Source organism: Anabrus simplex, chromosome 1 (genome assembly GCF_040414725.1).
Source record: "Anabrus simplex isolate iqAnaSimp1 chromosome 1, ASM4041472v1, whole genome shotgun sequence".
Classification (NCBI taxonomy): domain Eukaryota; kingdom Metazoa; phylum Arthropoda; class Insecta; order Orthoptera; family Tettigoniidae; genus Anabrus; species Anabrus simplex.
In genome coordinates, this window is record NC_090265.1 from 974,806,152 (window position 1) to 974,878,240 (window position 72,089).

A 72,089-nucleotide genomic window follows, 5' to 3' on the forward strand; every position below is an offset into this window, starting at 1 on the left:
GATGATTAAATTCATAGAGTCTTGCAGACTGAATTCTGAAAGGCATAACGGTCTATAATGAAGTTGTATGTATTGTGACCTTATCGGTCATGTACATATTTATTTATTAATTAAATGGCAGTGAAAAACCTTTGTAAAGCTCCTTCGTACTTGTTACAAAAATTGCATTAGGTTGCACCTGCTTACACAAACTTGGTAGCCTGCTAAACTCCACTCCGTCTTAACTAAAAGAATACACAGGTAGAGAGAGAGAGAGAGAGAGAGAGAGAGAGAGAGAAGAAAATGTCAAGCCAGAAAAATCGATAATGATACCTTTACCCGTTGAAAAAATGGCAGAAACACAATGTTGCCAGCTCGCAAGTTGCATTTGTATGATGAGATTTCGAGACATGCATAATATTTAATATGAAATAACAGACATGAATATAGCGAGAATGATTGCTGGTACATGCAGGTGGGAGCAATGACAGGAAGGTATGCGGAATGAGGAGATAAAGGATAAGCTACGGGATGTTATATGATTTCATTATAGACATCTGCCAAAATTACAATTCTTTATAATATATTAACGTGTGGAAGAATACGCAATCGTTGCATTATATAACACGCTAAGCGTCATGACGCGTCCTTTGTACGCAGCACTCTCATGGAGGACATTGTAGGGGCATTATTTTGATAATTAATTTTAAATAAATGGCCAAACAATTCAGGTTCCGCACATAACCAGACAACTTAAGAATCTGAGTCACACGTTTGAGTGTATTACCGATGTCATACGACACGTGGAACTATTAATTAAAAATGTAGTGGGGATTAGCCACTGTCTCTTGCATGAGAGGGGGAAAGTTTATAAAAGGAATAGCGATGATGACAACAGTATCCATTTGACGCGAAGGATCCAAAGCAGAACCACGGTTTGATAGTGTTCTGATCTATTTAGTGTTTCAGACTGCAAATATACAGTTTACATCTTCGAGAATATATAATTGTCTACAAACAATAGTATTTAAAAAAGGTTGAAGTTATGTGACCACAAGAACGGTATAATTGTAATTTTTTAAAAGTGATGCAACAAGTGTTAATTTCATTAAAGTGTAATAATTGTATTTTTGTGTTAAAGTGACGCAACAAGTGCTAATCTCATAAAAGCTGTTATAAGTGTAGAAGATAACCACTGGATTATGAACGCGCTCAGCGGGAGTAGCAACGAACATGAACCCGTGACCAACGTCAACACCATGGAAGCTTAAAAAGGAAGAATGAGGGTCTTCCTCAGGACCCGAACCTTGGATTGTTACGACATGATGATAAGTACTAAAATGAAATAATTTTTTTAATAAATGCGCGATTATTCATTATGCAGATCACATAAATTAGGTTAGACATGTAAATTGCATGTATTTTTTAATTAGAGAGAGAAGTTGTGAGTGGTCTTCATATTCATTTATGTTCATTTCATGGAATTAATAGTCTACTCCATGGGTTTAAATATATATATATATATATAAAATTTACGTAATGCATGTATTTGACGTGATGATAAAATATTAGTCTGAGAGTGCTTAGATTAGGTAGATGTAATTGAATGTAGATTTGTTTTGGCACTGAGCCAAGCCGTAATTTTGTATAATTTATTTACGTGATAACCAAGCTTATTATGATAATGCATGGTGATTATGCTTGTAAAAATGGACTATCGGCTGTTAAAATCAGGATAGGAAGGCACTCTTATTTTCACGTAATTTGCATGATAATATTTGTAGATGGCTGTATTAATTATATGCGTAACTTGTGACATGCCTAGACATCGAACAGACACCCTCCTATTGAGATTAGCGTTTTCCTTTAATGTCGAATATTTTCCCTTTCTATATATGAGAATAACATTATGGATATGTTTAAAATCCATATTTGATTTTATTGATTTGAGTTTAAAATGTAGGAAGAACCTAGGCTGTATTCTGTAATCGGATGGAATCGAAGCCGGTCATTCTAAGTTGAAGGATGTGAATATGAGAAAATGAACAGTGGCTTGATATTGTATTATAGAAGTGTGACAGGACAGTGAATTTATAAGCCAGTGGAGCTTTGGAAGTATGATATGAGAATATGTACTGAAATGAGATTATTTAACAAATATGAGTTCAAGGGAAACGATTTGGTTTCGCCTTGAGATGTTAAGAAGATATTTCTGCCACACTAGGCCATTATTTGCTACGGCATTGACGTCCGGAGATTTATGACTTGAAGGGTAGCGAGAGAGCCTGTCCCTTTTAGAGAGTTACTGTATACTGTATTGTTCAAGCTATGCCACTTAGAATGAAGGCAGCGCGACACCGATTATAGTTTAAAGGATCCTTTTACTTTTCCATGTAAGATCTCATAATAATATTTAACTAACTGGAACGCCAGTATTATTATTTATTTGTTGACCCTATGATTAATTAAGAAAGGGAGTTTTTATAGAGCCGTTTGTCAATGCCATCCGGGATATCATCGGTTCGAGTTCTGAGGCAACCATGGATTTTTGTTGTCACATATTTTTTATATACAGCCAATTGCATGTGTATATTGTTTATCGTTTCTTTTCATATTATGTGTACATATTTTCTTTTTTATACATTCTTTTAGTCGTGTTTCACTCTTTATGTGGATGACAAATCGAGTTTTATTTTCGTAATTTTTGTCAATGGATTTATTGGGATGTGGGTTCGATTTCTGGACCCGACATCAGTCATTTTATGTTGATTAGGATTTTATCGACTAGCATTCACTTATTATTTGTTTACTTTTTGTAATATAATTAATTTAGCTAGGTGACCACTTCAAGTTATCTTCAATTTTTGTTGTTGTATAAATAATTGCTTCTTCTGATAGTGAAGAACGTTATTAATGATAACCGTCGCATTTATAAGGATATTTCTGATTAAAAAAACAGGTATGTTATACAAATTATAATGTAATATTTATCATCATTTCGGGAAGAAGGAAGAGGTAAAGGAGAAATAAAATTTTGACATTTTGCAATTGGTATTTAGTCCAATGGACATTGCATATTCAACATTGATATACTATAAATATTCAGGGTCAACTTTTAATTAATTTGATTTATCAAGGCTCAATAAATAGGTATTTAAACTTTTGTCTGCCTGTCATTTTGCCGAATAACATTGTATCCCAGGTTTCCTTCCGTTCATTTATGCCTTGAAGCTAGTTCTGTGTTATTTTCTTTGATCCTTCCCCGCGAACGCACCATGGCCCTGGGAGGTCGGTGGTTTGATTCTATGGAACGGAAGGGTGCAGTAGACCCTTGCACGGTCGGAAGAGCTTTTGCTCACCCATCATTGCTGAAAAATCTTCTTTTTCGTTCCTTCCTGATGAGGTGGCATCTGACTCTAGACTAAAAAGGTCCCTTTCCATCAAGCGCCTTGGCGTGTGGTGCTATATGGCGGTATCCCGACATTTTAGGGATTATCATTCAGTCAATTGGTTTTATGCGGCAAATGGCGTGGGGTGGAAAGGTTGCAGTATATATATATATATATTAAATATTATTATATTATTATTAAAGGTATTCGAGAAATAGCTGCCGAGGGAGAGGGAGAAACAGAGAAAGAGAGAGAGAGAGAGAGAGAGAGAGAGAGAGAGAGAGAGAGAGAGAGAAAGAAAGGAACAAGGCAATGGCATTTCGGGCCCATACTCTGTTTGGACATTACCCACTATGGCAATAACGTCTCAGATGAAGAGTTTCTTATAGTCTCCTAAGTTATTGTGGAGGGGCCGATGACCTTAGATGTTAGGCCCATTTAAACAACAAGCATCATCATCATCATCATCATCATCATCATCATTAAGTTCTTGTGGATACATCATTGCAAGAAGGGAGCCAGACAACATCCACTGGACGGGTAGGCGAATTAGGGAAGTTCTGAGAGACTGACAGACGCAGAAAGTAGAAGGAGAAATCGAACGGCCCCAGGATATCATTTAGAGCGACAATATGTCGTTTGTACGCTATCTTACATCTAACCTAACCCCTGTAAAACCTTCAATTATTATGTTTAATATTTATTTAATTATCTTTTGTTACATGCCTTCGACTAAGTTATGATTTCCCTGTATTGTAAATTCGTATAACCTTAAAATCTGTTCAGTCGCAAACTGTGGAAAACTCTGTAATATTCGTATATTGGGAATTATCTACAATCATTCTGATGCATATGGAGGTTTCTGGAAGCTTACCGTAATAGTTTATTGTCCAGATACGTGTAGAAACTTTAGGAATTATGCAGATTCTTTCATTATATCGATAGATTGTATCTTGTATGTTCGGGTCTGTTCCATTTAAGGTGTTGCGAAGAGATTTCCAGAAATTAGAGATTTCCGCATGATCTGTCGGACGGTATATATATCGAGCTGACGGGTGAGAGGCTGGGTAGTTAGTTTTGCCTTGTGATGATGAAACGAATGATCAGTGAGGACTTCGTTGATATCTGCACTCGCCAGAATCTAATGTAAACTGCTTCAATGTATTTTTCTTAATAGTGTTACAGTGTTGTTTAAAATTGTGTATGATCGTATAGTCGTTACGTGAAATGAGTATGACTTGTGTGCGGTAAGGAACAGACTCAGTGTCAATAAAGTGGTTTTACAATCAGAAGTGAACTATCTAGTGTGATATTTATTTGGACTAAATACCATAGCATTGAGAACGATAAATATTATTCATGAAGTATTCGGAAACTGATTTATTCAGTCAATATATTAGACTTGTGACTAGATAAATTGAATTACTTTAAATGCAATAGTTATACTATTAAGTAATGTGGATGTATCACAAGGTTTGTACAACGGACCTATAATAATTGTAACAAGCCTGTGTAATAACGCAATTAAAGCAAAAATCATCACCGGTGAATAATCCTGGGAAAAAGTGCATATTCCTAGAATCACCTTTGATTCAACAAAAAGGTTTGCCATGTTTTATTGTTACGAATGTTAATGTTTCTTAACATTAATATTTTTCATACTTAATATTGTACTCCATCTCTGGACGAGGACGCGAGTGTGCTATGCACTGGTGTTAAATAATTATATTCCTTGTTCGAAATAATAAAGAAGTGACTTATGAATGATCAAATTTCGTTTTCATAAATCTTTTGTCTCGGTTCAACAAGTATAGCCTAAATAAAAGTTCACAATCATTCCGAGCGGAGCTTGGTCAACCAGGTAATAAATAAATAAATAAATAAATAAATAAATAAATAAATAAATAAATAAATAAATAAATAAATAAATAAATAAATAAATAAATAAATTTAATCTCAACGTATAAACTGGTTTCGATACTGGTGCCATGTGAGGAGGAGGATAGGTTACCTTGGAGAATAATGAACTTGGCCATGGAAAGTAAGTGAAGTATCTTCACTATGGACTGTTATGCCTTTCACCATTCAGTCTCCAAGCCACCATAATTCTTTATTTGAAACTAACTCCGCGACCTCATTCAGTTCTGCACATATCATCAAATCATAAAAAACCGAGTCCTAGCACATTCACCTTGGTCTCCATGTATATTATTATTATTATTATTATTATTATTATTATTATTATTATTATTATTATTATTATGAAGTTTATTTATTCATACATTGCCTCATATAATTCGCTACATATATATCACCGCATATTATTCGCTATGTTTAAACGTACTAAATTTCACATGCTCTGTTAGTATTAGATTCTCTTACGCTGATGTTAAATTTAGAGTCTAACCTAAGTGTCCTCAGCCTCTATCTGCTTCTCTCACCTTCTACTGCTAACTTTATTACTCTCCGGGGGAGTCCTTCCTCATCAATACACACCGCATGGTCACACTATCAAAGTCGTGTCTAACGCACCAATTAATCCAAACAGATCTTTTTCATTCCAGATACACTCCTGCTTTTTTCCTTTGTATTAGGAATCAATTTCATTAAGTTTATATATCTTAGACTTCTCATTCAGCTAACACTTCATAGAACAGAGTCACTCAGAACTTTACTATCTGAAAATAACACGTCATATTCTCGTATGTTTTTGTTTGTTAGTTTGCTTATTTATTTGCTTTGATAGTTCATTTTTCATTGTATCCTTTGTTATAGCAGTCTTTAACTAGATAATTTAACTGGCTGTTTCAACCTTTATTGGCGTGTTATTTGTACTGGTATAACAATTTTACCTTCATAATCCCTTCAGTGCAACGCTTCCCAATCAAATCCAAATTTATTCTTTACGTTTCACTTTTGACCAATGCTAATATCAGTATGATAATATCTGGGAAAATGTCATATTCGTCGAATAGCCTTAAGTGAATATGGTGGCAGCTATAAGAAATAATAGGCTTACCGTAATGGTCATAGAAATACTATTCAATAATATTGGCGGACTGCCGACATTAACAGTAATTCCACATAGCGGAAGTAAACAAACAGCTAAATAGATGGAGCACATCTCAATTGAAAATAGTAATAGAATTGTTGTTTTTGGTTAGTTTTAGGGCTTAGGACATTATAGTCCATCCATCTCGAGTGCTTGGAGTGTGTCGAAACGTTTCCGATACAAGGGCTACAATGTGGGAAAATGTGGGAAGATGCCTCGTGGCCTTGAGAAAGAGTAATAGTCCAGCGTAATAAACCATTCAGTCCCACCATTAATAATAATAATAATAATAAAATCGTAACAACCATGTGTCTGAACATTGAGTATTTTGGCTAAATTTTCGTTCAGTTATCCGTTTCAGGTGTAGTAATGACCATCTGCATACTTTTCAGCTTTGGTGTCTGTCTGTTTATCTGTTTGTTTGAGTTCTTATAACTTGAAAACTACTGGATATATTTCTACCAAACTTCATATTTAGAATCCACCTATCCTTGGATAGGTTTTGGGGTCAATACTGTTTCTAAATCCCTGAACTGACTGGGGGTTTATATGGAACCGAAACCGTGATTTTGCACTCCCACAAAATATACACAACCAAACTTAATGGAAATCTACCTGCCTTAAATTGTAAAAGTTTTTTCTCGTGTCCATCATTTCGATACGAAGATTAATAAGGGAGATATCGTTAACGGACGATTTTTACAGGTTGTCATGTCATTTCAAGGTGGATTAAAGGGTTTTCCTATAAAGCCATTTTACTCTGTTCTTTTCTTGCTATTTGCTTTACGTCGCACCGACACAGGTATGTCTTATGGCGACGGTGGGATAGAAAAGGCCTAGGAATTTGAAGGAAGCGGCCCTGGCCTTAATTAAGGTACAGCCCCAGCATTTGCCTGGTGTGAAAATGGGAAACCACGGAAAACCATTTTCAGGGCTGCCGACAGTGGGGCTCGAACCCACTATCTCCCGATTACTGGATACTGGCCGCACTTAAGCGACTGCAGCTATTGAGCTCGGTCCATTTTACTCTTTTCTATGGAACAGATAATAAGAGAGGTTATCGTAAACCATTGGTTTCCTGAGTCTTGAGCCACAGCGCCACTGCCGGTTTCAGATTGACAACAATATGTAACCGAGAAGTAGAGAGAATTACGCTCAACTTCGGACCAAGAACTGTACCGTTCGATAAACTCTGTGATCGTCCATATTGTGTCTGCACTTTGTTCAGATTGATCGTACTTCACGTTACTACCAACGTGCTTTCCTAGAAGAATATCAGCTTAAAACATGCCGTATTAAACGTTTGAATACAGGCATATACTGTAACTTCGCATAAATTCATTAAGGAATGGTGGAACCAATTACCAGTTCCCGTGCTTAGTACGGGTATATATGCTAATAATAATAATAATAATAATAATAATAATAATAATAATAATAATAATAATAATAATAATAATAATAATAATAATAATAATAATACTGCAGCAAAAGTGAAAAAAAAAAACGACCGGGATGGCTTACACAGATGCACAATGACTTGGCAGAAATAGGTATCAAGGAGGAGGATATAAAAGGACATCATTTAGGAAGAATGTTGCGGGAATGAGGGATGCGTCTTAAGAGCAACATGCGAAGCCACGGAACATCTCGGTGGAAGAACGAGCAAGAAGACGTCAAAGACTCAAGAATCTTTGGCGAGAGTGCAAAGGGAAGGGTGTCAGTCCGCGTGATAGAAGGCAGATTGTGTAAACGTATCCTACAGGTGGCCGTATCGATAAATAATAATAATAATAATAATAATAATAATAATAATAATAATAATAATAATAATAATAATAATAATAATAATAATAATGTCATTGATTTCCATGTCCCAGTAACAGTTTTGACGGTCTTCGGGGACATACCAAGGTGTCGGAATTTTGTCTCACAAGAGTTCGTTTCCATGCCTATAGATCTATCGACACAATGCTAGCATATTTTGGCCACCTTCAAATACCACAGGACTGATTAGGAAAACTGTTAGGGTTGAACCAGATCGATTTTCATGTAACTTGGTAGGATAGTCAATTAATGGACCGTGAAATTAGTGGTGATAGTCATTCTGCGGCAAAATTATAACTAGGTTTTGGTACTCAAAAATAGTAAATTGGTGTTACAGTTTTAAGTACAACTTTGTGTATCAAAGGCATGGATTGCAATGAAACTTGGTAGGATGATCAAATATAACGTCAGAACATCAGAGCATAGCTGCCAATTTATACAGGGTGTATACACTTTCAAGGATGATGGAGGATAGCAAATGGATCAATTTGAGATAGGCAACCATAGTCCGGAAACATTCGAGTCAAAAATTATTAAAAATTCCAGTTGTTTAACGTCCGTCCGTTCTTAACAGACGCCGGGGTGTCGGAATTTCGTCCCGCAGTCGTCACCCCACTTGATTTCTTCTTGTGCGGCCATGGGAAAAGCCTTGTGTGTGAGACACCTGTCGAGACTGAAGAGGGTCTCTTGGCAAGAATATTTATTCACTGTATGCGACGCTGTTCGAACGACACCGGGGATATTCGAACGGGTACGACAGAACTTTGTGCGACGATGCCATGGTTGCATTGACGCAGGGGGGCGCCATTTCGAATATTTGTTGTAAATGGGGCAGCTTGTGAAACTTGTGCAAGTAAACGGACTCAAATGAGCAGAATTTTGCTTAAATTTGACTCGACCGTTCCAGGAATATGGTTCCTTATCCTAAATTGACCCATTTGCCGTCCTTCATCATTCCTAAAAGTGTGTAACATCATCACGGATACACCTTGTATACAGTAGACTGTCCAAGTAATGAGAAACAGAGTGAATCGTAAAGGGAATTCATCAGTTTACCTGTTTGAAAATAATATATTAATATAATGCATTTATATACGGATGATCAAGATTTCATACCCCATAATATTTCTTAGCTTCAGTTATAAATGATATAGAAGTATTAAAACCCTAATATTTTGATATATTTATTGTACGTGCATCTTTGATTACTGTCTGCATGAAGGAGCTATACCAAATGAATTGGGAGTTTCTAGAGTAGAGGCACTGTACAACAGAAAGGGGTAAAAACAAAGCGGATAATTACTCGCCAGTCAGCTGATTATATTTTCTGATTACATTAGATACGTTTTTAAAGTTACTAAGTGGGTTGATAGAAAGTAGTTCGGATTTCTGAAAGATTTTTCCTGTGAGGCTGAACTCGTAGGATTCCAGTAAGATACAACAGATATTTTAGCTTCAGAAGATGAAAGCGAGTATAGCTATTGACCTATCCTAGGCCCTTAACAGGATAGTTCATGGAAGAATATTAACGAATATGAGGACTATTGGACGAGACAAAAGAGTGACTACATTTTCTGGAAAACAGAACTCACAGAATTAGAGTAGGTGAAGCTTTATCTGATCCAGTAATAATTAGGGGACTGTCCTGCAAGGCAGTATATATATATATATATACTATGGCTAAATAACTGGATTCACATATCAGGCGTTTTGCGGGTGAAGTTATACTCTTTGGAGTAATAAATTACAGGAATGTGAGTGACTACCAAAATACCTTGACAAAGTTATAAGAGGGGCAGTAGACGTATAATGGTATAGGGGTAAAAATCAGGATGTAAATTTCACCGAGGAGAAGACCTCTTAGTTCCAATTGCTTTGTTGATTGGTGAAGGTACCTCATGTGGATCGCTGTAAGAACTTAGTTGTTAATATAAGAACAGATCTTCATTTCGGTAATCACATAAACAGGATTGTAAATAAAGGTTAGAGATCTCTTCATATGGTTATTAGAGTATTTAGGGGTTGTAGTAAGGATAAAAATGAGAGGACGTATAATTCACTGGTAAGACTTCCAATTAGAGATTGGCTCTTGGGAACCTAACCAGGGTTACTTGATAGGAGAACTGGAAAAGATCCAAAGGAAAGCAGTACGATTTGTTCTGGGTGATTTCCGACAAAAGAGTAGTGTTACGAAAATGTTGCAGCCGGGCTGAGTGACTCAGACGTTTGCGGCACTGGCATTCTGACCCCAACTTGGCAGGTTAGATCCTGACTCAGTCCGCTGGTATTTGAATGCGCTCAAATACGTCAGCCTTGTGTCGGTAGATTTACTGGCATGTAAATAACTCCTGCGAGACAATATTCCGGCACCTTGGCTTCTTCGAAAACCGTAAAAGTAGTTGCTGGGGCGTAAAGCAAATAACAGTATTACGAAAATGTTGCAAAGTTTGGGCTGGAAAGCCTTGGGAGTAAGGAGATCAGCTTCGACTAAGCGGAATGGTCCCAGCTGTCAGTGCAGGGATGACGTGCAATGACATTCGTAGTGGAATAAGCTTGAGTGGAGTTTTAAAAGTAGGAAAGATCACAATATGAAGACACATTTGAAATTTAAGAGTACACATAGGGGAAAATATCTTTTATAAGAGGAGAGATTAAGGATTGGAATAATTTAACAAGGTAGATGTTCGATAAATTTCCAACCTCTTTCATATAATTCAAGACTAGGTAAACAAACTATTGGGCATCTGCCACTTGGGTGACAAACCAAAATGCAGATCACTGGTGACTGATTAGTAAAATCTCATGCAACTTCAAAAGAGATCTGTTGATATTCTGTGTTTTTGCAGTGCATTCGCAAAGCCATTCTACGTTTTCATCAGCTGACTGCTCGGAGCAGCCCGGTTATTTTTCTGCAAGTAATGATGCTGAAAATGATTCTTTTTTACAATTCGCTTTACGTCGCACCGACACAGACAGGTCTTATGGCTACGATGGGATAGGAAAGGCCTAGGAGTGGGAAGGAAGCGGCCGTGGCCTTAATTAAGGTACAACCCCAGAATTTGAACATGGGAAACCACAGAAAACCATCTTCAGTGCTGCCGACAGTGGGATTCGAACCCACTATCTCCGATGCAAGCTCACAGCTGTGCGCCCATAACCGCACGGCGAACTCGCCCAGTAAAATGATTCTCACCAATACATTTAGGATACGTTAATTGATCATCCACCTTTCATAGAAAACTGTCTGGTCCAACTCGAACAGTTCACTTGTCATTCCAGCTAGTCTATATAATAAGGCACACGCGTTCCTAAGCTCAGTAGCCTACTAGAAAATGTGTGGTGATAAATGACGTAAATCTGCTGTTCAAATACATGTATTAGTGAAATATGCGGTCACATAATGAATTAGCATAGCGTGGACTTCGGTGTGTACTATTACATTATCGTGACTGTAGATTGGCTTTTCATTAATTGTGTTTTGTCGTTACAGCAAGACAACATTACTTAGCTGCACCTCGTGTCATCTGACCTTTGCTACTCAATCAATATACCTGGAGGGCGAGTTCTCGGAAGTGTGTTACAATATTAGTTGATTCGATCACCGGCGCAATAAACGTGGTAGCTATCGGAAACAGCTGGATATATTTGTCCTTTTTTTTTTTTTTGCTAGTTGCTTTACGTCGCACCGACACAGATAGGTCTTATGGCGACGATGGGACAGGGAAGGGCTAGGAGTGGGAAGGAAGCGGCCGTGGCCTTAATTGAGATACAGCCCCAGCATTTGCCTGGTGTGAAAATGGGAAACCACGGAAAGCCATTTTCAGGGCTGCCGACAGTGGTGTTCGAACCTACTATCTCCCGAATACTGGATACTGGCCGCACTTAAGCGACTGCAGCTATCGAGCTCGGTGATATATTGTCTAAACACTTGGTTGTTAAAGAGAGTAGTCTCGGGGCTGAGTTTAGACTATTTCGCTGAATGTGATTTGTTTTAATACACTGTACTTACAGTAAGAATATGTGTTTTCCTAGTGGTTTAACGTCACAGGTATTCGGCGACGCAAGGACGGGAAAGGCCTAGAATTGAGAAGGTAGCGGCCGTGGCCTTGATTTAGTTACAGACCCATCATTTGCTAGGCGTGAAAATGGGAAACCACGAAAAACCATCTTCAGGGCTGCCGATGATGGTGGGATTAGGACCCAGCATCTCCCCAGTACAAGCCCACAGCTACGCGACCCTAACCCCACGGTCACCTCGGTCATTGTTTAAGAATGTAAATGTTCCCAAAGTTAGTATCGTGTCTCTCTAACCAATTCCGATAGCAATAATTTACCATAATGATCATGTGAAGTAATATTAGATATTTCTAGAATATGATCATTTTAGGTGTCCGGCTCCGTGGCTAAATGGTTAGCGTGCTGACCTTTGGTCACAGGGTTCCTGGGTTCGATTCCCAGCAGGATCGGGAATTTTAACCATCATTGGTTAATTTCGCTGGCACGGGGGCTGGGTGTATGTGTTGTCTTCATCATCATTTCATCCTCATCACGATGCGCAGGTCGCTTACGGGTGTCAACTCAAAAGATCTGCACCTGGCGAGCCGAACCCGTCCTGGGATCTCCCGGCACTAAAAGCCATACGCCATTTCATTTCATCATTTTAGGTAAGTTATACACTCAATCTAGATCTCTTACCGCTTTTTCCACAACCTTCTGCGAACTGTGTCACACATGAAGATTTCGTCCTACTTTACGGGCGGCTGCCCTTCTGACACCAACCCTATGTGGGGGGATGTATTGATTGTTGCGTGTTGATATGGTGATTGGTCGTAGTGTGGTGTGTTGTGTTGTATTGTGTAAAAAGGGAGGTGATTGTGTTGGAAAAAATACAAACACCCAGTCAGCGAGTCAGAAAAAATCAGAGACGGTTCAACTCCACGACGCGACCTGAAATCGAACACGGGGCTCTCTGAACCGAAGGCCTCAACGCTGACCATTTAGCCTAGGAGCCGGAATACACCTCAATCTACATGGTAGGCATACATTATTATTATTATTATTATTATTATTATTATTATTATTATTATTATTATTATTCTTTCTTCTTTCTTCGTTTCGGCCTGCTGTGGACCACGTTATTTCAACCGTTTGCATCCTTGAGCTTTAATTCTTCCCCAGTATTCACGCATTCTCGTTCTGTGAGCCTCCTTTCTTTCATCAGTCCACTTCTTGCCTGTTTTCAACTTTGACCTTTCTTGGAACCTCTTGTATCCCTGGAGCTTTTTCTGGAGAGGAGCACGTTTTTGGATGTCTTCGAGTGTGATTCCTATTTCTTGAAGGTCTTTTTCAACTTCGATAAACCAGGGTCCCTTGGTTTTCTTGTTAAGAAAGTAGGAAAAGATCCTATTATTAATAACCCAGAGATGCAACAGCTCTTGAGAGCCCTTGCCTACTAAGGTGACTGCTACCGATTCATATGGCCTGGAGATACTGGTGTGCTACGTGGTCAGCGTGTTGTCATCCTCAAGAGTATTGCTTAGCTTTTATGACATGTTCCGCTGCTTCTCATATGAGACAGTTCAATAGTTGTTCTCAAGATAATGAAATGCGTACCAGCCCTCAGTCTAGAATTCAAATCTCTGGATGGTCAGGAATCGAACCTGGCCCTCAGGTAAGAGGCAGACACACTCCCCCACATCTAAATCTTAGCCCTAATTCATTCACCCAGTACCAGTACAGACATCCCATCAATACAGATTAGCTGATATACTGCTGCTACTAATACTGTGGCTAACTGGTTGGCATGCTGACCTTTGGTCCGAGAGGTCCCGGGTTCGATTCTCGGGTGGGGGGGGGGGAGTTGTAGATTTTAACATTCACTAGTTAAGTGCTCGGGCTCGGGAGCTGGGTGTTCGAGCCGTCTTTAGCATTAGATTTCATCCTAGACTGAGTCCAATCCCCACAGACGCATAGGTCGCCGATGGGCGTTAACTCGAAAGGGCTAAATCAGGGTCTTTCCGGAAGCCAAACGCCATTAATACTACTGCAGTTTTCACTTTCATCTATGGAAGTCGAACCTTTTACAAAGCAGACTTACATCGACGGATCCACCATCTACGTTGACAGAGGAGATTCATAACATTAGTGAAAATGAATCAAATGAAATTGTTATTGGTTTTACGTTCCAATAACTACTTTTACGGTTTTCGGAGACTCAGAGGTCCTGGATAATTTGTCCGTGGGAGTTCTTTTGCGTTCCAATACATCTACTGACAAGTGGTTGATGTATTTACTCGTAAGAACCTTCAAATATCACCGGACTGAGCCAGGATCGATCCAACCAACTCAAGACCCAGAAAGCTATCGTTGTACAGTCCGACAGGGGAGGCCACAGCTATGGGTCATCGATTTCGTTGCGTTCAAACTTTGGAAGTATGATCTACGATCAACTTATACAGTATTTGTCCGAGGGTTTGTGCCATTTGCTCTTATTTGAAGAGAAAATGGTTCATTAAATTTAACAGCCTACGAATCTGTTCGCAACTTACGTGTGCACTCCTGGTCTAGTGGTCAGCGTACTCTACTCCTACCTAGACGTCTGAGGTTCGAGGAGCACCAGTGCATTATGTTTACTTTCCTTCTTATCTTTTATCAGTTTTTCTTCGCCTTTGCCAACAAGGAATTGAGCAGAATAAATATCAGCTGTATAATCAACTCGTTTATTATGGCCCCGTCTTACCACTCGTGCTTTGATATTCTTCACCTTTTCTGTTACTTTTATAACCATTAGGCCTAGGGCAATTTTAATACGAGATAGAGAATGTGCAGACCGCCTCTGTGCTATACCGGTTAGTGTGATTAGCTGCCATCCCCGGAAGCCCGGTTTCGATTCCCGGCTCCGCTACGAAATTTGAAAAGTGGTATGAGTGCTGGAACGGGGTCCACTCAGCCTCGGGAGGTCAACTGAGTAGAGGGGGGGGGGGTCAATTCCCACCTCAGTCATCCTCGAAGTTGTTTTCCGTGGTTTTCCACTTCTCCTCCAGGCAAATGCCGGGATGGTACCTAACTTAAAGCGACGGCCGCTTCCTTCCCTCTTCCTTGTCTACCCCTTCCAATCTTTCCATCTGCCCACACGGCCCCTGTTCAACATAGCAGGTGAGCCGCCTGGGCGAGGTACTGCTTCTCCTCCCCAGTTGAATACCCCTGACTCAAAGTCTCACGCTCCAGGACACTGTCTTTGAGGTGGTAGAGGTTGGATCCCTCGCTGAGTCCGAGGGAAAAACCTACCCTGGAGGGTAAACGGACTAGGAAATAAATAAATAAATAAATAAATAAATAAATAAATAAATAAATAAATAAATAAATAAATAAATAAATAAATAAATAAATAAATAAATAAATAAATAAATAAAGTTCACGTTCACGTTTTGCGGCAAAAAAATAATTAAGAAGTACTCATGCTACGAATTGTTCTGAGAAGTTGTTGTTTAGAACGGTATACAATTTTGCCATCCCTTTCCTCGGCAATGTCATGGATCTCTTTCATTTGTCACAGAAGATTTAATGCAGGTTAACATTATAAGGTACAGCGTAGCAGTTAAAGAAAGAAAAACAGGTAAAAGCAAGGGGACAATAAGAAGGATTTGGGGAGTCTCGAACCCACGCGTAAGTCGGGAACGCCTACCACTAGAGTAGCAGTACTACAGGTGCCCAGAGGCAAGTTGCCAGTAGGTATGCAGGTTATTGAAAGTAAAGAGCCATCATCTGATCAGGTAATAGGACAATGGCACATATCTGCTTTGGAGGTTGTGCGAATGAAATCTGCGAACCCATAGCTGAGGAATTCAGCTAGGCTTAGCAAAAACGATTTGGAAGACAGGAACAGGGTATAGGTAATTTTAATTAATACTAAAACCTACATATGTTGCATATATTACGTACGACTGCTATCCAACCAGGTTGCCTGCAGGTACTGGAGTGTCATATGGTCAACGTTAAGACTTCAAATTCCTCAGCCGAATTGCTGTATTCTTCAATCAATCAATCAATCAATCAATCAATCAATCAATCAATCAATCAATCAATCAATCAATCAATCAATCAATCAATCAATCAATCAATCAATCAATCAATCAATCAATCAATCAATCAATCAATCAATCAATCAATCAATCAATCAATCAATCAATCAATCAATCAATCAATCAATCAATCAATCAATCAATCAATCAATCAATCAATCAATCAATCAATCAATCAATCAATCAATCAATCAATCAATCAATCAATCAATCAATCAATCAATCAATCAATCAATCAATCAATCAATCAATCAATCAATCAATCAATCAATCAATCAACTGCAACTTATTTACTATTTTATACAGTATAACATTATCCGCAAATAGCCTCATTTGTGATTCCACTTCTTTACTCATATCATTAATATTTATATAATAAAACATAAAGGTCCAATAATACTGCCCTGCGGTGTCCCGCTCCCCTCTTAAACATTACAGGATAAGATTACTCTTCATCTACTCTAATTCTGTGAGTTTCATTTTCTAGAATTGTAGCCACGTATTCAACTACTCTTTTGTCTAGTACAATAGCCCTAATGTTCATCAGTAATCTCGCATGATCTACCGTATCAAAAGCCTTGTATAGGTCAACAGCGATACAGTCCATCTGACCACCTGAATCGAAAATGTCTGCTATATCTTGCTGGAATCGTACAAGTCGAGCTTCACTGGAATAACGTTTCCTATACCCGAACTGCCTTCTATCAAACCAATTCGTAATTTCGCAATCGTGTCTAATATAATCAGAAAGAATGCTTTCCCAGAGCTTACAAACAATACATGTCAAACTGACTGGCCTATATTTATCCGCTTTATGTTCGTCACCCTTTTCCTTGTACACTGAGGCTACAATTGCAACTCTCCATTCATTTGCTATCGCTCCTTCACGCAAACAGTAATCAAATATCTCAGATATGCCACTATAACCCAACCCATAGCCTTTAATATATCCGCAGAAATCTTATCAATCCTAGCTTCCTTTCTGGTTTTCAACTTTTGTATTTTTTAAATAAATGGTTTTATTATCATAGGTAAATTTCAGAATTTCGCTCTATGAGTCGCCTCCTCTATCTGGACACTATATCCAACTAACTACCTTTACATATTACTGACTGAATAGCCTACTTCTGTCTTCTTTAAGTCCTCGCATGTACACTCCCCTTGCTCATTAATGATCCCTGGAATGTCCTTCCCGGAGCCTGTTATTTCCTGAAAGTATCTATACATATCTTTCCAATGCCCCCTAAAATTCATATGGCTGCCAATTATGTTTGCCGTCCTTAGCTGATTTTTTTCGCTGAATTCGATTTGCTAGTGAGCTCCTTCAATTTCTTCAATAATTTCACTCTCTTCAATCTCAGTCATCTTGGGTGAGACCACTGTCTTTTGAATTAGACAACTGCTCAACTTGTCTTAACTTCACTTCGCGAGGTGGAGCCATCCGACTAAGATTGGAATCTAGGAATGAGCTGAGGATTGAAACAGTGACTTCCGGGGAGTCGGAATCGGTGGCATATTAATGAATAAAAACTAAGTGTCAGTAAAAGTTGCAATAATTGAGATATACGTTGTACACTCTGTGGGAGCTGATAGCCGGTATCTTCAGTTTGTTATTCCTTCCAGATTATTGGACAATACCAAATGGTTCATAAGAGCGGCAAGGAAGGGGGTTGGGGGTGGGTGGGAATAGGGGGGATGGAGGGGAGGTTAAACAAAGTAATTATGATCAGTAAAAATGGTAAATACAAAACAGGGAGCGGTTTAAAGCAATTGCTGAGGTGTGTGAATACATGTATGTACCTTTCGAGGAGGTAAGAATTACTACTGTATAACAGAGAAATAAATAAATTAAGGAGGAGATGCAGGTTAAAAAGAAATAGAGTTACGAATGGTAGACGAAGTACGGAGAGGTTAAAGGAACTTACTAGGAAATTACATTTTTAAAAAGTCAGCTAAGGATAACATGATGGCAAACATAATTGGCAGTCATATGAATTTTAGGAAAAGTGGAAGAGTATGTATAGGTACTTTAAGCTGGAAACAGGTTCTTGGAAGGACATTCCAGGAATCGTCTTCACAGCGATACTTGACTTGACTTTTTTTTTTTTTTTTTTTGCTATTGGCTTTACGTCGCACCGACACAGATAGGTCTTATGGCGACGATGGGAGAGGAAAGGGCTAGGAATGGGAAGGAAGCGACCGTGGCCTTAATTAAGGTACAGCCCCGGCATTTGCCTGTTGTGAAAATGGGAAACCACGGAAAACCATCTTCAGGGCTGCCGAGACTTGACTATTTAACCGAAAGACTGATTTGAAATCTACGATCTATTAAAAGCAAAAGTTTGACAATAAGCTTTTATTTTTTACAAGTTGCTTTACGTCGCACCGACACAGATAGGTCTTATGGCGAGGACGATGGGCCAGGAAAGGGCCAGGAGTGGAAAGGAAGCGGCCGTGACCTTAATTAAGGTACAGCCTCAGCATTTTCTTGTTGTGAAAATGGGAAACCACGAAAAAAATCTTCAGGGCTGCCGACAGCGGGGTTCGAACCCACTATCTCCCGATTACTGGATACTGGCCACACTTAAGCGACTGCAGCTACCGAGCTCGGTAAATCAAGGTCTGCACCGTCATTAGAATTGCCTCGATATTTCGATATTCTTCGGCCGGTAAAATGTTAAAAAAATTAAAGATATTGGAAGTTTTCCGTCGGTTACAGGCTAAAACAATTTTTCCAATTGTAATTTTCTAGCTCGTCTTGCAGAGTGTGCCGTATTATTGATTTTGGGGGAAGGCGGTAAAAATTAGGACTTTCAGGAACCTGAAGCATATATATGCAGATGGTCATTATTACCCTTTAAACGGGTAGCTGTATGAAAATTTCGCCAAAATAGTCAATATACAGGCACACGGTCGTTACAACTTTTTTTATATAGATAAGGAATCTGCTCCACGCACAACACATCTGGGCTATGTCCACTGAACTTAGCCTGAAAAGATAAACTGACCGTTGATGATATCTCCCTTATTAATTCTGCTACCGAAATGATGCACATGAGAAAACAGTTTTAGAAATTGATTTCCATTAAAGATGGCATATTTCCATTAATGCTGGATGTGCATAATTTTGAGTGCAAAATCATGGTTTCGGTTTCGAATAAACCCCTAGTAAATTTAGATGTTCAGAAATAAAATTGGCCCTAAAACCTACCCAAGGACAGGTGGATTCTAAATATCAAGAGTGGTAGAAATATATCCAGAAGTTTTCAAGTTATAAGAACCCAAACAAACAAACAAACAAACAAACAAACAAACAAACAAACAAACAAACAAACAAACAAACAAACAAACAAACAAACAAACAAACAAACAAACAAACAAACAAACAAACAAACATACCAACAAACAAACAAACAAACAAACAAACAAACAAACAAACAAACAAACACCAAAGCTAAAAATTTGTAGATGGTCATTATTACACCTGAAACGGATAACTGTAGGGAAATTTCGTCAAAATAGTCAATGATGTACTGACACGCGGTCGTTACGATTTTATTTATATAGATTAATTCTCCTTGTACGTCGTTTTTCCTTTCTTAAATACTGCCTTCGTCCATATATTATTGAAATTTTGATTATTTCTTGGAAAGCAGCTATAAGCTCTAACCTGGTTAATTAATTTCGTGTGGCTATTTCTAGCCGAGTGCAGCCCTTGTAAGGCAGACCCTCCGATGAGGGTGGGTGGCATCTGCCATGTGTAGGTAACTGCGTGTTATTGTGGTGGAGGATAGTGTTATGTGTGGTGTGTGAGTTGCAGGGATGTTGGGGACAGCACAGACACCCAACCCCCGGACCACTGGAATTAACCAATGAAGGTTAAAATCCGCGATCCGGCCGAGAATCGAACCCGGGACCCTCTGAACCGAAGGCCAGTACGCTGACCGTTCAGCCAACGAGTCGGACCTCTAACCTGGTGTTCGGTGTTGACTTAGCCTTACTCCCACCTACCTTTGGGTTCGCTGGGCCTTGTTAGCGTGCGCGCGCTCTGCTGTCTCATCTCTTGAGCAGGTCACTGCTACTCACCGTAATTACTATTTATCAGATATCGACACTACCCTTCTCATAACTAGACTTTGGAGTCCGTAATTGGGGTGGAATCTTTGAGGTCAACTATTCATTACCATTAATATTATATCGTAACATTAAAATGATGATTGATTATTTTACTTCATTCTAGGAAAATGTCAAAATAATATCTTACTTACAGTCATGAATTAAAAATAAACCAATACAACAGAAAAATCTGGTACAGACACAATAATGATACGAAGAACAGACATTATTTTAATAATAGGCTGAATGGGAGTTACTATTACTTTTATCTTGCTATTTGCTTTACGTCGCACCGACACAGATAGGTCTTATGGCGGCAATGGGATAGCAAAGTCCTATGAATGGGAAGGAAGCGGCCGTGGCCTTAATTAAGGTACAGCCCCAGCATTTGCATGGCGTGAAAATGGGAAACCGCGGAAAACCATCTTCAGGGCTGCCGACAGTGGGGTTCGAACCCACTACCACCTGGATGCAAGCTAACGGCCGCGCGCCCCTAACAGCACGGCCAACTCGCCCGGCAATGGGAGTTACAACAGTTTTCTACCTTTAACATGAAAATCAAGACAAGAGAAGTAAACAAAACAAGAGTAAGCAACTTCAATATCCTTGGTGTAACAGAAGAATGGAAACGCATTTGTAATACGAACAGAGTATGTGCTTTAATCATCATAATCCTCAGCAAGCTCCGACTGCATCCTCGAGCAGAGTACTAATAAATGCTAAATTTGAGAATCTTCTTTCTCTGAGTAATTCACCTGCTTGAGACAGGGATCGATGTCTCGTTTCTTGGGAGAGGAAGTTTCACGCTAACGGCAGCATTATCACAGTGTTAACTTATATAAAATTCGCTGACACCACTCCTTTGGGATAAAGCACATCTTATACAGAGCAATTTACACTTCCCAGTAAATATATTACTCTCATGTTGCTAGCGGTTATTGCCTTTGAAAATTATCAAACGCAGCATGAGCAACTCGAAACGTGTGTGTGTGTGTGAGAAACACAATACAAACTACCGAGAAGGATAATGTACAGAGAACAGAATATTTATGCGGGAACTGCTGAAGTGATGCCTTTATATTCATAGAAATAAGTACACAACAAAAAATAACGGTCATTCATTGTAGAAGTATTTTCTTTGGATCGATATGTTGAAAGATTATTTGTTTCAGTGTGGCGCGTTTCACGGACTGGACAAAAGAGTGGTTAAATGGGTGGCTACATTTCTAGAAAATAGAACTCAGAGAAGTAGAGTATGTGAAGTGTTATCTACTCCCGTAATGACCAATAGGGCAGTATTATTGGATTTGTATGTTTTCATATGAATTATAAAAATGATACGAGTAAAGAACTGCAATCACAGATGAGGCTATTTGCGGATTATGTTATAATCTATAGAGCAGTAAATGAGTTGCAGGATTGTGAACGACTGCAGGAGGACACAGACAATATTGTGAGATGGACAGCCGATAATGGTATGATGGTAAATGGAATGAAAAGTCAAGTTGTAAGTTTCACTAAGAGAAAAAGTTCTCTCATTTTTAATTACTGTGTTCATGGGGGTGATAGTAGGGCCTACCTCATGGGGAATAATGTAAAATACGTAAGTGTAAATATACTCGTAAGTGTACCGGTGGTACACCTTCTCCGGGCAGTTCAACAGCGCGCGTTCTATAAGGCCATCTACGTAAACAAACTTGAACTATAAGATACTTTGGTCTTCAACGGTTAGATGTCACTATCATCGGTTTAAGTGTCCCCTCTGGCGGGATCAACGATAATTAATTCTTAAATGAATGTTTATTTTCACAGGAGCCAATTAAAATGGGGTGGGGGTGTACAGGAATCCAGCTTATCTGTAGAGTTCTGGAATTCCCCTCAAAAATACTATAAATGCGGGGCGCTTTCGTGCTGTATTGTCTGAATTGCTCCAGTGTGAGGGGGATGCATTTACGTAAATCAGGAGGCAGGGGCGCGGGTGGCGTTAGGAAGGCCCAGCAATTCAAATTAATGGCAACATTTTCATAAACCTGTGATAGCTCTTGCGGATAGCTTGAGGGGAAGGTTTCAACCTCTTTTATGTAAATTTCTAAATTTGGTGGTTTAAATGTAGAATTTTTGGCAAGTCTGAGGACTCTGTTCCATTGCCTACTGAGAAATATGTAAGGTAAGGGAACAAAGAGTGATTACCCTCTGTCGGTTCCCATTCAACTTGGCATGGGGTGACGGCAGTTTTCAAAACCTCTAAATTTCGTTAATCATATTTGGCTTTAATATTTCTTACTTAAAATAGGTTTAGTATCTGTATCATTGGGCCATAAGCTCACTTAGGGTTTTAGCTATTTCTATAAGGAGGGCAAGAGTTTCGCCTCCTAGCCTTTTGTTTATGTTCAGTCATGTTCGAAATTTTCTTTTTACGTTAAGGCCATTTGGTATGGGCAATCATGCTCCTGTTTATTCGATAATTGTTTCTGTTGTGTAGTTCCCATTAGGAACAGTAAGTTATAAACTGTTGAGCAATAGATAAGCCCAAATCAGGGCTAGTTTGGTGTAAATACATTAATTGAAGACAACCGGTGAATTGTCAGGTGTAACTTAAGAAACTGATGCCTCTGTGAGGCTGGACTATGGTACCTTTTGGAGCTCAGACTCCTATGTCGTATAAGTGATAGGAGCAAAACATGCTCTTTGTGAAATATTGTTCCTGTCAAGAGCAATAACGCTCTTTTCCATGTAAATCAAGCAAACTATTAACAATTGTAAACTTTGTACTTGATTTTTGGACTTTTAAGTCATTGTCATTGCTAGAGCTGACGAGCTCATTAATATTGCTGTTATTCATTCAGATTTTCTATTGATCAATTTTTAAATTAAAAAAGAAAGAAAATTTCAAAATTTGTTGTGTTAAGTTCTGCTCTAGTTAACTCCTTGTCCAACCATTCACCCCAGTCGCTTCGTATCGCTCTGCAATCCACGGAAATCCCGGACAATAAGGAAGGATCTTCATTGGGTTAATCATATAAACTTTTTTTTTGCTAGTTGCTTTACGTCGCACCGACACGGATAGGTCTTATGGCGACGATGGGACAGGAAAGGGCTAGGAGTGGGAAGGAAGCGGCCGTGGCCTTAATTAAGATACAACCCCAGCATTTGCCTGGTGTGAAAATGTGAAACCACGGAAAACCATTTTCAGGGCTGCCGACAGTGGGGTTCGAACCTACTATCTCACGAATACTGGATACTGGCCGCACTTAAGCGACTGCAGCTATTGAGCTCGGTCCGTATATATATATATATATATATATATATATATATATATAAACGAGATGGCGTGTAAGTCTCTGGTAAGACCTCAATTAGAGTATGGTTGCAGTAAACGGTGCCCACTCAGACCTCTTGATATGAGAACTGGAAAACATTCAAAGGAAAGAAGCACGATTTGTTCTGGGTTATTTTTCGACGAAGGAGCAGTGTTACGAAAATGTTACAAGCTATAGACTGGGAAGACTTGGGATTAAGGAGACGAGATGCTCGTCTATGTGATATATTTCGAGATGTAAGTGGAGAGATGGCGTGAAATAAATTTGAGCGGAGTTTTTAAAAGTAGGAAAGATCATTGTATGAAGATAAATTTGGAATTCAAGATGACAAATTGTGGCAAATATTCATTTATAGGACGAGGAGTAAGGGGTTGGAATACATTATCAAGGGAAATATTCGATAAATTTCCAAATTCTTTAAAAACATTTAACCCTCGCAGGACGAAGCCGAAATCTATAACGTCGTGGACAACAAGGTGGGAGAGGAGGGTGGGTAGAAAATGTTTACCACAAATAAACCAAAACGCGGAAATTATTTTACACTTAAAATTAGTATTATTGGTAAGGAGTATATTTTAGAGATAATATTAGATGATTAAGTATTGAATAGTAAAAACCTACACAACAATACACAATACAGTGAGAAGTCGTTTATCAGCAAGTGCGGTAAATATCATGCTTGTGTCTCGTTGTTAGTCACTGATCTGTGCCATTTTCACATCTGAAGCGCACAACCTTTTTCACTGCGTTTTCTACATACGCATTTGTCACGCTTGCAGCAAACAATTGTCGTTTTTGGGAGTTTGTTCTTTCTTTCTCTCTCTGAATGGGTATCTTCACGGCATACGTAACACCTACCTTCTCCTTCCTTTGCTATAGCCTGACGTCTAGGATTGTCTAAAAATTTGTATCCTACAAAACTTTCCATTGCAACCATAATGGGGTTCTGTAGCCCAGTGAGTTTATCACGTTCTATCGGAGGTTTGATGAGTTCCAAGGTCGTTCAAGAACATACGTCGGCAAGTGGTTTTACGTTTGTTCCATTCAGGGAAAGGCATTGTGAACAATGCAAATGCTTTTATGCACACAATATCAATTAGCATAAAGAACATAGACAAGGGGAATTGGGTATGGGATATATTTGGCGAAAGGGATGGAAGGGGAATAATGGCAGAATGCAGAGGGCCCTGACAATGAGAATTAAGGACATCCAGATGCAGAATTGTTTGGAAGAATGTAGATAAAGGCCTTCGCTCAGCCTATTCTATAATGTCTACCAGATCTCCAACTTAAGTATAAGATATGGGGATGGAAGATTAAAGGGTGGGTTACTATGGTGGCTGATGGGGTAGCATAGAAGTAAAGGATGGATCAGGAGAAAATAGAGCTCTCAGTGCATACTATGTGAGCCTAAGTATGATGATGTTACATTTACTTTTTGATTGTATAGGAACAGAGAAACTAAGGGCAAAATTCCTAAATGTTAAGCAACAAAAATGTGTAGACGAAAAGATGAGCAAAATTTATTGTATGGGTAGCGAAACAGTGGAGAAACGACAGCGGCCTGAATAAGTTCTTATGCGCAGTGAAAAAAAAAATTCTGAGAGAAATGCCAGGTAGTATATGATGTAATAACCTGGAATGTAAATAGTGGAGTAGCCAGCATAAATAGGTCAGTAGGAGATTGCCACTCAGCACTTTAAATGTTAGGATAAAGTCAGCGTGTAGTAATAATTCCATTAGACATGCTGACTGGGTAGGATGCAGAAGTAGGTTTTACATGGTTACTCCATCTTGCTCTTTATCTTTTGTCCTAACTTTACGTTAACACTTATCTGATTGTTACGTAGCCTCAGCAGATTACGAGCATTATAACTTTATTATTATTTGTAGTAAGCTAGCAGCATGGTACTTAGTTGTATACATGTGGGCATGTGCTGTTTTCTCACTATTTACGCATAGTAGGAGATGGTAAGGAGTGATGGGCAAGGGAGAGCAGGACATACCCGGAAGAGGACGGGGTAGGACGGGCCTACCCCAAATATGTAAAAGAAGGGAGACATGTGAGAGGCGGGGTATAGGAGGAGAGCGGGTCCAGCTTCATGTGGCCGGCCGCAGTGGAATGGTGAGAGAACCGCAGTGTCATCTGGTAAGGTTGTTGTGGTCTTCTTTAGGGCCCCACGGATAGGGCCGGTCTTGTCATCATCGAGAGGGCGGCTTTCTTCTCACCAGGGGTGATGACACGGCAGGACAGTAGCAGTAGATTGTCATTAACATTATTTCGTGCTTATATTTTATTATCTTTTATTTTTCATTTTATTTTGTTTCTTAATATTAAGTGGAGACGATGTACGTGGCATGTGGGGACTGAGGATGACTGCTGTGGTGACCCTCCCTTGGTGGGAGTGTAACGTTTCCGGAGTATCCAATGGACCTCATGGCATGCCCAAGGAATCTTGTATTTCTCTTCTTTTCTTTTATTGTTAGTTGTCATGCATGGAAATGGGCCTTGTGAACATGTATCGGGGCTAATTCGCCTGTTATGTTCAATAAATAAATACTAATACTAATACATAGACAAGGGCCATCGTCTTGTACCTCTCTTAGTTGCGTATTTGCGGGCCATCTAGTCTATCGTATCAACAACCACTTCGATGGAATTTTAGAACAGATTGATCTCAGACTGCTTCTTCCCTGTGTCGGAAACAGAAGAATCAGAATGCTGCGCAGACAGCATAATTAGAATTTTTGGGGTTTCTGCTTCACCATCTATTATACCAGTATAACTGGTGGTTTTCCTGAACCGGGGTCAGTAAATCCGAAAAGACTTGAATGTAAAACTCGGTATTTTGTAGATTTCAGTTCTTCTGGGATTTGTTTTCGATTACTTTTCAGCGTTCCTATCAGGGTGAGACTGATATCAGTGTATAATTGCTCTACTAGATCTATGGAAGGGTAGTAACGTTGGTTATATTGAGCCCTGAATTTCTAATAGTAGTGACGAGTCGTTTCACAACCTCCACAGGCCCGCCTGACGAAGTAGTCATACCATTCATTTTTCCAGTGTACACTTCCATGTTCAGAACATTTCGCGTCTCACAATCAGATAAAATACGAGTAAGCATTCCATATTTCCCAGGCTTTTCAGTCATACAAGCCTTTAATGGACATCTGCCGCGGAAAAGTGAAAGCATTTCATCCATGACTTTGTTCGAGCTAGCAGTGTAATAATACTCTGGAAATTTACTGTTCACAAGTTGAAATACTTCGCGAAAAGTAGTAAATTTGTCTTCCATTCTTCGCTCCACCGTTGTACCTTTGTCATCAAACCTAAACGTACTAAGAATAGTTTGAAATCTTCGCCTGTTATATATGCTGGTCTTCCAGAGGAATAGTAACGGAGTAATTCGTGATTATTATATTTTACACAAACTTCCAAATATCTCTGCAAATATTGGGTCTATATAAAAGTATAGATAGTAAGAGAAAATCTTTCATAATATTTTTTTATTTAATGTATATTTATTTTGCGAGCTACACCAATGGAGATATTCTCGAATTGTTATTACTAAGCTCATAAGAGTCGAGCATCGTTGATGTGGAAGCATTGCTCAGTCACCATGGTAACGAGTTAACTAGTAATGGTGGTTGATTTTATAAGGTGAAAAACTGATTCGTCATTAACTGTAATTCATAAGGAGGATAAGTACTAAACGAAAAGAAATATGTGAAATAATTCTGAGCCGGGGAAACCAATATGTGATGGCCAACAATGTCTTAAGCTTACTAACAACATCACACTAACTAGTAGTATTCTATTTTTTCCTCTCCTACTGTCACTCATCACGTTAGATGTAATGGTTAAGTTACAAAAACTAACCTGTTAATAGGTAAATACCCGGAAAAATACTATACGCTACCACGCAATACTTCATGGAAATATATTCAATTTTTGAATTAGGATGAAAACCATGTCTGAAGATGGAAGTTACGAAAAATGAGCGACGAAAATAATATGACAAAGTTGGACATTACATGTGACATTCGGTACATAGAAATTTACAAACATGTCTTTTGAATTAGAGGAGACAATACATTATTTCAGTAGGTTAAAGAGGAAAGTATATTCTATACGGAAAAAAGTAAATGTAAAATTCAACATTTTGATCCATAAACATTTACCTTCCCTCTTAAACAACGACGTTCTTACATCACAGACCATTAGTCTATGATTCATAACGTCATTCAATATATTTAACCTTCAAAGGGCGACCACGATCACATAATTCAAGAGGATAGCCACGCCAATTTTAGGATTCTTCAAACATCACTTTTATTTTCTGTAACTCACGGACGTTGATGGCTAGTATTCTTTTGAAGTAGACCATAATCGATCCGTACCCCACGGTTCTGACAGATAAACAATGCACACGAAATATTAGGGAATGAAATAAACAATCAAATAAAATAATACCTGGGCAAATTTGTGTAAGATGTGTACATTTAGAAAGTTCCAGATTTATGAAGGGCATCGAACACATGTTTTTTCTTATGCTGTAAGTGTAGCTAGCGCTATCTAATCCCAAAGGGATTGGTTTTCTTCTTCCAAATACTCGTTGTCAAGCGTGCTAAATTATAAATATTTACAAATGTAATATTCGAAATGAATAAAATTAAAGCTCATCAAAGCTCACAAGTTATTAAACTCGAATCTAGGTATGACAGTAGTTTATTCAGTTTCATTATAGCGGACACTGGTCATGCGCAATAGAATTTGGTTCAAGGATTGGAGTGCAGTTTCCCTTCTCTATGCTTCTTATTCTGTGTTATTTGAGTTACTAAGGACTGACTGTTCCTCTAGCGTAATCAGATTTGGGCCTGGATGCGCTGTTGCTGTCTTAGCAGCATACTGTTGCAATACATTTTTTTTTTTTTTTTGCTAGGGGCTTTACGTCGCACCGACACAGATAGGTCTTATGGCGACGATGGGATAGGATAGGGCTAGGAGTTGGAAGGAAGCGGCCGTGGCCTTAATTAAGGTACAGCCCCAGCATTTGCCTGGTGTGAAAATGGGAAACCACGGAAAACCATCTTCAGGGCTGCCGATAGTGGGATTCGAACCTACTATCTCCCGGATGCAAGCTCACAGCCGCGCGCCTCTACGCGCACGGCCAACTCGCCCGGTTGTTGCAATACAACAGTACTGCTTATATTGGATTGTTGTCTTCTTTAGCACCTCCCAAATCACCTCTTTACTCTTTGCCACTGAGGAGAGAATCAACCTTTCGAGTGCTGGCTTCGAGCATTCTCTTGCTTGTTGAATTTATTAAACATTCAGTAGTTTACATGAGAGAAAAACGGAAGAAGGATCCGCCAGCAAACAGAAATGGACTTTTAGTCAGCCACCAAACTGGAATACACAAAGCGGAGCGGAAAGAACTTTCAATCAATCAATCAATCAATCAATCAATCAATCAATCAATCAATCAATCAATCAATCAATCAATCAATCAATCAATCAATCAATCAATCAATCAATACTGATCTGCATTTAGGGCAATCGCCCAGGTGGCAGATTCCCTATCTGTTGTTTCCTAGTCTTTTCTTAAAATTATTTCAAGGAAACTGGAAATTTATTGAACATCTCCCTTGGTAAGTTATTCCAATCCCTAACTCCCCTTCCTATAATTTTTTTTTTTTTGCCAGGGGCTTTACGTCGCACCGACACAGATAGGTCTTATGGCGACGATGGGATAGGAAAGGCCGAGGAGTTGGAAGAAATCGGCCGTGGCCTTAATTAAGGTACAGCCCCAGCATTTGCCTGGTGTGAAAATGGGAAACCACGGAAAACCTTCTTCAGGGCTGCCGATAGTGGGATTCGAACCTACTATCTCCCGGATGCAAGCTCACAGCCGCACGCCTCTACGCGCACGGCCAACTCGCCCGGCCAACTCGCCCGGTCCTTCCTATAAATGAATATTTGCCCCAGTTTGTCCTCTTGAATTCCAACTTTATCTTCATATTGTGATCTTTCCTACTTTTATAAACGCCATTCAAACTTATTCGTCTACGAATGTCATTCCACGCCATCTCTCCGCTGACAGCTCGGAACATACCACTTAGTCGAGCAGCTCTTCTTCTTTCTCTCAATTCTTCCCAACCCAAACATTGCAAAATTTTTGTAACGCTACTCTTTTGTCGGAAATCACTGAGAACAAATCGAGCTGCTTTTCTTTGGATTTTTTCCAGTTCTTGAATCAGGTAATCGTGGTGAGGGTCCCATACACTGGAACCATACTCTAGTCGGGGTCTTACCAGAGACTTATATGCCCTCTCCTTTACATCCTTACTACAACCCCTAAACACCCTCATAACCATGTGCAGAGATCGGTACCCTTTATTTACAATCCCATTTATGTGATTACCCCAATGAAGACCTTTCCTTATATTAACACCTAGATATTTACAATGATCCCCAAAAGGAACTCTCACCCCATCAACGCAGTAATTAAAACTGAGAGGACTTTTCCTATTTGTGAAACTCACAACCTGACTTTTAACCCCGTTTATCAACATACCATTGCCTGCTGTTCATCTCACAACATTTTCGAGGTCACGTTGCAGTTGCTCACAATCTTGTAACTTATTTATCACTCTATAGAGAATAACATCATCCGCAAAATGTCTTACCTCCGATTCCACTCCTTTACTCATATCATTTATATATATAAGAAAACATAAAGGTCCGATAACACTGCCCTGAGGAACTCCCCTCTCAACTATTACAGGGTCAGACAAAACTTCACCTACTCTAACTCTCTGAGATCTATTTTCTAGAAATATAGCAACCCATTCAGCCACTCTTTTGTCTAGTCCAATTGCACTCATTTTTGCCAGTAGTCTCCCATGATCCACCCTATCAAATGCTTTAGACAGGTCAATCGCGATACAGTCCATTTGACCTCCAGAATCCAAGATATCTGCTATATCTTGCTGGAATCCTACAAGTTGAGCTTCAGTGGAATAATCTTTCCAAAAACGGAATTGCCTTCTATCGAACCAGTTATTAATTTCACAAACATGTCTAATATAATCAGAAAGAATGCCTTCCCAAAGCTTACATACAATGCATGTCAAACTTACTGGCCTGTAATTTTCAGCTTAATGTCTATCACCCTTTCCTTTATACACAGGGGCTACTATAGCAACTCTCCATTCATCTGGTATAGCTCCTCCTCTAACACATACTAAATACTCATTTCACTACTAGAGATCAAAGGTTAAAACGCCGAAATTATATTACATCCACTTTACCGTAATGCACCTAATAAGAGTGGATGGTTACACGCTGTGCTGAATAGATTAAAATAACATTTCTTATGCCACTTGTTTAACATCACTCTGACACACGGAAGGTTTTCGATGACGGAAGGATGGGAAAGAGGTAGGATTAGGAAGGTACCGGTCGGGGACTTAATTAACGGCACAGTAACTTACTACTTTGCCTTGTTAAAAATGGAAAATAACGGAAAACCATCTTCAGGGTTGCCGACGGTGGGATTCGTACCTACTATCTCCAGAATGTAAGGTCACAGCTGCGTGACCCTAACCGCACGGCCAACTCGCTCGGTAGAATAACTTCCTGTCTTATCGTTATCTCGAATGAGGATGAGGGTACTGATACATAAACGTGTAGAATTTATTTTATATGAAAAATATATTCGAGCTAAATGCCATTCCTAATGTTTATCCATTAAAGCCTGTAAATGCTTTTCATGTGCTGTTAACAGAATTATTGGTGGTGCTATTTTGCAAGTGGACACGGTACATAAACCCTCCTTATCAGCATAACGCCTGTTTAATCCTAATAATCCCCGCTGGCGAGCGAGCCTTCCAATAAATGCACTTTGGTAATTAAAGTATCCATGTTCATTGTTTACAAGTTGTGGAAACTACAACCTGTGTTCCATTATTTATAAAGTTCAGCCACGTAAAGCCACATCGTGAAAGCTGTTTTAGATTAAAGAAAGAGCTGCGGTGGTGTAAAGCAAGATATATTCTAATCTTGAGGTAAGATATTCCTGGTCTAACACACACTAAAAAGCGACCGACTTGATTTGACCAAGACAGTGGGAGGTGTGGACAAGTTCTTCGTTAGCATGATGTCCGTCATAGGGAATGCCAAATCATGCCAGGGAGAACAAAATGCTGATGGTGACTTTCTAGGATGAAGTACAACTGGGCTATCATCCTCTCTTAACACTGATCAGAAAAGGAGAAGGAAAAAGTGCGACACTTCGAAGAATGATATGAAGTGGCGTATGGCTTTTAGTGTCGGGAGTGTCCGAGGACAAGTTCGGCTCGCCAGATGCAGGTTTTTTATTTGACGCGCGTAGGTGACCTGCGCGTCGTGATGAGGATGAAATTATTAATATGACACATACACCCAGCCCCCGTGCCAGGGGAATTAACCAATTATAGTTAAAATTCCCGACCCTGCCGGGAATCGAACCCGGGACCCTTGTGACCAAAGGCCAGCACGCTTACCATTTAGTCATGGAGCCGGAAAGAATCGATAAAAGAAAGAGACTGGCAAAGGAAGGGAGTGATAATGAAAGAAACCCTAGCCCTCGCAAACCTAATACCATCGCAACACCAGTATGCGGAAACAATGCCACCAACCCATGATCCCAAGTTGAGAGCCCCTGATCCACCTATAAGTCACCTCTTACGATAGGCAGGAGATACAATCACTTACAGAGGGAAATGGTGGTGGTGACGGTGATTAATTTTTCTTTGCTAGTGGCTTTACGTCGCACCGACACAGATAGGTCTTATGGCGACGATGAGATAGGAAAGGGCTAGGAGTTGGAAGGAAACGGCCGTGGCCTTAATTAAGGTACAGCCCCAGCATTTACCTCGTGTGAAAATGGGAAACCACGAAAAACCATCTTCATCGCTTCCGGCAGTGGGATTTGAACCCACTATCTCCCGGATGCAAGCTCACAGCTGTGGTTCCTAACCACACGGCCAACTCGCCCGGTGATTATTGTTTTTTGAGCAAGTACAGCTGGGAAACCATCCTCGTTTAACTCTAATCACAAGGAAACATTGGAAGAAATCAGCCCTTCGAAGAATGAGGGTATCGGATAAAGACTGAGAAAGGCTACGAATGACGTTATACCGTCACGATCGGAAGGAAACGACAGTTGTCCAGGGAAGGTCACATAGCAAAGATGAAAGCGAGGAGCCTGGCGCAAAAAAGTGAAAGTAATGTCGAATTCAGCTATGGGGCCCGTGGTCACCACTCAATGCTCCCGGGTCGAGAGCCGTTGAGGTTGACGACTTTTGGTCACTTCTTAAGACAGACAGGGGACATCGTGTGTATATTCTACCACCCACATCCACAGTGGGAGAAGAACGGGAAAGGCTGATGATTTTCATTCTATCTCACCGTGATACTACGATGCCCTCGAGACCACTCTGATTCAATTACTAATGTACCGGCTGGGCAGGTGGCTCAGACGGTTGAGGCATTGGCGTTCTGACCCCAACTTGCTAGGGTGGATCCTGGCTCAGTCCAATGATATTTGAAGGTGCTCAAATATGTCAGCCTCGTGCCAGTAGCTTTACAGATACGTAAAAGAACTCCTGCCGGACTAAATTCCGGCACCTCGGCATCTCCGGAAACCGTAAAAGTAGTTAGCGACGTAAAAAGTAACATTATTATTATTATTATTATTATTATTATTATTATTATTATTAATGTACCGAGCGAGCTGGCTACGCGATACAGATCATGTGGGTTCAAGCTAGCATTCGGGACATCGTAGATTGAAGTCTAACTACCGGCAACGACGAAGATAATTTTCCAGTTTACTATATCCACACGAAGCCAATGCCATGGCTAGATTTGAATTAGTATTACATTAACTACGTGAGGCATTGTGTCCTTTTAGGACACCGAGTTTAAACATATCAATAACCCGCAAAAAGTAAACCCCGATCATACGTGAAAAAAATATGCGGGAGCTATGTCGCAGGATTTTTGGGCGTAGAATTCGTCCCCTGGGTGTTAGAAAAAAGGTTAATGCGCAGAGTTAACGTTTAATAAATAAATAAATAAATAAATAAATAAATAAATAAATAAATAAATAAATAAATAAATAAATAAATAAATAAATAAATAAATCCCTACCAGTTGTTTACCTAGTCTTTTCTTGAAAGATTTCTTGAAAGTTTACTGAACATTTCCCTTGATAAATTATTCCAATTCCTGATTCCTCTTCCTAAAAACGAATATTTTCCCCAAATTTTCCCCTTGAATTCCACACTTTCAATATTATGATCTTTCCTACTTTTAATAGTACCGGGCGAGTTCGCTGTGCGTTCAGGGGCGCCCAGCAGTGAGCTTGCATCCGGGTGATAGTGGGTTCGAACCCCACTGTCGGCAGCCCTGAAGATGGTTCCGTCGTTTCCCATTTTCACACCAGGCAAATGCTAGGGCTGTACCTTAATTAAGGCCACGGACGCTTCCTTTCCACTCCTAGGCCTTTCCTATCCCATAGTCGCCATAAGACCTATCTGTATCGGTGCGAAGTAAAGCAAATTGAAAAAAAAATAGCTCCACTCAAGTTTAATCGTTATTCCATGCCATCTCTCCACTGACAGCTCAGAACATTCCCTTTAATCGAACAGTTCGTCTCCTTACATACCAATATTCCCAGACCAAAGTTTGCAACATTTTCGTTACACTACTCGTTTTCCGGAAGTCACCTAGAACAAAGCGCGCTTCTTTTACTAGGATATTTCCAGGACTCGCATCAAGATGTGGGTCCCGTACACTGGAACCATATTCCAGTTGGGGTCTTACTGGTGACTTACACGCTCTCTCCTTTACATCCTCACTAAAACCCCTGATTACCCTCATAATTATATTAAGAGATTTGTACCATTCATTTACGACCTCGTTATGCGATTACCGCAGTGGAGATCCTTCCTTATATTAACAGCTAGGTATACACAGTGATCCCCGTGAGGTACTTTCACGCCTTCACACAGTAATTAAAACTCAGAGGACTTTTCCTCTTGGTGAAACATACAACCTGAATTTTCATCCCTTTTCCCATCATACCGTTGTCTGCTGTCTATTCCGCAATATCGTCGAGACATTTTTAGTCGCTCACTATCCTGTAACTTATTTACTAGTATGAAATCACACCATTTGTAATCTCCATCAACTCGATTACATCTTCTGGATGTTTGTGGGTTAATCTATCTTCGTAGGCTAGACGAATAGTAAATTAAGACTCACTCGGTTACAGCTGGTGGCGTTCGGTCGCCTCGTTTTTCTAAAACTTTCTATAAAGTATCGTACGCCTATTCTCAGACATCATGAGCTTGTCAGGTTTTCTTTGACTCATTTATTTTACTGGATTTATGTCGCGGCGGTCTTAGAACTTCTTTTAATTAAGATTTTAAAACATTTAGGAAATTCTCACAAAATTCTCAACTATGTCCGCCTCTGTGGTATAGTGATTAGTGTGATTAGCTGCCATCCCCCGGAGGCCCGGTTTCGACTCCCGGTTCTGCCGCGAAATTTGAAAAGTGGTACGAGGGCTGGAACGGGGTCCACTCAGCCTCGGGAGGTCAAATGAGTAGAGGGGGGTTCGATTCCCTCCTCAGCCATCCTCGAAGTGGTTTTCTGTGGTTTCCCACTTGTCCTCCAGGCAAATACCCGGATGGCACCTAACTTAAGGCCACGGCCGCTTCCTTCCCTCTTCCTTGTCTATCCCTTCAAATCTTCCCAACCCCCACAAGGCCCCTTTTCAGCATATCACGAGAGGCCGCCTGGGCGAGGTACTGGCCCTCCTTACCAGTTGTATCCCCGACCCAACGTCTAACGCCCCAGGACACTGACCTTGAGTCGGTAGAGGTGGAAACCCTCGCTGAGTCCGAAGGAAAAACCAACCCTGGAGGATAAACAAATTCAGAAAGAAAGAAAGAAAGAGGAATAATTCTCAAATATTTCACGAAGTTTCACCGATCTAATCAACTTTCCTCACACATATTACTGCAGATATCGATAGATATCGAAGAAAAGAATGAGATCTCGAGTTATGCTGACTTTACCGCACGCTTTGAGCTCCGATTTCACCGTAAGATGGTGGATCCGCGCGCAGCTCACTATCGTGCCATCTGACTTAGAGAGCTACTAGAGTAAACTCTTTGTATCTTCCTCTTTTCAGGCCAGTTATTATATTTTTGCTAGCTTTGATAGTTTTGAAGTTCTTTAAGGAAGTCTGATACACACATTTTTTGTACACGGATTCGTACCGCGGGACTGAAACGAAACCTATTCGATAGATGTATTCTGCGTCAAAATGGCATACTTGTTACATTTGAAATATAAGTTCAGGAAAATTCAGTGCAATGTGGTTAAAAAAAAAAGCGTTTGCTTTTAAAAGGTTAACGGGCCTATAGATTGTAGGAGACAAATTAAGGTATGAGGTACATTTTCAGGGCCCAAAGAGTGAATTTAAAATATTTTTCTTTATAGAAATATTTTCCTTTAATCCGACAAACATTTTCATCTCTACTACTTCAATATACTGTACATCCATCTTCTTTATAGACTGTTATGCCTTTCAGCGTTAAGTTTGCCAGCCCCTGTGAATTTACTAACCACCGCCACAATCCTCTATTTTTTGTTTTGTTTTGCTAGTGGCTTTACGTCGCACCGACACAGATAGGTCTTATGGCGACGATGGGATAGGGAAGGCCTAGGAGATGGAAGGAAGCGGCCGTGGCCTTAATTAAGGTACAGTCCCAGCATTTCCCTGGTGTGAAAATTGGAAACCACGGAAAACCATCTTCAGGGCTGCCATCAGTGGGATTCGAACCCACTATCTCCCGGATGCAAGCTCACAGCCGGGCACCTCTAACCGCACGGCCAACTCGCCCGGTCCTCTATTTGTAACTACTGTAGTTCTGTGGCATTGTTGACCTACAATACTCCTCGCAACAACGACAATTAACAGTGCTCCAAATCCACTCTCGCCAACTATTCCACAATCTGAGTCCACGTCGGTACAAACACAGTGCTCAGTACTGCACGGCAGTAAACACATATTGCTCAGTACTCCATGGCAGTACACAACACTCCATTCCTTACACCAGCAATACTGCAACACCACGATACTCTGTCACTGACTCCGGTGGGACGATCACCACCCCAACAACCTTTGTCGTGGCGAGCCCACCTTTATATCCCCGGTGATGAAATTTCAGACTTTTCGGGTTGCGGCCAGAATGAGAACATTCTGCTTACCTTTTCCAGAGGATCGGTGGGAAACAAGACGAAGAGAACAATAGACGGGAGAGGCCGTTATTACGCGCTACGGTTGGGAGCTTCCAGCTGACAGGAAATGCCGAAGGGGACAACAGACAGAGGGCTGGCATGTAATATTCCCTTCTTTGAGAGCTGATCGTTCCGATCGGTTATCTTCTCGGCTGGTCCCCGGTAAGGCACCAATCGATCGAGATGTACTACCTTCATCTTACATTTTGGCCTCTGTCGTATCCGACAGATGACGTTATTTATTCCCCTGAGAAAGGGACAAGGCCTTTCCATGCTTGTGGAGGTTGAGAGACAAGCATGTGTTCCTTACGGGTTTATATAGTCTCCCCTGGTTGTTCTCGTGATATCCGGTAGTGTACGTTCGTTCGACTTACCGTGCCTTTATTCGGTCGCTGCCGATCCTCAACCTATTTCGGACAGCGGCGTGTACATCCTTCCGTTTCCTTAATAGAACCAGGCGGTACTGTTCAGCTGGGACAGGATGGTCCTCAGGTCAGCCAAACTGTACATCCAGCTGGAGGCGCAGCTCTCTTCCAAACAGCGTCCTTGCGGGTGTGCATCTTGTGGCCTCGTGCACTGTAGACCGGTGTGCCAGGAGGAACAGGGGAAGATAACGATCCCAGTCCTGTTTTTCCATCCAGGCGTCACGGCTTCAGTTTGACGTGAAGAACAAAGAGTGCCCTGAACAGCTATTATCTGAAGGAGATTCGTGACAGACACTCATTGAGGTGTTGGAAACTGTAAACTGTTAACAATCGTCAACCAATAGCATTGATCCAGACGCTTGCAAACTAGGTCCCGCATGAAATGTTGGAAATAAGCGTTGCGAAACGTGTAGTTTTTTCCCTGAATTGTAACTGGTAACGAAACATGGATTCGTTACGATAATCCTAAGTGTAAGAAATCATGGGTGCGTCTAGGCAAACCATCATCCTCAATGCGAAGTTGGTGTCGTGTACTATGAGCTGCTGCAACCGGATTAAACCATCAATGCCGAACGGTACAGCAAAACTTACTCAATTCCTCGCCGACTAACTCCCGCAATAAGTTATAAGGCATGTCTAGGTCAACCTTTTCCATTATAACACCAGACTGCTCATCACCAAAACCGTGAAAAACATCCATCAATTGCGATTTGCTTTACGTCGCGCCGACACGGATAGGTCTTACGGCGACGACGGAATAGGAAAGGCCTAGCAGTGGGAAGGAAGCGGCCGTGGCCTTAATTAAGGTACAGTCCCAACATTTGCCTGGTGTGAAAATGGGAAACCACGGAAAAACATCTTCAGGGCTCTCACAGTGGGGTTCGAACCCATTATCTCCCGGATGCAAGCTCACATGTGTGCGCCCCTAACCACACGACCAGGTCGCCCGGTGTGAAAGATATCTTTGAGGTGCTTAGAGGTGATGACTTACACCACTCGCCCTACTTTTACGAACGTTTTTCAGTCAGAATACCATGTTTTTCGGTTGCTATGACATGGCCCTTCTGAGTACCACTTCCGTTGTTTCGCTAATATCAAAAAATAATTCGATTACTGGATCGCCTCAAAAGAACCTGCATCCATTCTGCATCCGCAGAATCCATTTGTCACCTGAACTGAACGTAACTGTATGCTAATACATACGTCCAGGTATCATGATGTAGATTAGTGATGAAACAAAGACAGATAATCTAATAAAGAGTTCACGGAAGTTCGAAACCAAACGAATGAAATGTTTTGTTTTGTAATAACGACTTCAGTACGAAAATAACAAATGACATACATCCCAAAATAAGACTGATGGGTGAATACAAAAGTTAAGGAAGTTTCAACCACTGATGCTGCTTTAACAACCATTAAAATAAAAGTTGTAATCCCCAAAAGGAGAAGTTTGGAAGTTCAGCGTTCAAACACAGCGTCCTTTTCAGCCCATGGAAAAAGATATTTTGCTGTATTTGGAGTTGAAATCTGGAAGAGAGCAATATAAAGGGAAACAAGAGAATGAACTTACTTTTAAGGCATGTCCACTCATCCTTCACAATAGAATTGATAAGGCGCAACGTTGGGATGTTTGAAATCGAATTTCGAGGCTCGCATCCATTCTATGTGTTTCGTTCCCAATTTTCACCCAGCAGCGTAGCGCCTTTCGGTTCAGAGGGCCCCTTTGTGACTGGGTGTTTGCCTTCATCTTTATACACACCTGTCCATTTACGAACACTACCAACAACCACAGAAATATGCACTTGTGAATACATTCGCAGGGTTGGCGCCAGGAAAGGCAGCTGGCCGGAAAATGGGGCTTAATCCACATGTCATGCTGACTCGAGGTAATTGTGAAAAGGCCAGGAGGAAAGTAGTTCATTTAACGGGGCACCAATTCCTGCCTCAGCTCGAAATAAGGACTCTGTTAAGGACTCCATTACAGATCCAACAAATCCACAGGTTACGACCAGCTTTAGTCACTTACTAGCATGTTAATGAGTCCATTTTCAGGGCAAATTTCCGGTTCTCCGGTGTCTCTTAAGATTAACATTAGCAATTTAACACTCGGTTAAGCAAACACTACATTAGTCCTATTATTGTTAGAAGATGGAAACATCCCAGAAATTGCAGCAAAGGGACAGGTTCAGCTTATCGAAGAATGAGTTACCGGCAAAAGAATTGGAAGGGCCACGATGAGTGTGAAAATTAGACTCTCTAGACCTCGCAAATGGTTGGGTTCAGAATTAGAGTTAACAAATGCAAGCCAGATTGTAAATATGCTCTTATATTTGTCTGAATGGTCAGCGTAATGGCCTTCAGTTCTGTTTAATTCAGTTTATAGAATAGTGGGTTCGATTTCTGGACATCTGGTATTTTAGCTGCACCAAATTAATTTTTCTGGATCGGATACTGCTCGTTTATGTTCATCTTAATACACGTTCATTAGATTAAACTAGAGACACTGTGAACTACAAACGAAATTCGCAATAGTGAAATCTCTTCACATATAGATGCCGTTAGGAAGGGCAAAGGCGGCCGGGCGTAGAGCTAAGCACTCTACCCCGTTAAGTGCCGAGGTTACGGATAGCGGAAGTCTTTACCTTCCACCCCTCCAGGGGCCTTCATGATCTGTATAAATATATTCCTAAATGTTGATCAAATCTCCGGAAATGTTTGAATCCTATCTTCCGAAATATTATTTTGGATCTAGTGTCAGACCAAACAGTCTGCAGACAACAGATAGACCCTTAATATTATTATTTATTTTGAGAACTAATTAATAACAGTATAATAAACGTATATTTTGAGAACTCGCAGCTCTGTGACGGTATCATGCCAAAACACCTACGCCTGTGTCAGCGACCATAATTTTTTACAGGTGGTTTAACGTCGCCTTAAGATCTAGGCTACAGTTTTTCGGTAGGGAAAAGCGCTTGGATTTTAGCTAAGGTACAACTTTGGGGTGAAAATGGAAAAATACCGAAAAACAATTATAGGGCTGCCGACGATGCGGCTCGAACTTACCATATCGTGAGTACAAGCTTACAACTACACGACCCATACCGCAGAGTCAAATCAGTCATTGTGTAAACACAGTCGACACTGATCACACCGGAAGACATATTGAATATTAATAACTACACTAGGGTTAATTAAAAAAATATAAAAGAGACAATTATTTTCATTCAATGTATGCACGGTGCATACTAACAAGAAATTCTGCCCATGGATGTTGCATGCACTTCGTAAATTACTGCAGATTAGACTGAGAGAATAAACGACACCTGCTAAATTATTCCTCACCCTTAGTGACACAGTATGGAAATCAGCCCCTTCGGGTAAACTAATCAGCCGGTGGACAGGTCATAATGCAGTTATATCCTGACCTCACCAAAATGATCGCTTATGCCGGTGTTAGTTCCTCCACGAATCCTGCAGCCATCGGCGGTAGGGAACACATATTTACTATAAAACTCGGATATATAATAATAATAATAATAATAATAATAATAATAATAATAATAATAATAATAATAATAATAATAATAATAATAATAATAATCATCATCATCATCATCATCATAAAAACAACCCTCCCATCTCTTATTCGGCCCTTGGTATCAGTCATGATGACCTCCTGAAAAAATATGAATTTAACATACGATATTAAAATACATAACTAACTGTAGTGGCTCGAAGATAGTTACCCAGCATATACGGGCTCATTAGCAAATACAAGCCGAATATACAATATTTATTTGCATGATCTTTGTTGTTATCAAAACGGAAAATAGTACGTTTTTCTTCTAACGGCATATGAATAATAAATTTTAAATAAATCTGAATAACCTGGTGCAGAAAAATGATTTACCCCTCTAATTGCACTTGCTCATTATAGACCTAGTTTTGACATCGGAAGTGGCAGATACATTTCAGATACTTCACCATTGAATTCGAGGTACTCAGTTTATAGCAAGGTAACAGGAAGGTGTCTTGATATAAGTTTTTATCCGTATTGTTTCATAGTATATATGAAGGCGGTGTAAATACTGTAGAGTTAGTTGATAAACCAAGGACACTTCCAACTCCTGAAATCGGGATATTAATTATAATTACGTACGATATTTCATATTTCTATCTCGCACGTCTGAATACTGCCCTCTGAGGTGAAATGCTGATTAAAAATATTGTCAAAAAGTCCGCATCATAATAATCACCAATATTCTCAGTACAACAATAAAATTAGAAACTTATAATGAATTTCAGTATATTAGTATAGAAATAGAATGAAAATGTAGGTACAGAGAAGCAAGTAATAGGTGAATGGAAAAAGAAAGCAAATAAAGATGTTTAAAACGACATTATCAAACGAAGATGTTTCATAGTTACATGTCAAAGAAAGAAAACCTAGAATTTAGAGGAGAATATTAATAATTTCGTAGATTCGTGTCCTCACATTATTTTATGTCATTTACGGGCATTTAATGGTTGATCACCATCCTGCAAACTACAGGGGATGACACTGTGGGAGATTAGTGTTCATTTGTCCGTCACATTTTTGTATCGTGCACATGTGAGAGAAACATAATTTTCAAATCTTGTAATTTATTACTTGTTTTATGTAATCTAAAGTGACATATAAACCGCAATTAATACTTATCTAAAGATCAGCAATCACCTGCGCACTTATTGTCCGAACTACATGGTGTTTTCCGGCTTTGTAGATTGCTTTTCAAGCGGTTCTGTGTTTGCGCATATATCGAAGCATGCAAAAACTACAATGTGAAATATTTTAGCTTGGAACCTTGTATACCCTACAGGGCACATTAATACTGCAGGATGATACCTACCTGCTCTTCTGTTCTTGGATACGGGCACCAGCTCAGCTGCAGTCGGCAGAAATGGTCGATAATTTGGGTTCTTATGACGAGAGGATCATGGGGAACTCATATACTACATTAAACTACGAAATGAGGAACACTTTCGCTGTGATCAGAATTTTGAGCATAAGTTTGTATTCACAACACAAGTTAATTACAAGGATTGCACCAGTAGTGCCAAAATAAGTGCGCCAAAGGCTCACATCTACAAACTAAAAGGAAGACAAAGAAAATACAATCTGGATGATGACGTAATGCTGAAGTTTGTCGATCTGTGAACCAGGAAAGAACGGATGTGTCCCCACATGGAAACCACATCCCTATGCCTGCGACATAAAATGATATAATGGTAGAATTAAGGATACCCGCAGAGATTACCGCTTATGAAAGTTTCCTCCCATACCGGGATATTTATATACACAAAAATAGTAGCACAATAAGTAATAAAAATAATCTCAGGTAACCTACTCTAGCGCCCTCAATTTATTATTTACACGGACGTGAACCCACGTCCACCAGGCATAACTTTGTGTCAACAGATGGACTCTTACAATAATTATATCGTGCGAGATAACTTAAGGGTAAATATGCGACCATAAGAAATGCAGAAACAACAACAAAATAAAGGAAAGGAGATAAACGTTCGAATGAATGAGGTAACAGTGTCCCCAGAAAACATCTCTGTTTCAAAGGAAAGATGACCTTCCCGCGGGCTACACTAAGATGGCTGTGCTACCCCCAGAGTGCGGGCCGAGCATTGACCTGCTTCGTCTAGCCATGAGGGACTCGCCCTAAGCAAAAAATTTGTAAACACACCGACAGGCTGTGACCGAGTATCACGGTACTCGAGCTCCCAGAGCTAACTTCACACAGGGGCTTTTATTTATCTACGCTTGACAAAGCAAAATAGTCACAAAAATAAGTGAGGGAATACATCTTACACTATGTATCCGATTTCACTGACAAACAAGCACGGGCCCCAATTATAACATCAAAAGTCTACGATCGTACTACACCCCGATAAATCAAATATCGTCAAATTTACGACGAGGTCACAGTCACCTAAGGTCTGTGGTTCAAGCCCTGTCTGGCAGAGTCGCACAGAGTCCAATAATACTAATGTCTCCACCAGCGTTACAGATCACGTTCATCTAAGTAGCATAAATAGAGCCATGCTTATAATCGAAATACGATTAGCATGCACCCCTAACATCACGCAGATATGTCTGCCCTTCCCTTGTAATATAATGGGAATTACACATAGTGATCCTAATCCTACAAGTAAAATGTATTTAACGACCGACCCAAATGAAAATATCCGGTCTATCGTACTCAAACAAATACGTATCACTAGGCACACTACCTCTTGCCGCGATAACAAAATTACCTCATTGTCTGCTTCACATGAAGATGAAAATTAAACAAATCTAACTACTCTTACTCTCAGATATATCAAACAATCTTAATATGCAACCTGATGGGCCAGAATCAAATCCTGTATTAATATTTACACGTTTAATTCTACTATCTCTGCGTGACACCTTAACTCTACCATATGTCTAGTAATTCATGGTCCACTTATCTCATTTTTGATCGATCTCCTCCTCTCTCCCTCCGGGTAGGCTAGCATGATTTAGCCCATCACAGCAGAAGTCTCAGCCAGGTTCGATTGTTGGAGTCCGGTCTTCCTGCCCCGCTGGTTCATGGTGCTGTCTTCTTCTTGAGGGATGCCTCGTTCAAAGTAGCGTCTTCGAAGCCACGTTCTGAAGTTCTTGCAGCTTACTCCCCTCGGAATGTCTCGCCTTCTTACTACAATGAAATATTCACTTTAAACACTACGCCACATTCTGGACATTTATTTAGGTTGAACTAGCACACAGCGCTAACACTTTGCAGTACACACTCCTCGTCCTCCATTCTCATATAACTGCGTACTCGCTAACTTGTGTACTGTGCCATAAACTATTTTCTTCTCTATAGACTATCCACTCGGTTATTGTGTTTTTATGCCCGCTTAACTTGGATTCAACAGTCTATCAGAGGATAAATATAGACCTCCTTAGCCTATTGTCCACACTTCCTCGCAACCTCGGGAGCTTCGCCCCTACCGCTATTTATCCGAGTCTACAAGTACGGCTTTCTATTGTTACTGATACCATTAAGCACACGCGATCTCATTGATAGGTATCTGAACATCGCGCCACTTACAAATCCACCACCTGTAACTCCGTAAGTCTCCTATCCACTGGATCAAAGTTATCGCACTGTAATAATTACACACTGTCTTTGTTCTGAACAAAAGGTTTCTGGCGCAATCTAGGCAGACGTGCGACGCGTGCCGGCAGCAATATGATAGTCAACTGGATCATCTCCCCCCATACCACTCAGCTTTTATATGAGGCAACACACCAAAGGACGCCAGGGAAAGTCCCGAGAAACAACTTGAGTCTGGAATGTGGCCACTACAGAGCTTCCCACGGTGGTTCTGCTTGGTACATATTTATTGATCTAATCATATGTTAATAAACCTAGAGGTATCTATAGTTTAGTAAAATTCTGGCCATCATTTCCACCTTTTTATTTTCCTGAAACGCCTTCAATTACGGGAATTACGACACAATTTCCGTAATGTGGTGGGCCTGTCTGCTCCCGCTAAAAATCTCTGTTAAGATGGCAGGTCTCTCCCCCAGACAGAATCCCATCTCTCTTTCTCTCTTCCTCACATATTCTTTCTTCGTCACACATGACCACGCCTTGCCTCGGGAAATCACCTTCTCGATTCCCGCGCTGTATATAGCATCACGCCCTCTCAAGCGGCGTCCTACTGCAAAATTTTTACTGCGTTAAATATCCATTCTCGCAGCTCAATATAATGGTACACTTGTCCTTTAAGATTCTGTCATCGAAGGTTCAATATTGTGCGAATATTGTCAAGGAATTCCCGGTCTTCATACATACTGTATGCACATCTTCTGTGGAGGATTTCCTTTACTTTTCTCTAGAATTGTGTCTCGAGTAACGTCTTATACAAAGTTGTTATATTTAAGTATATCCCCAAAGACGTATTTTGGTCCTTGGGATCCCGGGTTCTATTCTCAGACGGGTCGTTGGATTTCAGTCGTGAACGTCAGAGTTAGGCCTACCAATAAATGTCACAAAGAAGAGGTATGCTTGTAGCGACAAGGAAGTGGCTTTAGATAGTGATGATAGCTACAACGAGCGTAGATTGATTTAAATGTACGCACATTCTATTCCTAATGTTTATAGACGGGGGAAATGTGGGAATCTTCAAAATATGGTGTCTGAGATAATGTTCCTAGACACACGACATGACACGACAAGGAGGCTTACGCTGAGTAGTCATTTTTTAGTTTATTATTTTTTACAGAGTTTTCTAACTCTACACATTGCAGAGAATTGCTCAGGTGTTATTGCAATTTGTTTCTGCAACTTTCCCCTAATTGAAATTACGGTCGGGTAGGCGCTTACCTTAAGGTTGCAGGATGGAATCCCGTCAACTTTGGACGACTTTTAAGCGTGCTTAAAATGCGAGAGGCCCATATATTTCTATATGGTGTATACAAAATAAGAGTTTTGCCTGTGCATTGGTATTTCTGTATCGGTCGTGTCCACCGTAAGAAGGGAATGCAATTTTTAATTTTCCATTATCTCTGTCTGTCTGTCTGTCTGTCTGTCTGTCTGTCTGTCTCTGTCTGTCTGTGTGTCTAACTGTCTTTACGCGCATCACGAGATACTGGATGAACAAAATTCAATGCAAATCGATATGCGAAGTTGGAGGAAAAGGCACTTCAGTCTAAACTATAAATAATTTCATTCACGCTTGGTGAAATAGCAGTTTAGGAGAAGGCCAAAAATGTAATTTTCTTTTCCTTTTTGTTACTGGTCCTATCGATAAACACTACATAACAAAATTTGTTGATAATACAATACAATTTATGATCACGTAGGTCTAAAAAATGTTTACCGTATCGACTATAATAATAGAGATATTCATGAATTTAGATTTTTGTTTCTTAGTCATATCAACGTCGAGCCACGTGAAAACGGCTGAACAAAAATGACCGAAAATCGGTAGATAATGCCGAGAAGAAAGGAAATACAGTATAGCCTATAAATCAATTTATTTATTCTGGGTAAAATGATAGATTAGGGGATGGCCTAAAATTTAATTCACAAATATCGATGTTATTAGTGGTCCTATCGATAAATACTACATAACAGATGTTGTAGAAAATAAAATTTTCGATCGTTATATCTCTTAAACAGTTTTACCGTACCAGCTATGATATTCATAATTTAGACGATTGTCCAGATCAACGCCAAGCATCGTTAACACGGAAATATTGTTGAGTCGTGTGAACTGGCGATGGTGGTCTTTTGTAATGATTGTGTTAAGGTGAAAAACTACGTGCTCATCAGTCTATATCGGTAAGGCAAGTTGTAAAGATGACTATCGAAATGAGAAAATGTTGTGGAGGTACGTCATAAAAGGAGGAAGGACTCCCTTTACATTGGATGCCCTAATATCACAGCCAGAAGAAAACTACAGTAGATGTGAAGGCCTAAAATACCGAAAGTCCATAAAATTGATCAACAATAACATTAACTATTGCTCATTGTAATGTTCTTTGTTTCTTCTGCTGCTACCGATCGCCGATATATGGTATTACTGTTGTGAGCCAAGTAGAACAACCTGCTGAATATTGGTGGGAAGTAGCTGAGGAGTTCGATAGCTTTCTTTTGTAGCGTGTCATTCCTCTGGTTCATATACTTTCGGATAACTACTGTAACGTGACACACTGGCTCGGCATAGTCTCCCAGCTATTCGATCCCTGCAATGAGGCTCTGATAGGAATGGCTGGGGTGCGCACACTTAACGGAAAACGGTAGAGGATGTTCACCAGTGTCTGTGGTCTGGTCAATCGAGTTCTGGAACTTCACGTTGTTAGAACGGCAGCGTAGTACTGTTCGTGAAAAGTGAGGAACTGTGCCGTTTTCAATTTGAGGCAGTTTTTAATATGATAGCATTGCTTTTAAACGTGACATTCCAGTTGTTAATATTGTATTCTGAAAAGAACACTGACGTCAATGTAATGATGTACATCCAGTTCAGTTTAATACTTGTCTGTGTCTGTCACAGCATCATGTGAAAATGCATGGGTGGTTATTTAAATGAAAATTAGTATTTCAGTTTAGAATACGATCCAGTCTGATCTTAGCTACAAGTTCTTAAAAACACTTCGGGAGGAGGGGATGCTTCAGAAGGGGCCTAAAGCATAAAACTAGAATTATCACTCTTACGGTTGGTTTTACAAGAAATTAACTCATGGCATTATTTGTTCTATAAACTAATCCCAAGGCACTACAGCCCTGAAGGCCCTTGACATACCAAGGGACTGCTGCTCAGCCCGAAGCTCTGCAGATTACGAGGTGTCGTGTGGTGGGTACGACGAATCCTCTCGGCCGTTATTCTTGGCTTTCTAGACCGGGACCGCCATCTCACCATCAGATAGCTCCTCAATTGTAATCATGTAGGCTGAGTGGACTTCAAACCAGCCCTCAGATCCAGGTAAAAAATCCCTGACATGGCCGGAATTTGAACCCGGGGCCTTCGGGTAGGTGGTAGGCGCGCTACCCCTGTACCACGGGGCCGGCTTCTTTGTTCTATATATTCTTCATATACAGCGGAAAGTAAGGGTAATAACAGTGGTAATCGTGTGAAAAGTTAAGTCCAAGAGCCAGTACCTAACTCTATAGATTATAAAGAGAGTTGCTCTGGGAACGTTTTAAAGGCTAACTCGATCCTCGGTTTTCTTGTATACCGGAAGGAAGAGATTAAATCAAGATCAGCAATAATACAAAATACTATTCAACTGCAAAGGGCCACAGTGAGCAAGGAAGCGAGTACGTCATGACAAGCCACTGACAGGGCAGGGCATGCCCACGTATGCGCCCCGAAATCTGGGAACAATATGCTAAGTATTGTCCCGACAACGAGGCGCTACAGCTAGTTTATTAAATAAACCTCCTTCAAGGCTTCCCAGACGTTATTGTAACGATGTGCTCGGCTCATCTGGAAGGACATGGGTTCTATTCCCTGGAAAATTCAGAAATGAATCTTACACTTTGGAGCTCACACAGCCTACACGAAAAAAAAAACCCACCCTACTACTCTTAGTACCAAGGTTACGTAGAGTAGAAGCCTTTACCTTCCACTCATCCAAAAGTAAAGTGCCTCCGAGGTTTGAGATGAGTCACATAGAAAAGTTGAAAGTGAGGAGCCTTTTGTACATATAGAGGCAAAGCAAACACTCAGGTAGGAGCCCCGTGGTAATCAACTCATGCTCGGAAGTTGAGAGACAGGTAGGGGAAATAGTGATGCATGAGGCACAATCATCTGGGGCCCCTGCAGAAGAAGAAGGAGAAGAAGGAGGAGGAGAGGAACCTTAAGCATGGAGAACAGAACAAATCCTTGATCCAGTGTTAAGTCTTCAGCGCGGAGGCTGCTTGGATCCTTAAAAAGCAACAAGAAAGGTTATGTAATTATAGGAAAATCGTAGCGCCATAATAAATCATACAAGGTATGACGAGGAGTGATGTAATTTGTCACTACTTTTCTCACCGAGTCAGGAAGTGTTATTGCAGCACAACTGGTCCTATGAGTAGCAACTTTAATAAAAATCCGAACTACTGGGGTGCTCCGAATATCATTACTCATCACCACCCACATTTCACCAGCTCGTAGCCATAAATGAGATTGAGACTTCGGTGGAAGATACATTTTGCTCAGGCCTGCACCAAAAGATTGATAAAAAATACTGTAAGTACTCATAATTATAACCTTTGAAATCTCTGAACATATTTCAACGAAGAATAAGATGCAGCAGATATTACTACCTCTAAATCTCCAACGTTTCCCCATTTGTATTCTGAGCTAACAATTCTGTGATTACCTTCTGCTCTCGTTCGCATTTTCTCACTCTCTACGAAAATACAGCTCCCATTCGACACACACCTTCTGTTTAATTACCCCACCGCGTGCTGGTTAGCACCCCTCACTTCCGGCCCCTCCCTATCCTGACGTCACGGTGGGTCCAATAGTCTCATTAGTATTCCATCTGCGATCAGTAAACAGCGGGCTCAAGAAAGCATTCATTCAAATCAGAAGCCGGAAGTTAAATATGTGACTCAGTCACGCGATAAAATCAAATCAGAAACTGCCGCAACTGGCTGTAGAACGATTTGTTGATGCATTAAAAAAGGAAACATTCCTTCGAAACTTTTGTATGTTTTTCAAATGCGAGCATTAATGTATTTGGAATTTTTATGGAGGGTGAACAGCTATTAGTGTCGTTTAGAAGTATAAATTATGGCGCAATCTCGAGTTCTCTTTTGTAAAATACAGACAGAGTTTCCAGGACACTAGGGAATAGGTTACTCCTCTTCACCAAATATCCAATTCTTCCATGCCAGCGCTAAGGCTTATTTGTTTATGGTATGGCGTATAGAAAAATATATATTTTCATAAGAACATAGCCACACGTACTATGTGACCACAAGGATCCTGAATTTTACATATACGCTAGTAGACCTAATGTTACAACTTGAAAATAATTCGTATGCTCTAATAAAAAACTGCTTGGACTCATACTTTACCAAAGGAACATGCAACATATTAATAGGGGATTACGAGAATTTAATAACTGAATTGCAAATATAAACAATTGACTGTAGTGTCTCTCTTCACCCCTGTAGATGTTTGCTTCTCAGCATCACAGTCTTCTCCATTATTGTACAGGAAATCTCTACATACCCGTGAATTTTTGGAATCCGATTTAATTTGGTCCAAATCTCTAGAGGTTGATCAACGCCAGACACCCTTTCTGTTACGGTTGGCATTTTAGAATATTCTGGGAGAGCGAATTATCTCCATTCATGTGACCGCTGTTAGTGGAGTTCGAAGAACCTTGTAGCCAAAAGTCATGGGATAGCAGTATGTAAAGGTAGTGATCAGTGGCGCCACCGTAGCATGACGTCTTGGAAGTGCCCAGACCTGCATCTATTGTGATCTGACATCTCGTGCCTCCGTGGTAACAGACAAACCAAACAAGCTCAAATTACACTCACATTCATACGGGAGGTACCAGATGTGTATCTAGCAGGTCAGTGGAGAGATCTTTAGCGTCCATGGGATATGGAAGCACAAGAAACACCTCTACACCGAGCACAGCGTCTCACTTGGGTGCATGACGTTGTTATTTGGACGCTGGATGAACGGCGATATGTGGCGTGGTACAATGAGTCATGGTTCCAGTTGTTTCAAGCTGATGGTAGGGCTCGGATGTGGCCTAAGCCCCATGAAGTTATGGGCCCCAGTTGTCAACAAGGCATCATACAGGATCGTTGTGACTCTGTAATGGCGTGGAGTATGTATGGCATGGACTTGGTTCACTGGTCCTTCTAAACAGGTCGTTGACGCTGAACTGCTTGGTAACCACGTGCAGCCCTTAATATACTTCACGAACGCCCACAACTGTGGAAGAGTTTCCAGCAGGAAAATGCACCATGCCACCGGGCTCAAATGGTCCAGAATTGATTCAAGGAGCATTCTGGAGAGTTATGCGATCAACCGCGGACAAATCGCATTTTGCCACTTAAGTGGTATCTATATGATCCTAGTCCATATTAAGCAAGATAAAATTCGGATCAAATGAGTCCGTCAACGTATTGTACAAGTGTGTGGAAATCCGCTATGAATTGGTAGATTTTAATTCTTTATATTTTTATTTTATAAATCTGAGCTTCAAATTATGACGCTTGTAAATATTCCCTCTCCATGAAAATACAGATGTGGTACTATATTTCTAAGGTCGTATCTACTTGTCCCAAAACAAGGCCCAATTACTACAATTACAGTTACACTTGTTGTTTAACAAGGCCCCGTTGGCCTTGCTCAGTATGTACTGCAGCCTATAGGCTTATTGTACTAACAGTTACACTTAGTACCTCATACACTACAACAAATAATGTTAACAGAGATCGCTAATCGCCCAACTTCATTGAATTGTTAATCAGTAATGTCGCACGATACTAAAATGAAACGAACGGACCGTAAACGAACCCTGTGGCACCCACTGAAATGCGCAAAGTAAATCATCATGTAAGACTGAATAATAATATTATTTTAAATATATTTTTAACGTCTTGTAGATCAAGACAAGCTATATATGTATATTGGATGGAGAAATACTTACTGTTAGTAGAGTAGAACAGACAATGAGTTGGACATTCACATACCTGAAACAACACAGAAACGCCTTTAAATACAAAGACATGGGAATAAAATATGAAATGTTAGATACATTAATTTCCAGCAGCGATACCAGAGGTGATTTGTAGCATTCTCGGGACCAGATCGATGCTGATGTCCAGCTCGCTTATCATATTTTAATTTGGCCACGATCATTCCTGGCATCACTGATAGACACGGCAGTATGTTTTAGTCATTAGCGACACGCGTGAAATGCGACTTAGATATGCACTAAGAATTGTTAATTTTTATCATAATGTGGCTGATGTTTTACTGCAGTTTTTGTGTGAATTTGCTGGAAAATTGTACTAACAGTTACACTTAGTAAATTCTCATTTCTGCGATAAAAAAATAAAAGGCATTTTAAACATTTTCCTTTTATAAAAACATCAGTTTTGAAGATGTTATTAGCAATATATTTTAGTATAAAGGAATATGAAGGAGGAAAAGTCATCTCCGTACAGGCCATGAAGGCCTTTGGAATCAGTGGAAGGTGAAGGTTTTCACTATTTGTAATCAGGAACTAGGTGGGATACACTGATTAGTTCTATTTACGGCCACCTTTGCCTCCAAGAATTAGCGTGCTACTGATTTCTGCTTTACATTCAGTGAACTTGACGGTCATTTGCCTCTCTCCAAATTTTTCGACATCCTGATAGGGAACAACCTTGGTGAACTGATCACACCTTTAACTGTTCGGCTAGGAAGCCTCTCAATGTTTTCACGAACTGGGTGCTAATGTTCGACTTCTGAAAATAAATGTGAGGTGAACTGTTTTGTACATAGTTATTATTAGTGTCGGCATCCAGATTCCAGGAGCTAAAACTCAGCCGTAGGTTGCCCAACAGAGATCCCGTTTACTATGTCATCTGGTGGAGTAAAGTGGAACGTAGAATCAACACGCAGACAACCTAAAGGGTGTCAAATTAAAATGTCTGCACACGGTATTAATAATAATAATAATAATAATAATAATAATAATAATAATAATAATAATAATAATAATAATAATAATAATCTATATATATAAAATAACTTGTCCTGACTGACTGACTGACTGACTGACTGACTGATTCATCATCGCCGAGCCAAAACTACTGGACATAAAGAAATGAAATTTTGGGGATAGATTCATATTAAGATGTAGGTGCTCGCTAAGAGAGGATTTTTGGATATTCCTTCGCTAAGGGGGTGAAAAGGGGGGTGAAATTTTAAAATGAGTGTATCTATATCTGAAAACTTTAAAAGTTTACAGATGTAAAAATTGGTATTTAGAATCTCCTTTAAAAATAAGGAAACACGTATTTTTTTGTTTTCAGAAAATCCCAATAGGAGGGGTGAAAAAGGGTGAAAACGGGGAAAAAATGGGTTGAATGCCTTTAATCAGGATACCGGTACTTATATCTCAGAAACTGAAGATGTTACAGACCTGAAAATTGGTACTTTTGATCTCTTTTAAAAATAAAGAAACACGTATTTTTTTGTTTTTGGAAAATCCAATTAATGGGAGGGTGAAAAGGGGGTGAATTTTTAAAATGAGTGAATCTATATCTCCAAACTTTTAAAGTTTGCAGATGTAAAAATTGATATTTAGAATCTTCATTAAAAATAAAGAAACACGTATTTTTTTGTTTTCGGAAAATCGCAATAGGAATCGTGAAAAGGGGTGAAAAAGGGGTTGAATGCCTTTAATGAGGCTACTTATATCTCAGAACCTGAAGATATTACAGACCTGAAAATTGATGTTTGGGATCTCTTTTAAAAATAAAGAAACACGTATTTTTTTGTTTTTGGAAAATCCAATTAATGGGGGGTGAAAAGGGGGTGATTTTTTAAAATGAGTCTATCTATATCTCAAAACCTTCAAAGTGTATGGATGTAAAAATTGGTATTTAGAATCTCCTTTAAAAATAAAGAAACGCGTATTCTTTTGTTTTCGGAAAATCCCAATAGGAAGGGTGTAAAAGGGTGAATAATGGGTTGAATGCCTTTAGTGAGGCTACTTATACTTCAGAACCTGAAGATATTACAGACCTGAAAATTGGTATGTGGGATCTACTTTAAAAGTAAAGAAACACGTATTTTTTCGTTTTTTGAAAATCCAAATATTGGGGGGTGAAAGTGGGGGGGGGGTGAATTTTTAAAAATGAGTGTGTTTACATCTTAAAACTTTAAAATTTACAGATGTAAAAATTGGTAGTTAGAATCTCCTCTAAAAATAAAGGAACACGTATTTTTTTGTTTCCTGTAAATCCCAATAGGAGGGGTGTAAAAGGGTGAAAAATGGGTTGAATGCCTTTAATGAGGACACTTATATTTCAGAACCTGAAGATATTACAGAACTGAAAATTTGTATATGGGACCTCCTTTAAAAATAAAGAATAGTTTTTGGAAAATCCAATTAATGGCGGTTAAACAGGAGTGACAAATTGGGGTGAATTTTTTGTAAGACTATATCTACAGAATATCTTGGAAACGTAAAATGTTACAGACGTAAAAAGTGGGTGTTTGGAATCTCCTGTAAATGTAAAGAAACATAGGTGATTTGTTTTTGGAAACTCCACCTAAGGAGAACTCAAAAGGGGTGAAATTTTAAAATGAGAATTTTTACAGTATATCTAAAAAACTTAACATGTTACAGAAGTGAAAAATGGTATTTTTTATCTCTATTAAACATAACGAATCGTGTATTTTTAGTTTTCGGAAATACCACTTGGGTGGTGGGGGGTGGGTAAAAGTGACTGAAAATTGTGTTGAATTCTTTTAATTAGGCTACTGATATCTCAAAAATGAAGATGTTACAGACGTGAAATTTGATATTTGCAATCTGCTTTAAAAGTAAAGAAACAGGTATTCTCGGAAAATCCAATGAGGGGGAGGGGGGGGGGGGTGAAAGTATTGAAAATTTAATTGACTTAATTGTATGAGAATGCATACATCTAATAAAAACTAAAGTTGTTACAGACCTGAAAATTCGTATTTAGATCTCCTTTAAAAACAAAGAAAAACGCGTTTTGGTGGGGAAACCATCTTGGAGGGTGGGAGTGTAAAGGAGTTGAATTCCTTTCATGACGACACTTAAATCAAAAGCTGAAGAAGTTAGAGTCGTGATAATTGGTATTTAGATCTTTTACTATTAAAGAAGCAAGTATTTTTTGCGAGAAAATTCACTTAGGGGGGGGGGGGGGGGAATAGTGTGAGATGAAGTGAAAAAAATAAATTATTTTTATGGGGATACTTATATCTCAAAACTGATGGCAATAGACGTGAACATTGGTGTTTGGAATCTCCTTTAAACATAAAGAAACAAGCCTTCTTTTAATTTTTTTGTGGGGGGGGGGGGGGTTGGCGGTAAATAAACTTAACGGCGGTGGGGTGTAGAAGGAGGTGATCCCATTGATTTTACTGTTCTTAATGTACTTATAAGTATCCTCCGTTGCTCAGGCGGCAGCGCGCGGGCCTCTCTCACAGCTGGGTTCCGTGGTTCAAATCCCGGTCACTCCATGTGACATTCGTGCTGGAAAAAACGGAGGTGGGAAAGGTTTTTCTCCGGATACTCCGGTTTTCCCTGTCATCAGCCTTTCGAGCAACACATAATAGTAATAATAATAATAATAATAATAATGTTCCGGACCGTCGTCAAATGTGCGGATCGCGCTGGAAACGGCTCCTGGACGGGTAATGACTAAGAATGCAGTCCGGCCGCGGGTTCAGTGCCGCCAAAGCACCCAATATGACACCACGCCGGATCTCCTGAAGGATTTTATACATATTAAAATGATTATAGGAAAAGATGGCAAAGATTTACGGAGCCAACTGACCGGGAGGAATACCTGAGCCTAGCCCGGGAAGTACGAAATCGATTGCTGGAAAGGAAGATTGAAAAATGGGAGAAAACGTGCCGTAATCTAATAGAAAACGAGTCAGATCGGAAATTTTGGTGGATTCTCACAGAAAACGAGTCAGATCGCGAATTTAGACGGATTATATATCTAAAACAATAAGCATTCAATTATACATTTCAGTACAATACCGTAGCGAAGCACGGGTATCTTGCTAGTCTATATATATATATATAAAGTAGCTTGTCCTGACTGACTGACTGATTCATCATCGCCGAGCCAAAACTACTGGACATAAAGAAATGAAATTTTGGGGATATATTCATATTAAGATGTAGGTGCTCGCTAAGAGAGGACTTTTGGATATTCCGTCGCTAAGGGGGTGAAAAGGGGGGTGAAATTTTAAAATGAGTGTGTCTATATCTCAAAACATTAAAAGTGTACAGATGTGAAAATTGGTATTTAGAATCATCTTTAAAAATAAGGAAACACGTATTTTTTTGTTTTCAGACAATCCCAATAGGAGGGGTGAAAAACGGTAAAAAAAGGGGGGTTGGATGCCTTTAATCAAAATACCGGTACTTATATCTCAGAAACTGAAGATATTACAGACCTGAAAATTGGTACTTTTGATCTCTTTTAAAAATAAAGAAACACGTATTTTTTTGTTTTTGAAAAATCCAATTAATGGGAGGGTGAAAAGGGGGGTGGGTGAATTTTTAAAAACAGTGCATCTATATCTCAAAACTTTTAAAGTTTACAGATCTAAAAATAGGTATTTAGAATCTTCATTAAAAATAAAGAAACACGTATTTTTTTGTTTTCGGAAAATCCCAATAGGAGGGGTGAAAAGGGGTGAAAATGGATTGAATGCCTTTAATGAGGACACTTATATCTCAGAAACTGAAGATATTACAGACCTGATAATTGATACCTTTGATCTCTTTTAAAAATAAAGAAACACGTATTTTTTTGTTTTTGGAAAATCCAAATAATGGGGGTGAAAAGGGGGGTGAATATTTAAAAAACGAGTGTATCTATATCTCAAAACTTTTAAAGTTTATAGATGTAAAATATGGTATTTAGAATCTCCTTTAAAAATAAAGAAACACTTTTTTTGTTTTCGGAAAATCCCGATAGGAAGGGTGGAAAAGGGTGAAAAAGAGGTTGAATGCCTTTAACGAGGCTACTTATATTTCAGACCCTTAAGATATTACAGACCTGAAAATTGGTATTGGGGATCCACTTTAAAAATAAGGAAACACGTATATTTTCGTTTTTGAAAAATCCGGATAATGGGGGGTGAAAAGGGGGGTGAATTTCTAAAATGATTGTGTCTATATCTTAAAACTTTAAAAGTTTACAGATGTAAAAATTGGTATTTAGAATCTCCTTTAAAAGTAAAGGAATAAGTATTTTTTCGTTTTCTGTAAATCCCAATAGGAGGGGTGTAAAAGGGTGAATAGTGGGTTGAATGCCTTTAATGAGGATACATATATCTCAGAAACTGAATATATTACAGAACTAAAAATTTGTATATGGGATCTCCTTTAAAACTAGAGAAACGCGTATTCTCGGAAAATCCAATGAAAGGGGGGGGGGGGAAAGAATTCTAAAATTAATTGACTTAATTGTATGAGAATACATACATCTAATAAAAACTAAAGTTGTTACGGACGTGAAAATTGGTATTTTGATCTCCTTTAAAAACAACGAAATACGCGTTTTGTGGGGGAAACCATCTTGGGGGGCGGGAGTGGAAAGGAGTTGAATTCCTTTCATGAGGACACATAAATCAAAAACTGAAGACGTTAGAGTCGTGATAATTGCTATTTAGAAGATCCTTTACTATTAAAGAAACAAGTATTTTTTGCCGGAAAATTCACGTAAGGAGGGGGGGGGGGGGAGAAGTGTGAAAGGAAGTAAAAAAAGCGAATTATTTTTATGGGGATACTTATATCTCAAAACTCAAGGTAATAGACGTGAACATTGGGGTTTGTAATCTCCTTTAAACATAAAGAAACAATCCTTCTTTTAATTTTTTTTTTTGGGGGGGGGGGGTAAATAAACTTAACGGCGGTGGGGTGTAAAAGGAGGTGAGACCAATTGATTTTGCTGTTCATAATGTACTTATAAGGAGCCTCCGTTGCTCAGGCGGCAGCGCGCCGGCCTCTCACAGCTGGGTTCCGTGGTTCAAATCCCGGTCACTCCATGTGACATTCGTGCTGGACAAAACGGAGGCGGGACAGGTTTTTCTCCGGATACTTCGCTTTTCCCTGTCATCATTCATTCCAGCAACACTGTCCAATATTTCATTTAATTTGTCATTCATCGATCATTGCCCCAGAGGAGTGCTTCGGCAGCCGGCACAATTCCTACTGTCGCCGCTAGATGGGGCTTTATTCATTCCATTCCTGACCCTGTCGAATGACTGGAAACAGGCTGTATATTTTCGATGTACTTATTCTGATCATAAACCGATCTTTTTAATCTTTCCTGAGTTCGTTTTCAACAGCCAACTTTTCCTTCAGAGAACGTTCTTATAGTACAGTAGATTCTCCTGGCATATGAATAAAAATTTAAACACATTTGGAATAAACGATAGGAATGAGATTGACCGTCCAATTGTTCACCTCTATAATAAGGTCAATAATGCACGGAAGTATGTCATTCGTATCGCCAGAAATCCCGCACACTTGCCTACGCGCCACATTGGTGCTGGTCACATTCTCAACAATAACAATGGCAGCAGATGTAATTTACCGCCAAGTAGCGGTCTTGCATCTTGCTGTGGGGTCTAGAACATCTATAATAATAATAATAATAATAATAATAATAATAATAATAATAATAATAATAATAATAATAATAATAATAATAATAATAATAATAATAATAATAATAATGTTCTGGACCGTCGTCAAATGTGCGGACCGTGGTGGAAACGGGTCCTGGACGGGTAATGACTAAGAATGCAGTCCGGCCGCGGGTTCAGTACCGCCAAGGCACCCAAGACGACACCACGCCGGATCTCCTGAAGGATTTGTTCCATATTAAAAATGCTTATAAGAAAAGATGGCAAAGATTTAGGGACCCAACTGAAAGGGTGGAATACCTGGACCTAGCCTGGGAAGTGCTGGAAATAAAGATTGAAAAATGGGAGGAAACTTGCTATAATCTATTAGAAAACGAGTCAGATCGCGAATTTTGGCGGATTCTCGCAGAAAACGATTCAGATCGCGAATTTCGGCTGATTATATATCTAAAACAACATTCAATTATAAATTTCAGTATAATACCGTAGCGAAGCACGGGTATCTTGCTAGTAAACTTATATAAGTAAAGAAAAGTGAAAGTCAAGGATGAGAATGAGACAGTCCAGTGAAGGTAAAACATTTGTTATAACCCATACCAGAAGAAATGGAAACCCACAGCCTGTTTCCTGTTATTCGACCGGGTCAGGAATGGAATGAATGAAGCCCCCATCTAGCGGCGAGGACAGGAATTGTGCCGGCTGTCGAAGCCTGTCGCACTCCATACGAGAAGACACGATGCACTGTAAACGGTATGCCTCACCAGCAAAGGCAAATTCTAAGCCTAGTTCCTGTACGATGAGAAAGACACATTCGTTAAGCCCCATATTAATAATTCTGTTATATTTTAAGACAGTCAATCGTAACGAAATTTTATATTTTTATCATGTCAACGGATGCGGTATACATACACCATTCGGTCAGCAGTGAAGTGAATACGTATCAACATAGAGCCTGCTGACATTAAAAAGTGACAGAATTTCAGAGCAATGTCTCCATTATGATAACACTAGAACTTGGCATATTTATTTTAAAACTACAAGTCTACAAGTCTACAAATTATCTTATAAGATTTTCTGCTAGTCTTAGCATGATATTGTTTTAAGGGCAAGTACAAGGAGAGAATCTTCACGTTTTAATCAGAGAAGAAAGCGGAATGCTTTATTTTCTTAGCTAAATGTCGCATTAACTCACATAAGTTTATGGCGAGGGCAGGAGAGGAAAGAGTTAGGGCTGGGAAGGAACTGGGCCGTGGGCTTCGGTGACCTTTCCCTGGTGTTAACATTGGAAACGACGGAACACCGTTTTAAGGGCCGCTGAAGTTAGGTTCGAACCCGCCCCCTCTAGCTGCTGTTATTAGAATTTTTTGAAGAATGTTAATGTCCGAAAAGATTCTAGACGAATGGCTCAGTGTTGAATTTCTCAGTATAATAATTGACTGGATGTATAGTGAAGGCAACAAAGGCTGGAAGGACGTCGGTTGGGTTACCTGTCTGGAAGTTGAAAAAGTGAAATTTCTGCTTCTAGATAGGCGTATGATCCTGAGGTTAACTCAGTCTAAAACTGAAAGTATTCAAGTTCTTTAGTCTATTCCAGCTGTGAAATACCAGCGTTTAAACCCCATGTGACAGTGGGCAAAGACAATCCTGCTGTTTATACACTTTCAACTTTGTTGATGTTATGTTCTCATTCCGGAATCGAACCCACAAACCTGGACTCAGAAAGCCAGTGATCTACCGTCTGAGCCATCCAGCCCGACACATTCGATGAATTCCTCATCCATGAAGTGATCCGCCATTGGAATCACGATCTTCAAGTAAGCTTATACGAGTGGAAAGCGTCCACTATAATACAGAAGGGGGCTTCGGTGGTAATCTTTAGTCGCCAACCCATGCTTCCTAGTTAAGAGTCTTGGGATTCCCTTTTAGTCATCTCTTACGATATTTAGGGTATACTGTGGATGTATTCTACTGCCTCCACCCACGGAGATGCAGAGGTGTGGCAGGAGACAGGCAGTGTGCCGGCTTAGCATTGGTCAGCAGGTATTCATCGCTGTTCGCGCGGAACTTGAAATGTCGCAACTTTTAGGCCCCTTAATTAACGCCGTAATGAATTGCATGTTATAATTCTCATGTTTTGGTCCTTATTGAAATGTACAATGAAGTCAAATAAATATTAAAAGTTTATTTATTCCACCTATTCAATACATAAATAGAGATTTTAATTAAGAAATTAAATCTTGAATAAAATTATAGGGACATGTTTCGCCCTTTAATTAAGGGCATCTTCAGCCTTAATTACCTTTCAGATTGAGATTAAGGCCGAAGATGCCCTTAATTAAAGGGCGAAACATGTCCCTATAATTTTATTCAAGATTTAATTTCTTAATTAAAATCTCTATTTATGTATTGGATAGGTGGAATAAATAAAATTTTAATATTTATTTGACTTCGCCGTAATGAATGTCGGCACTAATAACACTAATAATGGATGCTGACATCTTTTTACGTGTATCTCAATGTATTTTCCAAGTTTCATGGCGATCAGAGACTTAACCGTTCAGCGAAAGTATTTACTTTTTTGGGTCCCAGGCGTACATTTTCCTATGACTTGCTCTACACTTTATTTCCTTGCAGGGCCTCCTTCAGAAACACTGTAGCTAGCCTATATATTCACCAAGGATTCCAGTTACATGCTTGCCATTTTTGAGCACGGTCCATCAAGCATTTTTTATGTGAAAGAAACCAAGACAAAGACACAAGCTTAAAGCAAGCGCCAAAACACAGCAAAATATTTTTTCTTGAAAACTATCTGATGATGATGATGATGATTACTGTTTAAAGGGCCTACCATTTAGGTCATCGGCCCCTAATGTTACGAAATGAGACGAAATGTAATGACAAATTAAAAATCCAAAATCCACCACTGACCAGAATTCAAAACGTATGGACGAAGAATGAATGGATGAATATGAATTTAAAACAATCAGTAGATCTGACCCGCAATGCCTCACATTCACAGAAACTGACGTAAAACAATAGTATTGCTGACCAAAGGACTGCGTCTATAGCACAATACTGAATCGATGATGCTTAGAGTCTAAAGGAGTCCAAAATCCAAGTCATGGGCCCCTCATAATGATACGTATCGCTAGGAAAGTAGAACCATGGTATCTGTCATGTTGCGGTACTAATCAATAGTAGCGTAGACTCGCGGTATTCCACACATTATGGTACTACTCACAGGTAATGAAATTCGCTCATGGAATACAGACCTCTGGTGTTTCGCACATTGCGGTACCATTCACAGGCAACGCAAATATATGGTGTTCATCACATACGGGTACTAACCACAGGGACTCGCACTATCCCGTGGTGTTCCTCATATAGTGGGTACTAATCATAGGCAAGCCAGAACCATGGTGTCGCTCCTAAAGTGGTACTAATCACAGGAACTGTAAAAGTCGGCAACGCACTCTGTTGCTACTAATCACAAACCTATTTTGTACCTAACATAGTCGTACTACGCGCAAGTAAAAGCGACCCATGGTGTTCCCCGCGTGGTGGTACTAATCACAAGTAGTTTCATGGTTCTAATACAATCAACCCTTGGTCGCCCCTATTAGTCGCCTCTTACGACAGGCAGGGGATACCGTGGGTCTATTCTTCGTCTGCGTCCCCCAACCACAGGGGGTTGTGTTTTTGGTCCACGAGGAGTACTTTATTTCCCTCAAGTCCGCCGGCAAGCCGGTTAGGATCCCCCTATCTGCCACCTGGCACGCGCCACGTGGGAGTATCACCTCTCCCCCTGCTACGCCAGCGTAGTAGGTTCGTGGTGAAAACTATTAGAGATGCTAAGAATATTCATATAAACTGTTTTCTGGGAAATCGATTTTAAGGTACACTTGGTGAGCCCCATTTTTTCAATAGGACTACCCGTTTAGGAAGCGTATTCAATCATTTTCGTGATAATAGTATGGAAATATGGATCCAATAACCGTAAGTATCTCTGCAGTTTTACGTAGTTAGACATTGGCCTTGTAAATAACGAAATCACTTTGGTGCTATTATTCACAACCATTATTCAAATATGAGTATAGCAATTTGGATGCAGAAACAACAGTTTCTCGGCAGATCAACGCTAGCTATGAGTTTAAAAAGTTTAAACATAATCTCCCCTCGACGTTGCCTACACTCTCGCACGTGCCTACTTCGAACACCAGGCCTGTATTCTAGTATCCTTGAGTTGACGTTGCCATGGTTAAGGCAGGTTATTTCTTCATCCGATGCATACAGCGGGGGAGTGTGGTGCTAATATCTCGAAAACGGTTAGTTTTAAGGGCTTAAAACCTAGTTTTGTTCTTCGTGTCGTGAGGCTTAAAATTAGTTTTGTCTCATCCTTGTACGACAAATTCGATATTTCGCCTGTATTAGCCTATGCTTATGTGCCAAAGTGCCCAAATCGCGGTTCTCAAGGGAACCCTTTGATATTCCGGGATGATAACGTAGCCTATGATACCCGGAATGATGATATCTTTCAAATGATGAAAGAAATTTCAAAATCGGTCTAATAGTTTCTGAGATTTCCCGTTACATAGATACAAACGCACGGTCTCTCTTTATAAATTATATTAGTATAGATTGATAAAAGATATCGCGTGCTGGTATTTTGTACAGATACACGCTTAATTCTACCTCCAAAGAGAACAGTTCACAAAAGAGAACAAAGAAAACAAAACAAAACAAAAAAAGGACTCGATTTCTCTAAGAAAAAATCTGTGTTTCCTCTGCTCACATGCTTTCTCTCCGTGATTTTTGACATTATTGTTTAGAAAGCGGTCGAAATTAGGAAAATAAACATAGTAAATTATATTAAGTAGCAAGAAACTACGACAAACACATTCATGCCCAAACTCGGATTAGAATCAGTAGCTAGGTGCAAATTAATTTACACGGCCAGCGCCTTGGTACCTAAGCTGAATATTGTTGTAATACAATGCACATCGTTCTTGTATATCAGGAGTGATGGTGTCGTTTCGTCCATTGTTGGAGAGGAATAGTATCGAAGAACATTAGATTACCTGAGGCTAATGTTTCAGTCACTCCGACTGTTGTGAAATACGCAGCAGAGGCAGATATCGAACTCCTGCCAAGGGTAAAGTCTTCTAATTTGGAACTCTGATGAAGCTGACGTTAGCAGTTAGATAGAAGTCCGTTTCTCTCTCCATCGGGTAACCAGATACAGGCACGCTGAAATTTTATGTTAAAAGAGTTCCTTAATGTGCTAGTAGCCTACGTTTCTATTGTTGTTGTTATCAGTTTAATGTTGCACTAACTTCAACAGATTTTCGGTGACGATGGATTAGGAAAGGTCTAAGACTAGGAAGGAAGTGGCCATAGTCTTAATTAAGGTACAGTCCCAGCATTTGCCTGGTGTGAAAATAGGAAATTACGGAGTACCGTGTCTCCCGAATGGAAGCTTACAGTTATGCGGCTCGTACCACGCAGCCAATTCGCTCTGTTCTATTAAGTCTAGTGACTTGGCTCTCTTGATTTTTAACCCACCTTAAATATCAAATCCCTTCGTCACACTCACAGGAAGGAGAAGACAAGGGGGTGATCTACTCTTAATTGTTGACATTTTATGCACGCTTTGAAATTAAGTTCACAGCATGCGAGAGTAGTATGTATATTTGGAACTTGTAACAGAATTTTGAATCGGTACGTGCTCTGAAGTTACTCTTGAATGCACTGAATGTCTGACAGGCTGACTAAAATGATTGATCACCGTTCATCTATTACTATGAATGAAAAATTAACGACGGTATCAAGTACCAAATGCATTACCAGTTGTTATATTTGAGCCACATGAAAGCTGCCCATGTAACATACATAATTCATATATTCTCGTTCTGCGTACGTTCCAGCACATACAGTACTATCCAAACTCTGCTTGTATTAATAAATAATGAAGAGCAAGAGTAGTAATAAATGTTGACGTAAGGTGAATACATTCTCTGTCAGGACAGGCAGTTTATTTAAAAGAACAGTGTACTGGTAAGTAAATGATCCACATTATTTCAAATTGTGTTTTTCTGCAACGAAGAAAATACAAACGATATGTATCATTATGCTCGACACATGATTGGTTGTTGTATAGCAGGAAAAATAAATCAACATCTTCAAACAAATAAGGTGATCAAAAGCAATTATAGTTGAGAGAGTACCATATCTTATAAATATCCCTTTTACTTCCGGATATAATTATGACATTAAGTGCATTAGATTTCTCCTCATTTTGGAAACTTAGTGTGATAGAATGTCGCCAGTACTCCACGGTAAGAACATCATGAGAATTGCACTTGTGGAATGGGATAGCGGATTTCTTATTGGTGGTAAGAAGATATCGAACGTCCATTATACCGAGGGTACTGCTGTCATCGCTGTTGATGAGACGGAAATGAAGTGATTAACCGTGTCAGAAATGTGAGTGTACATTTTGAAAGTGCAAAGCCACGGGAAACCATATTCAGGGCTGCCGCCGGTGAGATTCGAACCTAGCATTTCCCGAATGGAAGCTCACAGCTACTCGACCCTAACCACGCGGCCAACTCGCTCGGTGCGAACATCGGTCTTACCGTGGACAGTATTTCGCATTAATGACTCTATTAAGAGCCAGCTCAGCCTCAGAATCAGGTTATCATCTATGTGTAAACAAATAATTTTACACAATGCGACGTGGGAAAGACAGCTGAGAATAGTCGACCATCAATGGAAATGTTCCCGTGAGGGAAACCACGGGCGATTTCCCACTCACTGGTCAAACATTATCATTAATAAATCTGGGTTGATCCTCTCTGGTGCACTAGGTCTAGTCGAGGACTGCAAAATATAGAGACCACATTCCTCACAGTTCAGGGAAGAATAAGGGATATATTGCCATGCATAAAGTACGAAGGCGTACAAGTTTACCAACGACAGACTGTGGAGTTGATTACTGCTTTTAGAAGAAATGGCTATCTGATCTGATCTTAATCATGGGCGAAAATGGGTTTGAAACGTGTGAAAATGAAAGCCTTCCTGGAGGAAGAGAACAAAAGTTGATTGAAAGAAGTCGGGTAGGAAAGATGAAAGTGAGGAGGTTGGTAAAAGGAATTGGACTTACCTCGTGCTATCCACTCCACGCTCCCGAGTTGAAATCCTTCGTGCAAATTATATTCGTAGACTGACGCAGTAAATTTGACAAGGAAGAAATCTTGTCCTATATGATGGGTTGAAGTAGAGGAGAGAATACATCGAAGAACACTTTTAAGATCGCCGTGATGTGGGACATTCACCGTATTTTTTCTCAATCGTTCTATTTTTAGTAAATCGTCAAAACATGCTCAAAATGGTAGAATCGGTATCGAACTTGAGCCAATTAGGCGGAAGCTGTTATGCTAACTAGCGAAAGGATTTTAAGATGCAGAACCTTTCCAAAAAACCGGGCGAGTTGGCCTTGCGGTTAGGGGTGCGCAACTGTGAGCTTGCATCCGGGAGATAGTGGGTTCGAACCCCACTGTCAGCAGCCCTGAAGATTGTTTTCCGTGGTTTCTCATTTTCACACCAGGCAAATACTGGGGATGTACCTTAATTAAGGCCACGGCCACTTACTTCCCATTCCTAGGCCTTTCCTATCCCATCGTCGCCATAAGACCTATCTGTGTCGGTGCGACGTAAAGCAAATACAAAAAAATTCCTTTCCAAAAATATAGCTGTATTCATACAGATACGTCAATGTTTGTTTTTGGGGAGATGAAATGAAGCGAAATAAACACACTTTGTTTACCTTTCGCACCTTTTTGTGAGATTACTACATTCTGCCACTTTTGCCCTTTTATTTCAAGCTTTAGCACCTTTTCCCCCACTTTTGTCTTGTGTTTTTTAAAAGAGTAGATTTTTCAGTTTTAAAAAAAATCTTGTTTAATCACGACTTAACAATGGTCAATAAATACTGTAGATGTCCGGCTCCATAGCTAAATGGTTAGTGTGCTGGCCTTTTGTCACAGGGGTCCCGGGTTCGATTCCCGGCAGGGATTCCTGGCACGGGGACTGGATGTATGTGTCGTCTTCATCATCATTTCATCCTCATCACGATGCGCAGGTCGCCTACGGAAGTCAAATCAAAAGACCTGCATCTGGAGAGCCGAACTTGTCCTCGGACACTCCCGGCACTAGAAGCCGTACGCCATTTCAATAAGTAGAACAGGGCCTCTCAGGGTGCATGCGCGTGGTGCATGCACTGTGCACGGTGCAAAAGACGACTTTGGCTTGGTTGACCAGAGTGCAGACCCCCCACTCCTCGATTTGGAGCAATAGCGCTTACTCTCTCTTTCCTCACGCCTGTCTCGCTCGCTCCGCCTGTCTCCCTCTGCCCCACTTGCTCCGTAGCGCTCCAAATCCGGGCTGACTTGAGCCTAGTATAGGCGAGTTGAGCCGAGCTTAGCCGAGTAGCCCAGAGACGAAGCGTTGATCCGAGCCATACCGAGCGGCAGCGATGCACAGTGCACGGAGCTCTTGCGCCTCTATCTGCACGCGTGAGATTTTGGGCGTTTGAGAGGCCCTGAAGTAGATAGTAAAATATAATTTATAAAAACCACCAGTAATTCATATCCCAGCAAGAATGGCCAACCTGCAGATGTGAAATCAAATTAAAACTCAAGCAATAATGCTGTAATAATTTAGTATTGGCATGAATTTAACGGTTCAACCTATTGACTGTGTGCTCTCTCGTTGGTCGTGTTAGTGTTTTACATCATTCTTCGATGTGCCGCCTGCGAAGTGAATATTGCAATCGATGGCAAGCATCAAAGAAACAGAATATACCAGCACATCCCGTACAGCAAACATGTAAAGAATATTAAACTTCGCAAGTGGGAACCTAAGAAAACTACTCTAATACACGCCTTTGCTTCATGATTGAAAAGCAGGGGTTAATGCATGAGTGTAAAAATGGGAAACCACAGAAAACCATCTTCAGGGCTGCGGACAGTGGGGTTCGAACCCATTATCTCCCAAATACAAGCTCACAGTTGCGCGCCCCTAACTGCACGGCCAACTCGCTCGGTAGTTCTAAGTTGAGAGCCCCTGGGATTCTTTCTGAATCGTTCTTTATGGCAAGCAGGGGATACCGTCCACATCCACAGAGGGTAAAATTAGCCAAAACATATATAAAATAATAATAGTGAGGAGATTCTGGTTATTACTTTTGAAGAACTGAGTAAACAATCCGAAAGTACGGTAAAGGACGTCGTCATCGCAGCAAACAGTCGTAACTGGAGATGGGTTGGACACGTGGTGCGGCAGGATTTCAACAGGTGGGTAGGTAGGCTTAGTGACTTGCTCGGAGCACCTTGTAGCTAAATTGTTCGCGTAACACTTGCACTTGATAGATCGATCCTCAGAGTGCCGAGCTTATTAAATCAGGAATGTCGTTTCGGAAGTGAAGACCTCCTTGGAATAACGATCTAACCAACACATTCTGAAAAGTAAGATTACAGTGGAAATACGGTGTATCATCACGCCTCTACGATGTGATGTCATCTTATGTCTTACATTTGAACTTCAGGCTGGTTTACTGCCAGTATAACTTTGTCCTCCGTGGTGTAAGGATGGAACCTCATGGTGGATAGTACTTGTGTTGTATAGCAATGGAGGCTTTCACGGCCGGCGCTACAAATTTTATCAGTTTTTTCCGGGCTTGTAGGCCGTGTTCCAGGAGCCAAGTGTTCCGGATTTGTGCTTGTGTCCCAGTACCGGTTTCGCTTTAGCGATCCTCACCTGGGCTGTTTGGGAAATAGATTTAAGAATAATAGAAATATATTTTTGGTTGATACTACTACTACTACTACTACTACTACTACTACTACTACTACTAGTACTACTACTAATAGATGTATTGTGATAGTGGCATTCTTAGGAAGAATGTCGGATATTAAACATTAGCTTGACGTATGAACTTGTAGCATCGTGTCATGGCGGTTGTAATAGTTCCTGTTAATATGGTTGTTTCAAGGACAGGCAGCAGACTCGGTGGTCACCCATCCGGGTACTAGCCATGCCCAATGTTGCTTCACTGTGGAATTAGCAGAGTTGGCGCCAGAGGGCCCTGTCATTGTTTGTTACGCAATTAGCTTGCGCGTGCGAGGTGTTAGTAGCACTGTAAATTTTGAACTAATTTAAGGTAGCATCGTAGTTTGCAGCTTTGTGTGTGACCCGCCTCGGCGTCCAGTTGTTTCCAGTGCTTCTGTTATGGTGGATATTTTGATTATTTCTTGTGTTGTTTGTAGTAGGTAGTTGAGGTTTGTAAGTAGGTTTTTGCGGTTGAGATCTGTTTGTGTGGTTGTTGCAAGGCTAAAAGACTGCTGTCGTTTGGCAGGAAGTGAGGATTTTACATTAATCTTTTTGGGCTTGGCAGGGTTTGTGCTTGGTTGGGGCTGGGGGTGGTGGTCGTGCTGATACTGGGGGGTGTGGGTATGGAGGTAGGTTGGCTGATCTGGTTGGAGAGTAGGTTCAGTATTAATAAGTGTAGAAGTGTGCTTGTATCTGGGGTGTGAGGGGTGGAAACGGATGTGGGGGGGAAAAACAAACATTCCTTTAAGAAATAATGAGAGTTCATTCCGCTAGAGAGAGCAATTAAACCGATGACAGAGGCATTTAACTGTTGAAGACCAAAGTATCTTGTCGTTCACCAGTTCATGTTTGTTTATATAGATGACCTTATAGAAGGCGCACATTTTAACTGATGTTTCCCGATGTTTCACCGAAGACTGCGTTCGGCATTGTCAAGGGTTCCGACTGCGATAGCAGCGAAGCTTTCAGTGGAATGGAGTCAGCAGGGACCTTCACATTGGTACGGGCAGAGCCTGAACCTTGATACATTATAGCACCTCGGCCTACTGAGGCCTTGAGTGCTATTACGTGATGTTTTAATCTAGCGACTGGGTTGTTTTACTGTTGTGGGTGGTCCATTATCATAGTATCATAGTTGGTCAGAATATGACCTGGTGGAATGAAGTGGTGTTTCAATTCCGCCTCATTATATAGTGCATACTACGGTACGCTGCTCGCCTATTGGTCCGCTATGTTGTGGGGGTGTCGCTGATTGGCTGTTCTTCGGCTGCTATCGAAATCAGTCGGAACCTCCATGAAATAAACCCAAAAATAATTTTCCTTCCTCCTGAAAAATCACTGATTTGTTGGTTACCAATAATAATAATAATAATAATAATAATAATAATAATAATAATAATAATAATAATAATAATAATAATAATAATAATAATAATAATAATAATAATAATAATAATAATAATAATAATAATAATAATAATAATAATAGTTCCGGGGTTTCCGTGGCTCACAGAGGAATAAGAAGCGCCTATGTTGAATGGCTGCACAAGGAATTTAGAGCAGAATTTATCAATTTAACACAACAAATTTGGGAAATTTTATTTCTTTCCTTATCTAAAATTGAGAGATATCGAATCTGAATGAATAACAAATAATATTAATGAGATCGTCAACTCTAACAATGTCGGGGACTTAGAAGTCCGAATATCAAGAACCAAACTTGCAATAATTAGAAGGTCGTTAATTTTACATAGAGAAGAGCACAATTGCTCCAGAAAGGTACAATATTTTACAAGAGCAAACCTTGCTCCTACCAGAGACTTTACACAGGAGTCTAATCTCCAAAATACCCTGGTCTAGCCTCGCAGAGGCACTCAGTTTTTGATACACTGCGATTACACTAGGCAAACCATTGGGTGACCCCACTTTAACAGTGCCCATCAATTGCTCCACAATAACAATAACCTTAAGCACTGCTCCTAAAGGGAACCAAACAACATAAATAGTACTGTAGCAGGATAAACAGGGGCATAAATGCCCATACTATATGGCCTTAATAGTAAAAAGTAAAGGATTGCACGTAATTGGCCATAAACACAAGGCAAGGAGGCGGAACACCTGCACTCCTTATATAAATTGCTAAAACCCGAAGTGGGCTTATGGCCCGTTGATACAGAGCGTAATCCCAAACTACAAAATGTGACTAAAGGAGAAATACTTAATACCGAGATGAGATTCACCAAATTTTGAGGTTGAAAACTTTTGTCACCCAGTGCGAGGTTGAATGAGAAACAGCAAAGGGTCATCACTCCCAATAGGGAATATAAATAGAGTCCCCAGACTTCGCGGATAATCCTACATTAAAACCACCAGTTTACAAAATTATATTGAAACAAAACGGTTGAAACCTTCCTCTCAAACTATACGTAGGCGTTATCACATGTCTAGGCGAATTCTGCCATTACCTTGTGTCACTGGATCTTCCTCAACCAGCCCTCGCCGCTATCTCCTGGGCTCCCGTCAAGTCGCACGCCCAACCTCTGGAGCAGTTCAGACAGGACGGCCTCTTAAGTTCCCTACTTTTATAGTTCCATAAGGGGAAGCTTATAGAACACTTTGCTGATTGGCTGGATTCCTGTACACACCCCCGGATTTAATTCGATAGAGAACATATCTACAAGCCTCTGATAATTAGATCTCAATCGAAGAGGAACCAGCAGAGTGTTGACAACGTCGGTACATTAAAAAAAGGAAAGAAAAAAGGTTTACTAATAACAAACATGAAATTTCCTAAGCTCTAGGTTAGTTTTTAGTCCGTGAGAGTGCACTAATAAATTGTTGGTAGAACCATCTAACAGACGAAGATAAAATTTCTTGGGAGTTTGCAAGTTCAAGTCAGTTGGCATACATGGCCGTAGAGAAGGTGCGCAGTGTAAACAGCCAGGGAAGGTGTACCCCAGGTATAATAATAATAATAATAATAATAATAATAATAATAATAATAATAATAATAATAATAATAATAATAATAATAATAATAATAATAATAATAATAATAATAATAATAATAATAATAATAATTGTACCGGGCGGTACACCTCCACGCCGCTAATTTAAAAATTGCGCCAGTTGAAACTCCTCTGCTGGAGGAAGTCTGAACCTTATCTACGCTATTAATTCTTTACCTTCTCAGAAGATGTCACCACGTGGGAAATTTTGAGTTTTTGAACTGTGTCATTTTTGATGTGTTTTTGTTTCGCTTGAAGTAAGAAGTGTGAACTTTCTCTTCTAGAGGACACTACTGAAGATCAACAATAGTGCACCCTAGTGCGGAGTCAAAGAACTATTTTGTTGGAGAAATTTTTATTTCAAATGTTTGTTTCTTGTTAAATTTCTTTCTGTTATGGTTTAAGTTGGCTGTATACCCCTCTTTTCCCCCTTGTTTTAGATTTATCCAATCCCGAATTTCTTTTAGTAATTTCCGACCAATCCGATGTATCTTCCCCCAACTTGGATATGTTTCTGTACCCTAGCCAATAAAGTAATTGTGGGCGGGTGTTTTCATTCCCTTAACGCCTAGAACCTTCCGCGAGAGGATATAAACTGCTGATTTTTGGGTCTCTGCGCCACTTCTGTTCCATCTTTCAGTGTGTAAAGTACATAGCAGGGGGCGGGAAGCGCCTCTTTCCTCGGCAGCGGTCAACAACTAGGTAATGGCCGATTAATAACTTCTTTCTTTGCT